This window comes from Pan paniscus, chromosome 10 (assembly GCF_029289425.2).
Source record: "Pan paniscus chromosome 10, NHGRI_mPanPan1-v2.0_pri, whole genome shotgun sequence".
Classification (NCBI taxonomy): Eukaryota; Metazoa; Chordata; class Mammalia; order Primates; family Hominidae; genus Pan; species Pan paniscus.
Window position 1 is genome coordinate 33,947,404 of NC_073259.2, and position 72,089 is coordinate 34,019,492.

Genomic DNA, 72,089 nt, shown 5'->3' on the forward strand with positions numbered 1-72,089 from the left:
TCTCGTGTTGTGTTTTTCAGCTCCATCAGGTAATTTAATGTTCCTCTCTAAACTGTTTATTCTGGTTATCAGCTCCTGTAATGTTTTATCATGGTTCTTAGCTTCTTTGCATTGTGTTGGAACATGTTGCTTTACTTCAGCAAAGTTTATTACCCACCTTCTGAAGCCTGCATCTTTCATTCATCCTTCTCACCCTCAGACCAGTTCTGTGCCCTTGCTGGAAAGGTGTTGCGATCATTTGGAGTAGATAAGGCACTCTGGCTTTTTGAATTTTCTGCATTTTTGCACAGATTCTTTATCATCTTTGTGGATTTATCTAGCTTTGTTCTTTGAGGCTGCTGACCTTTGGATGGGGTTTTTTTGTGGGGTCTTTCTTGTTGATGTTGCTATTGTTGTTGCTTTCTGTTTTTTATTTTAAATCTGGCCTCTCTTCCATAGGGCTGCTGCGATTTGCTGGGGGTCCACTCCAGACCCTATTCACTTGGGTCCATCCCACACCTGGAGGTGTCACCAGTGGAGGCTGCAAAACAGCAAAGATGGCAGCGTGCTCCTTTTATGCGAGCTCCATTCCAGTGGGCACTAACCTGATGCTGGCCTGAATGTTCCTGTATAAGGTGTCTGGCAACCCCTGTTGGGAGGTCTCACTCAGACAGAAGAAAAGGGATCAGAGATTCACTTTAAAAAGCAGTCTTGCTGCCCTTTGGTGGAGCGGGTATACTGTGCTGGGGCAAATCACCTGTGTTCGGGCTGTCTGGACTCTTCTGAGCCAGCTGTCAGGAAAGACTAAGTAGACTGAACTGCAAAGACCATGCCTGCCCCTCCCCACAGATTAGAGTTCTGTTCGTAAACCCTTGGCTGGAGTTGCTGAAATTCCCATTGGGAGGCTCTGCCTGATGTTGAGGGATGGATTGGGGTTCCACTTAAAGAAGCAGTCTGGCCATGATCTGCCACAGCTGCTGTGGTGCACTGTGGGGAATTCCTCCTGGTCCTAACCACCCAGTCTCCCCAGCACCGACAGGGGAAAACAGCCGACTGGAGCCTCAGAGACAGTGGTGGCTGCCCCTCTCCCTGGGAACTCAGTCGTTTTCGGAAGTCTCCAGCCTGCTGCCACTGTCTGGCAAGCTTTCCAAGCCAGCGGGTCTTAGTTGGTAAGGTTTCGTGGGTTTGGGGCCCGCTGAATGATGCCACTTGGCTCCCTGGCTTCAGCCCTCTTCCTAAAGGAGTGAACAGTCTCCTGCCTCACTGGAATTCCTGAGGACAAAGTATGCAAAAGAACTCCTGCGTCTCAGTGCCTGCCAGAGCGACTGCCGAACAGAGTCTGGGGAGTCTGTACAGCTCTGTGGTTGGGGCCAAAGGCCCTGGTGACGTGGGCTCACAAGGGGAATCTCCTATTTTCTGAGTTGCAAAGGTCCATGGCAAAAGCATGGTTTCCCAGGGGGCATAGCACAATCACTTACCACCTCTCTTGGCTGGCGGGGGAAGGGAGCTCCCCTTACCCCGTGTAGCTCCTAGGTGGCCTGTTGCCCCACCCTGCTTTTCCTTGCTCTCCGTGGGTCACAACAACTGCCTAGTCATGATGAGAGAACCTGAATACCTCAGTTGAAGGTGCAGAATTAACTTGTGATTTTCATTTTTTTTGGTAAGAGCCACACACCGCAGCTGCTTCTGATAAGCCATCTTGGCCAGAAAAACTATCTTTTCTTTATTATATTGCATTTGCTCCTTTGTCAAAGATCAGTTGACTATATTTGTGTGGGTCTATTACTGGACTTTCTATTCTATTCCATTGACCCATTTGTTTATTAATCCATCAATACTACAGTCTTGATTATTGTAGCTTTATAGTAACTGTAGAATATAAATAGTATCAGTCCTACAACTTTGTTCTTCTTTAAAATTATGTTGGCTATTCTGGATCTTTTTCCTCCTCAAATAAACTTTAGAATTAGTTTTTTGATATCAACCAAATAATTTGCTGTGATTTTTATTGGGGTTGCATTTAATGTATAGGCAAACTTGGTAACAACTCACGTCTTGACAATATTGTCTTTTAGTCTATGAATACAGACTATCTCTTCATCTATTTAGTTCTTTGATTTCTTTATTCAAAGTCTTATAGTTTTTATCAAATAGATCTTATTATATTTTGCACATATTGTTAGATTTATACCTACGTATTTCATTTTTGTTGTGATAATGTAAATGGTATTATGTTTTAAATTTCATAGTCCCCTTGTTTGTTGCTATTATATAGGAAAGTGTTTGATTTTTGTGTATTAACCTTGTATCCAGCAACCATTTTATAATTACTTATTAGTTCCAGGTGTTCTTTCTTATTTTTTTGTTCCAATTTTGTTGAATGTTCTACATAGATAATCATATCATCTGAAAACAAAAACAGGTTTATTTCTCTTTTCTCAATCTGTACACCTTTTTCTTTTTTTTTATTTCATTAGCTGGGACTTCCAATATAATGTTGAAAAAGAGTTCCAAGAGGGTGCATTCTTGCCTTCCTCCTAATATTATTTTAAAAGTTTCTAGTTTCTTGCTGTTAAGTATTATGTTATCTCCATAGTTTTGTAGATATTCTTCATGAAATGAGGAAGATTCCTTTTATTCCTAGTTTATTGAGCATTTTTATAATAAATGGATATTAGACTTTGTCAAATACATTTTCTACATTTATTGATATGATCATTTTTCTTTTTTAGTCTGCTGATATTATTGATTACATTGATTATTGAATATTGAACCAGCTTTGCATACCAGGAATAAAACTTACTTGGTTGTGATGTTTAATTATTTTTGTATATTGTTGGATTCAGTCTGCTAATACTTTGTTGAGGATTTTTGCTTGTACTTTCATGAGGAATAATAACCTTTTCTTGTAATGACTTTGATTGTAATGTGTTTGACCGTTTTTGTATAAGTATAAATTATATAATATGAGTTAGGATGCATTTTTACTGCTTCCATCTTCCGAAAGAGATTGTAAAGAATTGGTATAATTTATTGCTTAAAACTTGTGTAAAATTTACCAATGAACCCATCTGGGTCTGGTGATTTCTCCTTTGAAAGGTCATTAATTATTGATTCAATTTCTTAATAGATATAGCCTAATTAGATTGTCTATTTCTTATTGTGTGAGTTTTGTGGGCCCTGTCTTTCAGAAAATTGGTCATTTAATCTAGGTTAGTGACCTTGAAGGCATAAAGCTGTTCATATTATTTATTCATTATCTTTTTAATGTCCATGGAATCTTCAGTGATGTCTCCCCTTTATTTCTGACACTAGTAAGTTGTGTCATCTCTCCTTTGTTCCTAGTTATAATGGGAGCATATTATCAATTTTATTTGTCATTTTAAAAACCAGCTTTGGATTTCATTGATTTGTTCCATTGGTTTTATGTTTTCCATTTTATTAATTTCTGCTCCAATTTTTTATTTTTTTCTTCTGCCTACTTTGAATTCAATTTGCTATTATTTCCCTACTTTGTTAGTTAGAGGCTTAGATGACTGATTTTTCAATCTTTCTTCTCTTTACTATACACATTCAATATTATAAATTTTTATCTAAGCATTACTTTTGCTGCATCCTGTAAATTTTGACAAGTTGTTTTATGTTCGTAATATTTTTTAAAATTTTACTGAGATATAATATTTGTATATATTTCGTGGGTATATATATTTGTTACATGTATAGAATGTGTAATGATCAACTCAGAGTACTTAGGGTATCTCTCACCTCAAGCATTTACTATTTCTGTGTGTTTCAGAAATTTAAAGTCTTCTCTTGTAGCTATTTTGAAATATATAATATATTGTTGTTAACTATAGTCACCTTACTCTGCTAGAAGACATTAAACTATTTTCCTTCTTTCTAACTCTATGTTTCTATCCATTAGCCAATGTATTTTTGTTCCCTACCCCTACACACCCTTTCCAGCCTCTGGTAATCATTCTAATCTCTACCTTCATGAGATTAACTTTTTTACCCCCTACATATGTGTGAGAACATGCGATGTTTGGCTTTCTGCGTCTGGCTTATTTCACCTAATATATTAGCCTCGTGTTCTATCCCTGTCATTGCAGATGACTGAATTTATTTATGGCCAAACTGTTTTCTACTGCATACAGGGAATCATTCAAAATGTTCCAGAGAAACACGTATTATGAATAAAATCTATGCATAATTTTAAAATTTTATTGCATCAAATTAAATTTGCAATAAGTTATATAACATATCTGAGTAGGACCTAGTTTCAAGCAGTAAGAAGGATAAAATATGAGGACCGATCAGAGCAGCATAAATTCTGCTAAAATTGAAGTAAGAACAAACATGAAATTTATGGTGACTCTTGTGTAAAGGAAAGGTGAAATCATCATGCTTTATCAAAAGTTTATAGGAATACTACTCCAAAGAAACCAGAAGTTTACAAATGGATAATGCATTTTAAGAAGGGATGAGATGATGTCAAAGATGGAACCCATAGCAGCTGACCACCTATATCAATTTGTGAGGAAAAAATTCATCTTGTTTATGCCATAACTAAAGAGGGCAAACAAGTAACAGAAGAGATAACAACCAAAATTATAGACATCTCAATTAAATTTAGCTTACACAATCCTGGCTGAAAAATAAAGTTGAAAAACTTTCTGTTCAGTGAGTGCCAAATTCATTGCACTCAGATCAGCTGCAGCTAAGAGCAGAGCTTTCAATGTTGATTTTAAAGAAAGATCAAGATCCTGAAGCATTTTCTGAAAGAATTGTAACAGGAGATAAAACATGGCTTCACCGGTATGATCCTGAAGACAAAGCACAATTAAAGCAATAGCTACTAAGAGGTGAAAGTGGTCCAGTCAAAGCAAAAGTAGACTGGTCAGGAGAAAAGTTTATGACAACAATTTATTGGAATGATCAAGGCATTTTTCTGTTAACTTTCTTGAGGGCTAAACGATGAATACCTCTCCTTATGAGGACAATGGTTTTAAAAAGTTATGCAAAGCTATAGCAGAAAAATACCCAGGAAAACTTTACCAGAGTATTCTTCCCACCGTGACAATGCTTCTGTTCATTCCTCTCACGAAACAAGCGCAATTTTGTGACAGCTTTCATGGAAACTCATTACACATTTACCTTAAAGTCCTGATTTGGCTCCTTATAGTCCTGATTTGCCTCCTTTTTTTGTCTCCTAATCTTAAAAATTTGTAAAGGGCACCCATGTTTTTGAGTTTACAATTTAAAAAGGGCTACATTGACATGGTTAAGTTCCCAAGACTGTCAGTTCTTTATGAATGGACTAAATGGCTATTGTCATTGCTTACAAAAGTGTCTTGACCTTGATGAAGCCTGTGTTAGAAATAAAGTTTTTTTATTTTTAGATTTTAATTCAATTTTCAATAAACTTTTTAAATTCCTCTCATAAATAGGGTACATTTTCTTTATTCTTTTATTCATTAATGAACAGTTACATTGATTCCATGTTTTTGCTATTGTGAATGGTGCTGCAATAAACATGAGTTTGCAGGTATCCCTTGGATATATTGATTTCTTTTCCTTTGGATAAATTCCTAGTAGTGGAATTTCTAGATTTTATTATAGTTCTATTTTTAGTGTAGTTTTTTTTTTTTTAGAAACTAACACTCTTTTCCATAATGACTGAACTAATACTCATTTTAACCAACAATGTATAAGTTTTCTTCTCTTCACATCCTCACTAGCATTTGTTATTTTTGTCTTTCTGATAATATTAATAGCTATATTAACTAAGATGAGGTATCTTATTGTGGTTTTGATTTTCACTTCTTTGCTGATTAGTCATGTTGAGCATTTTTTAATAAACTTGTTGGTACCATTTTATGTTTTCTTTTGAGAAATGTCTATTTAGATCCCTTACCTATTTTATAATTTTTTTTCTGTTGAGTCGTTTGAGTTCCTTGTATATTCTGGGTCCATTGTTGGATGTCTAGTTTGCAAATATTTTCTGTCTTTTAACAGGTGGCATCTTCACTCCGTTTATGGTTTCCTTTGCTGTATAAGAGCTTTTCCATTTAATATAATCCCCTTTGTCTATTTTTTGTTTTGTTGCTGTGTTTTTGAGGTCTTACCCATAAAATCTTTCCCTACATCTATGTATTAGAGGGTTTCCCCTATCTTTTCTCCTGATAGTTTTATAATTTTGAGTCTTATGTTTAAGTCTTTGCTCCATTTTGAGTTGATTATATGGTAAAAAAATAGAAGTTTAGTTGCATTCTTCTGCATATGGAAATCCAGTTTTCTTGGCATAATTTATGGAAGAGAATGTCCTTTCCTTAATGCGTGTTCTTGGCCTTTGCTAAAAATCAATTAGCTGTAAATATATGGTTTTAAATCTGGGTTTTCTATTCTGTTTCATCAGCCTGTGTATCTGTTTTTATACCAATACCATGCTATTTGTTTACTATAACCTTGTAATATATTTGTAGTCAGGTAATGTGATGCCTCCAGCTTTGGTCTTTTTACTCAGAATTGCTTTAGGTATTGAGGCTTTTTTTGTGTCTCATACATATTTTAAGATTTTTTTTTAATATTTCTGTGAAAAACATCATTGGTATTTTGATAGAGATTGCATTGAATCTGTAAATTGCTTTGGGTAGTTTGGTCATTTTAACAATATTAATCCTTTTGATCCATGACCATGAAATGCCAATACATTTGCTTGTCTTCCATTATTTTCATCAGTATGTTTAATATTCCTTGTAGAAGTCATTCATTTCCTTGATTAAATTTAGCTATTGTAAATGGAATTTCTAGTTGAATACTTTTTCAGGTAGTTCATTATTACTATAAATAAACTCTACTAATTTTTGTATGTTGCTTTTGTACCCTACATCTTTATCAAATTTGTTTATCAAATCTAAAAGTTTTTGTGGGGGAAATATTTAGGTTTTTCTAAGTATAAGATCATGTTATCTGAAAAAAGAAACAATTTGACAATCACTTAAAAAATTTGTATGCCTTTTATTTTTTTCTCTTCCCTGAGTGATCTGGCTAGGAATTCCAGTACTATGTAGAACAGAAGTAACAAAAGTAGGCATACTTGTTCCATTTCTTAGAGGAAGGGGTTTCAGCATTTCTCTATTTAGTATGATGTTAGTTACGGGTTTGTCACTTCTTCACTTCTGAAGATTAATTTTTCGAATATAGAAATCTAGGTTGGTGTGATTCCTTTTTTAAAAAAATCTTAACACTTTAGTATTTTATTCCACTGTGTTTTTTCTTGCATGACTTCTAAGAAAAAGCACGCATAATTTTTATCTTGGCTTCTCCATAAGTAAGGTATTGCTTTTCCTCTAACTTCTTTCAAGGTATTTTTCTCTGTATCTTTGATTTTCTATAGTTTAAAATGATATGCTTAGGTGTGGATTTTTTGACATCAGTTCTGCTTAATACTCTCATGGATCTGTTATTTTCTGTCTGACATTAATTTAGGGAAATTTTCAGTTGTTATTGTTTCCATAATGATTATTTGTTAAGTTCTTCTCTTTTGGTTATTTCTATTCTGCTTAAGTTATAAATTTTGGAGTTGTCTCATGATATTTGGGTATTCTGTGCTGGTTATTTGAGCCTTTGTTCTCTTTACTTTTCTGTTTTGGAGGTTCCTAGTGATATATCCTCAAGCTCAGAGATTCTTTCTTCAGATACATTTAGTCTATTAATAATCTCATCAAAGACATTTTTTCTTTCTTTTATAGTTTTTCTTATCTCTAACTTTTTGTTTTGCTTCTTTCTCAGATTTCCATCTCTTTGCTTAAATTGCCTATCTGTTATGGCATGCTGTCTACTTTATCCATTACAGCCCTTAGCATACTAATAATAAGTTGTTTTAAATTCCCTTTTAGATAATTTCAATGTCCCTGCCATGTCTGCTTGTTATGCTGGCTCTGTCTCTTTGAACTGCGGTTTTTGCCTTTTAGCATGCCTTAATTTTTTTTTTGATAGCCAGATGTAATGTACTGGGTGAATAGAAATGCTGTAAATAAGCCTTTAGTAATGTGATGGTAAGATGTGGAGAGAGAGGAAGCAATCTATAGTCCTATGATTAGATCTTAATCTTTTATTGTGCCTCTACTTCTGAACTGTGAACTTCCTAAGTGTTTCTCAGGGTTTTTTTCCTTCCCCATTCGCTGGGACAATATGGGTACACTGCCCTGAAGTGAGCCATTTTCTTTCACTCAGATCAGTCTCTGATATAATCCCAGTAGGTTAGGCTCTGGTAAGGTAGTTTCTCCTGAAGGCAAACCTTGTTAAGGATGGAATGCTCTGGCATATATCAGAATGGTTCCTTTCCCCTTTCCTCTGCTAGAAGCATGAGGGCATTTTTTTTCTGATATTTATTATAAAGACCTGATCAAGCTATTGAAGGTAAAACTCACATTTTTTGGTTCCCTCGTATGACTGCATTCCCAGGGAATTTTTAACTCAGATTTGTCCACTCCTAACCTCCAGCAATTTGTCAATTACCGTTCAAGTTTTCCTACACCAGCGATGTTACTAGTAGAGGTTTCTTTTAAGGTATGGTGTGATTCTCTGCTTCTGCCTCTCTTGTCTCTCCAATTTTGAGGAACAGCAGTTTGCCCTGTGACCTCATTTCTCTTATGGATCTAAGAAGAGTTGTTGATTTTTCAGTTTGTTCAACGTTTTACTTGTTAGTTTGAAGTGTCAATTTTCAAGCTCCTTACATTGGAAAATGAAAACCAGAATATAAACTGAGTTTTAATTCCAACTATCCTATTGTTTCAGTCCTAGTTGGTTATTTTTCCTATCTATTCTGTATTTTGTGAATAGCATCTTCCTTCTCATGATTTTATGCTCTTTTTATTTATTAAAATATTTTACCTATTTGTTTTACATTCTATACAAAGTAATAGTATATTTCATTATTTTTGACATGCCAAAATTCTACGTAAGTGGCATATGGAAGAGACGTCTAAAATTTTTCTCTCTCCCTCTTTCATGATCCTATATTAGCACAGGCTTCCTCTTTGGAAATTTGTGAGCGTTGCGTTCATCATTTGTTCCTCCAAAGAACGTTTGCTTTTGCTTTTACCAGGCACCCTTGTGAATTAACAACAAAGGCCAATCTAAATTAGCTTCTTAGTTTGGGGTTTCTTGGGTCAGGTAGTTAGTATAAATTTAAAAATTACCAGCTATGCTAAAAGGAGGTCTGCCATTAAAAAATGTCAGGAGATAGTTTTTTATTTTTATCCTTATAAGTAGACAGAGGCTGCCCCTACCATCTGCCATTAATGGAGGGAATGTTTTTTCTAGATCTTTAACTGAGTTTGTAAACATTTAAAGGTCTCAGGTTTTTGCAGGAATCTCTATATTCATAGTTTGCAAGAACCTAAAATGTGTCTTCTATCCCAAATCTCTTGATTAAAGAGATTGATTAATGCTCACTGGAAGGCATATTTACATTTCCAGTTTATTTTTATCACTCTAGAATCTTAGAATTAGTGTGGAATTACCATAGCAATCTTTAAATTACTGTAATTTTTTTTTATATTTCTTCCTAAGCCTGCTTATGCATTTGAAAGTTAGTTCTACGCAAATTAGAGGTTTCAGTGTTTGAAACTGCCTTTGCAAAAATTAAAACAGTGGGAGAATTATGACAGTAAAATAGATGAGACCTAACCAGCTTCAACTTGCTTCTAACCTCCAAGCTGTTCTTGTTCACTACTGGGTACAGGCTGAACTAACTTTGGGAGGAAAGTATAGTTTAACTCTGAAACAAAGATAAGAGCAGCCCTTTCCAGAAACACCCTCCCTTCTGTCCTGGGGACTAGACTGCCTTTGTAGGACTAACAAATTAGCCACAACATTAGAAGTTATAGTTTAGGAGACCTGCAGCTAGAGGTCACAAGATTCTAAACCTCTTAGTTGCTCCTAGGGATAACATCACTATTGTAAAACTTAAGATTGGTGCTTAAGATATTTTTTAGACTTTGCTCTTGATGTATCAACCAGTGCCACCCAAATTGATAAACTGGCTCATTTGGTCTTGTGACCCCCGCCCAGTAACTAATTCAGCACAAGAGGACAGCTTTGACTTTTTATGATTACATCTTGGATCTGACCAATCAGCCCTCCCCAGTGCCTGGCTCCCTACCTACTAAATTAATCTTTAAAGAACCCAGTCTGAATTTCTGGGAAGACTGATTTGAGTACTAATAAAACTCTGGTCTTGTGTTCACTCAGCTCTACATGAACTAAACTCTTCTGCAATTCCTCGGTCTTGATAAATCAGCTCTATCTGGAAAATGGGCAAAATGAACCCATTGCATGGTTATACTATTTTTAATTGTTTTTTAAAAAGATATTCTAGGAAATATAGTCTGCTAGATTGTCAGACACAAAAGTGGCTAACATATTATTAATTATGAGATTATCTTTTTTCTTTTACTTGTCTCAAGGTGACTGACGGCAATGGCAAAATTTGTAATGCTGCTAATTTATCTCCAAAAATTTATTCATCACATCAGAAATATCTTTTCTCCCAATGTAACAATGTGCACTGATTACTTTTTATTTAACTCCAAGTTAAGAAACCATCTTCATAGTTTATTAGTATTAGGTTGGACTTTCAAATGATAGAAAATAATTTTTGCTTAGACTGGAAAGACCATATAAGAAGCATACTTTGTATGTAGCTGCTGTAAATAAATGCATTCCTACTTATTCTAGAAATTGACAATTATGCCAATCAGAGTCCCAGCCAAAGAGCCAGATTGGATATGTAGATAGGGAATGCATGATCTAAAAGAATGTCTAGAAGCAGAAAAGGAATGCTCCAACTAGGTCACACACAGATTTGATAAGCACAGATGATAGGTTTATCAATGTGGAACTGGCTGGCAAATGCAAGTCAATCCAGAATGGATAAATACACACATGGGATTGAATCTAAATGTGAGCACAGCTAACTAAAATGTTTCAAGTTGAAGAAGGCACAGTGGAGATTCCAACATTGAAGGACTGGAGAGCAAATATAAATTTTAAAAAGGGGAATGTAGCAGAAAAAGAGAGGAGTAAGAGTATTTACATATTATAACCTCTCCCAAATCTGTTTGGGTGTACATTAATTGCAAATGTCTTATATCACCAGGTGCTTTACCTATGAAACTTAAAAATTCTCATCAAACCTCTGCTACTTACCATTTCTGTATCTTCCTTGCCTGGAATGGGTTTGGTGAAGTGGCACTAAGAGTTCTATGCTTATCAATAGAAGCAATCTTAATCCTCCCTGGATACATTGCAAAGAATAGGCTCAAAATGTGAGTCCCTACATTTATTTCACTTTGCTAGTCATGCAGTGCCTTTGTGGTTTTGTAGTTGTTTTGGCTTTTCTCTGCTGTTGTTGTTCACATAATTTGTGAACAGTGAATAAGTCAAAAACTGATTATTAAAAAAAAAATCTTTAGTCTTTTTAATAGAATAAACACTTTATTTTTTAATTTTTGAAATATTAAACAGTTCTCTCAGTTTAATATAATAATTTTTCTTAAATATATTTAAGAGTAAAATAGCAATTTTATTAAATGACAGCATAAAAATGGTGCTGTCCTTAAAAAGATTATTTTTAAATATTAAAGTATAGATTTGCTATGATTCAGTAGATCACAGATCACATCTAATTCATTTATATCTGCTTCAATCACTTACTATAATTGATAATAAAATTACCTTCAATTAAATTAAGCAACACTTTAAAATTTTATGCATGTAATTGTCATTTATTTACCAATCATTATACACATAGGCTTAGTTTACATTATCAACAAATTTTTGAATGTTATAATAATTTTAAACCACACACAATCCATCAATGAAAAACATTAAGTTAACATTTTTCTCCATCATTTGTTACATACCTAAGAACACAAAGTCAGGTCTTTACTAATTTGAAAATACTACAATGAAAACACATTTATTCAAATGACTAATAAAAGAAATTGAGCATGATTATTTTAGAATACACCATAGGTAAGTAATAATTTACATTAGAGATGTAATACTTATGAAGCTGTCAGCTTATTCTGTCAGAGAATAAAAGGATAAGGGCTATTGAAGATTCCTTCTACATTTTGTTATGTTCTAATTTCAAATATTTCAAATCCTTTACACACTGTTAAATCCATTAGTTCATTCACTAAATTCTCGGACTTTCAAGCTCCCAGAAGTAGTTATTTTTGTATATGCCCATGCCAAATTTTTAAGTATTTTCATTTGTAATTGCTTTGTGTAGTTTATTCAAATTGACCCTACACGCTTCTATCTTAAAATACAGGGTTAAAGTAATGAACACATTTTGGGGAGTCACTCTATAAACCAGAAATCTCAAACTTTGGAGCTAAACTGGATTTAATTATGGTGTACTTGTGTTTGTTTAAATTTGTTAATATTTCATTTAGGACAGTTAAATATCAAAAAATGTGATAATGTATCAATACATTAATCCTAAAAATCTTCAAAAATTTAGGATACAGGCATTATTATATCTCTAATATGTTTGCAATAAATTACAAATCTGGATACCTTTCTTATTAGCAATATAATCAACATCCTAAACTTGAAACTCCTAATGTTTCCAGGGAGCAGAAGGCTTAATTGAGCTCAAGAGGGTGGGACTTGGATAGACAGTCACAGTAAGACAGAGAAGATGGGTCTGATCAGTCCACTATTTTTATTGTCTTTCACTTATTTATAATGTCATACATAAAAACTGCAGCTCAAAAATTTGCCAAATAAAGATTGTCCAATCTGTTATCATTTTTCCACATACCCTACAAGCAGAATGTCATGGTTCCTTTTTGTGGAGAGTGGATTTGGAACAGGTAGTCCATTTGAAAATGAACTACAGATCATTTGTAAGAGTGCTTGGTAGGTCATTCAAATGAGGAATGAGGAAGCCTGAATGTGGTTGCAGTAATGAGGGTGAAGAAGCCTGTTGGATTTGTCAAAATATTCAGGAGATAAAAATAATAAAACTTTGTTGTCAGTTTCTTGGTGTGAGAAAGAGCTAGGAGTCTGGAATATTTCCAATGACTGGTTAGATAGGTGATGATACTCCCCCATAATTTTCCCCATCTTATATATGTGGACCAAACATCACAGAATCTTGATAGACTTCTTTTTTCCTTTTCATACCCCACATATAATCCATCAGTTCCATCTTAAAAATATATCTCAATTTATCCACTTTTCACCAATTTCACAACTGTTTTCCCTGCTCAAACTTCCATAATATCTCACCGTAATAGCCTTCCAACTGATCTCTATTCTATATTCTGCATCTCTACAGGCCTCTCTCCACATCATCGTAACATCATCATTTTAACATGACATCATGCGTCTGTTGTATCCAATCACTCCAATGGTTTTATGGCATATTTAAGATAAAATCTTAAAAAGTTGTTTAAATAGGCAATATTACTAAGAGAAATTTTAAAAAATGTTTCATTGTAAAAAGATAAATGTTATATTTTAACAGTGCTAATAAGGTCAAAAGTCAAAGACGTTGGATTTATTTGGTAAGACTTGGTGGCACTTCTAACCCCACTATATATATAATATATATAAAATATATGTATACATATGTATGTGTATATATGTTAATATCACTATGTATAATATATATGCATTATATGTGTATACATATGTATAATATATATGTACTTTATATGTATGACATATATATATTATAATAGATTTAGGATGTTATGCTACTGTTAACCAATTTATTTCCTTCCAATTATTTCACTTATAATATGGCTGTAACCTCTAAATAATAATACAAAAATGCATTACTCTTGATCTTTCTTTTACTCCCCAAACTCTTAATAAAATTGGGCATTAGGGCATGCATATTCTTTCTCTAGTTTTAATACATACATATTACATTCATACATACATATTTTCATTATACTATGTATATTCATATATACATGTATTTCATATATACATATTATACACATATATCCAACCTTTTTAATTTCTTCTTAAATAATGAAAAATCTTTAATACTTTTATTTATTCTATTATGAAACAGGAAATAATTGGAAATGGAAAAATGCAAAGAATTCAAAATATATTATATGCATAAGTATGGTTATTGAAATAGTTCATGTTAAGCTCTACTGAAAAGTCAAGACTTCTTCCTCTACTAAATATTGTTCTGGTCTGGAATATCTTCTTTCTGGATCTATTCTTCTATAATTTAGAGAATGCTTCACCAGTGCTTCTAGATATATTCCTAGGTATTAAATTCATTTTTATCAGATCAGTAGATTTAAGAAGATAATGAAAATGGAATTTAAAAGATAGCCGTCACATTTTGTAGTGTGTGACTGAAATCTGCTTGTGGTATTAAAGTTCCTTCTTCAAATAGGCATTGAGGAGGGTAAGGTTGGATTTAACTCCATCAATAACACTTGCTTGTCAAAGATCCAGTGATTATAAATATCACTGCTATTACTTTAAAAAGGATCCCTTCTAGGTGTACCCAAACAACACACAACTTGCTGAGTTTCTTAAAACAGTTATCAGTGAGTGGTTAAATAGAGTTAACTGGGCTGGTATGGTAGCTCACACCTATAATCCCAGCATATTGGGAGGCCAAGATGGGAGGATTGCTTCAGGCCAGGAATTCAAGACAAGCCTGGCCAATGTAACAAGACCCCATCTGTATAAAATAAAATGAAATAATAAAAATGTTTTTAGAAAAGAAAATTAATTGATCAAACAAGCCAGAAAGATTAGTTCCAATGCTAAATAAGCATTCATGCTCTTATGTATGAATTATCAACTTTTGAGGAAACAATACAGGAACCATACTTTTTTCTGTCCAAATCAAATATATATGAATTTATACATAAAATTACATTAGTAATATGTACATAAAATGAAAAAATGGTAAAACTAAATGAAATACACAAATGTATATATATGTTTAAATTGATTTGAAATTGAGAAATTGAAATTGTTAAATGAAAGGAGCTTTACTTCATTAGTCAAATATTCATAATGCAATTCCATAGTCTTAACTCAATTGAGATTTGCAGATGGTTAGATCATGGGTGGTATAAACCAGAGAAATGTCTAGGACCTCCCCACTATAGGCTGTGCTCTAAGGGGTGTGGAAAGCAACTTTACACATTATCCTAAGATGAATGTAGTCTAAGTTTAGGAAGGAATCACCATCTATGGAAACCCATTTTGGCGTGGGGATACACAGTAGAGAGAATTGTGGGAAAACGTCATAGTTAAAACCAGGTGTATTGCTGCTGCTGGTGTGGGAATAATCTGGTCAAAGCTCATTTTATAAGCTAATTTGTATAGCAGGAGAATGGACTGTTCCCAGACACATTAGTACCTATGAAACACCTTTCCAAAAATTATGACAGTGAAAGAAATCTGACCTATTCAATACCATCTTGCTTCTAGCCTCCAAGGTGCACTTGCTTGTTCCTGGGCATAGGCCAGTCTAACTAAGGAGGAATTTAGTTAATTGTTTAACTTTGAAACAAATGGTACCATCCACTCCCTGAAACAAACACCCTTCTTGCTTGGAGATCAGACCTCTTTTGTAAAACTAACAAATTAGCTACAAGGTTAGAAATTATGGCTCAGGAGTCATGCAGCCATGGGCCACAAGATTCCTAACCTGTTCAGTTGCTTTTATAGATAACATTACTATCGTAAAACCTAAGACTGATGTTCAAGGTGTTTTTTCCAGACACTGCATTCTGATGGACCAGCTGGCACCATGCAGACTAGTAAACTGGCTCATCTGGCCTTGCGGCCTCTACCCAGAAACTGACTCAGTGTAAGTTTTGACTTCCTGTGATTTCATCCTCAACCCAACCAATGAACATTTCTCATTCCTAGCCACCTTCCCACCAAACTATCCTAAAACAAACAAACAAAATCTAGCCTCCAAATTTCAGGGGAGACTGATTTGAAAAATAACTTTGTCTTCCACATGGCCATGCTCATGTTAATTAAACTGTTTCTTTACTGCAATACCACAATACCAGTGTATTGGTTTTGTCTGAACACTGGGCAGGAAGAACCCACTGGGCCATTACACTTACGCACACTAAATTGAAACATCTCAGTGTTAAGACAAATCTAGGACCCAGCAATTTTCAGGGCGGTGCAGACTAAACTCAGTTTGGTTTACCTTCACATCAGAAGCTATGAAAATTCTTGGTAGAAAACACTAGAGAAAAGCTACATTGAAATTATATTTTATGAGCTCCTTATATCATTTATAAACCTCAGTTTCTGCTTTTACTTATAACAATTTTTCATATGATGTATTTTTTCATGAAATTATAAGTGGGCTGGTATGAAATATGTTCCCACATTTCTATTTAAGTATTTCATTCTTAAGCAGAGTCATATAAGGAAAGCAAACCTAGAGCTTTACTTTGGTGGGTTTTGAAATTTTTATTGATATATTGCTGAATAAAGATAAGATTATATTATTTACCTAGCCATTATATTAGGATCCCAGATAAGCAAAAGACCTATACATTTCTAACTTTTATGATGAACTGACCTTGGACTTGAATACACTACACAACAACTAATATTACATCACTGAATGTTTAATAGATTGTTACTAAGGAAAGAAAAATAGATGTAGTTGGTATATAAAGAATTATGCAATAGAACTAAAAAATAATCCCAGGGATTTTTAAACACTACCGAATCTGTCTATTTCCATTTAAATGCCAAGGAAAAAGACACATGTACATGTACACAGACACATACACACACACACACACATACACACAAGTAAATATTTATGTGAAGGTATCTCCCACATATTTTGAAGTTCCCTCCATCTGATTAAAGTCCAGAAAATGACATCCCACCTTAGACGGCGTTTATAAAGTGACGTTGCTGGTAAAGAAAAAAGTGATTTCTTAAGATCACCTTCTCATGTGAATAGTAATTTCAGGTTAGTATTCAATGCTATCTCCATGAACCGTGCTTCTCGATGACTTCTACTCTGGGTGTTCTCATAGCTTATGCGGAAAAATAGAACTTCTGGTGGAAAATGCAGAGGTTTTCAGCAGTGATGTTGGTGGCTGATGTTTATCAAGGGTAATAACTTATTTTAAACCCATTTTGTTTTATTTTTTAATAGCAAAATAAATTAAAATATGGAGAGAAGTGATATTTCCCAGATTTGCACACGTATGTTTCCTATCACCGCTTGAAAGAGAATCAGTTTCTATTCACTGATAAAGTTGCCACTTCTGCACAATGTTTAAAACAGCAGGATGAGAGAGCTATATAGAATCAGTGATTTGGGTATTAATTATTGACAACAAATGACCTTCCAGACACTACAGTGAGTACCATTACTCAATAAAATAAAGCCATACCTTCACTCTTCCAATCCCCCTTTAAGTAGTGACACTAAAGAGTACAGAGGAGTCACTAGATACAAACATCTAAATGTTGATGTTATAAAGCAGAACTTTTTTCTGTGTTTTCTCTTTTAAAATCATTATATTTCCTAGTCACCACTTTGCCATTACTTTCTTTTTCTTTCTGTTTTCTATTTCTGATGTTCTTAGTAGAGTAAAAATCCTTTTTTTTCTTTTCTTTTTCTTCTTTTTTTTTGGCCATGCATAAGAAAGCAACTTACTTAAAGGGACATGAGAAGGCTTCACAAAAGAAGTTACTTTCAAGTTGAGATTTGACCACTGAATAGGATTTTCCAGAGATGGAAGGCAATGTGGGCAGCAAAGATTATGCTTTTGGTGGAGCTCAATGCCAGAGTCTAATAAATTCAAATAGTGCAATAGGTTTGGCCCCTAAAAGTTTGCTGAAATGTCACTAACATGAGGCAGATTGATTAATAGGAGAAAAGACATACAAACTGGTTTAATGTGCATATCCAAGCACCTTCAGAAGAAAGACCCAATTCCCTAACAAGGTACAGAAGCTTATATACCATCTTGAGGATACAGAAAGATATAGGCTCAGAGCATGGCCAAAGCCAGATTATGTTGGTAAATCAGGTTTAGTGGCCAGACGGGTTATGGGAGGGAGAGAAGAGGAGGCCTGGCTAGCAAAGTTGGCCTCGTTATGTAGATGAAGATTTATAGGTAGCAGTCCTCCAAGAGAATAGATAGTAAATGTCTCTTTTCAGACCTTTAAAGTTATTAGACTCTCAATTAATCTCTTCTGATCCAGGAAAGGCCTAGAAAAGGAAGACCTGGTTGCACTAATGAGTTGGTCTGCAGATGAGAATTTCTCCAACTCAATCTGCTGGCCAAGTTACAGCCATTTCAAATATGTCAAAGAAATGTATTCAAGGGTAAAATATTTTTATTTCCTTTAGTGGCTAATCTTTGTTTGTGTGGCTTTTGCTGTCATTGAATCATAAAGCACTAATAGTTAAAGTGTGATTTCCAAAGATGTCAATGCATAGTCCCTGTCCTTCAAGAATAAGTAAGAAGCAAGAAAACATTCATGAAGTAGGGCAGGGGAAACTATATTCTCCTTTATGCATGATGAAGCATGTTTCTTTCTTTGATGAATAGAATATACCTCAGCAATACAGGTCCCAAGAGGAAATAGCTTCCATTCTCCACACTGACAAGGAACCTGTCTTTATTGTCCTCTACAGCACTTAGCGCACTGTTGATGTTTAATTAATAAAAGACTCTCTCACTACAGTGAATAATGTTGAATTCTGGCATCCAGGCTTACTTTTCACTGTTCCTACAATGGTAATTTAGAGCTTATTCTTCTCAAGTGCAAAGTCAAGTGACAAGTTGGTAATTCTCTTCCTTAAAATGCAAGGTCAATGACACTTCACAAAAGTTCTTACTTTTAAATCATCTTGTTCAAAGGCTCCTAACTTGGTGTTTCTTGTAGTTATACATTATAACCGGATTCATTTATACCAGGCCAACTACAATCTGTGGAAGGTGTGGATTTTCAGAATATTTAACATGTGACCCTTTTAATATGTTTATCAAAAGAACATTAATAATTTGGCATTTAATCTTAGTCAACATTGGATCACTTGCTATATTCACTAGATTTGGAATTTTATCCTTCACGGAAAACAAAATGTGACTTTATCAAGTATGGACTAGTTCAGAATGAGAAAAGGAAACTAATAAAATCAACAAAACAAGACACAACCAGATAGTTCCAAATAATATTGATATTACATTTCTCAATATTTTCTTAGCAATACGTAGACTAGTTGTAATAATTTTGAAGAATGAAGTTCAAGTTTCTATTACATTTTTTTCAGAAATAGTGGCTGCATGTAAATTACTGTCTCTAAGAGTAATATAACTTTTACCTCTTGCTGTGGTCTGAATGTATCCCCCAAAATTAGCATTTTGAAATGTAATTGCCAATGTGATAGTATAAAGAGAAGGAATTTTTTAGGAGGTGATGAAATCATGAGGGTATAGCCAGCCCTTAGCAAACACTGAAACTACTTGTACCCTGATCTTGGATTTCTCAGCCTCCAGAATTGTGAAAACTAAATTTGTATCATTTATAAATTATAAATGTGATATTCTGTTAGAGTAGCACAAATAAATTGACATGTCTTTCTTTCTTTCTTTCTTTCTTTCTTTCCTTTTTTTTTTCTTTTGTTTTGATACTGGATCTCACTCCTATTGCCCAGGTTGGAGTACTGTGGTGCAATTTCAGCTTATTGCAGCCTCAACCTTTCTGGACTCAGTCATCCTCCCACCTCAGCCTCCCAAGTAGCCAGGACTACGTGGGACTACAGGTACACACCACCACACTCAGCTAATTTTTTTGTATTTTTAGTAGAGATAGGGTTTCATCATGTTGCCCAGGCTGGTCTCAAACTCCCAGACTCAAGCACTTCACTCACCTCGGACTCACAACATGCTGGGATTACAAGTGTGAGCCACCATGCCAGCTCAGATTGACACCTCTTAACTTTTGATCTGATCAGTTCCCTAAGAATTGCATCATCTTCTGCAACTTCCTAGTGTAATGTCAACACTTTCTTTTTATAAGATTTACCAGCCTGAAAATCTATGGTTATGGTATGTTGAAAGATAGTTTCTATTTGTTTTTAATTTTAAAATAATTGTTTTCATTTGTATTTATCTGACTACATATGATGTGAAACATCTTTTTATATGCTTATTTGCAATTTGTATATCATTTTTGGTGTTTAGAGGTGTCTATTAATGTCTTTGTCCCATTTTTTAACACATTTCTTTATTTTTAAAAGTTTTATATATTTAAGGTGTATGTTGTTTACATATACATAGTAAAATGGTTACTACAATCAAGCCAATTAATACATTTGTAATCTCAGTTATCTTTTACTGCATGTGGTAAGAACACCTAATGTATGCTTTATTGGACAATTTCCAGTGTATAGTAAAATATTAACTATAGTACTCATGATGTACTTGAGATCACAAGATTTATTCATCCTACATAGCTGCAACTTCATATCATTTGACCTATATCTCCCCAACCTTTACCCATCGCCACCTTCACAGTTTTCTCCTGCCCCGCTGACACATAACTACCCTTCTAGTCTCTGTTTCCATGTATTCAGCTTTTTTTTTTAAATTCCACATGTAAAAGAAATCTTACCAGATTTTTCTTTCTGTACCTAGCTTATTTCACTTAGCACGTCCTCCAGATTCATCCACATTGTCACAAATGGCAGGATCTCCTTGGTTGCTAAAGCTCAGTAAGATTCCATTGCAAATATATACCACTATTTCTTTATTCAGTCATCTTTCAAAATTGCAAATTACAACAACAGAAGGTAACACTACACACCTATTAGAATGTCCCAAATCTGGGATGATGACAACACGAAATACTGACAAAAATGTAGAGCAATAGGAACCATCATTCACTGCTGATGGTAATGCAAAATGGTATAGCCACTTTGGAAGACAGCTTGATGACTTCTTATAAAACTAAACATAGTCTTACCATATGATCCAGTAATTGTGCTCCTTAGTATTTACTCAAAAGACATGAAAACTTTTGTCTACAGGAAAACCTGTACATGGATGTTTCTAGAAGCTTTTGTTCATAATTGCAAAAACTTAGAAGCAACCAAGATATAATTTCAGTACGTGAATATATAAATAAACTTTTCTGCATCCAGAAAATGAAATACTATTCAGTGCAAGAAAAGAAACAAGCTATCAAGCCATAAAAAGGTATGGAAGAAACTTAAATGCATATAACTAACTGAAAGAAACAATCTGAAAAGAATACATTATATGATACATTATATGATTCCAACCATATTACATTCTGGAGAAGGCAAAACAATGGAAATAGTAGGAAGGTCATGGTTGCAAAGGGTTGAGGGGGGAGGGGGTGGATGAGAGGCAGAACAAGGAGAACCTTTAGGGCTATGGAAACACACTACTCTGTATGATACTGTAATGATGAATACATGTCATTATAAAGTATCCAAGCCCATAGAATGTACAACACCAAGAGTAAAAAACTAATGTAAACTATGGACTTCGAGTGATTATAATGTGTCAATGTAGGTTCATCAATTGTAAAAAATGTACCACCCTGTTAGAGGATGTTGATAATGAAGGAGGCTATTAAAGTATGGGGCAGAGGGTATATGAAAAATCTCTGTACGTTACTCTGAATTTGGCTGGAAACGTATAATTGCTCTAAAAAATAAAGTCTTAAAAGGATAAAATAATTATAGACTTATAAACCCTCCTCAGATTGCACTAGTTTTTTTAAAACTTTTTTTTTTCTATTCCAGGATTTAATCCAAGATCACACATTGCATTTAGATGTCACATCTTACCTCCTTAAATAACTAAGATAAAATGGATGGATAATACAATAGGTTTATGTTTTACTCTTTAAGAAGCCAAAAAAGGGGCCCAGGTGTGATGGCTTACGCCTGTAATCCCAGCACTTTGGGAGGCCCAGGCAGGCAGATCGCCTGAGGTCAAGGAGTTCGAGACCAGCCTGCCCAATATGGTGAAACCCCATCTCTATTAAAAACACAAAAAATGAGCTGGGCATGGTGGCGGCTGCCTGTAATCCTAGCTACTCGGGAGGCTGAGGCAGGAGAATTGCTTGAACCGAGGAGGCGGAGGTTGCAGTGAGCCGAGACTGTGCCATTGCACTCCAGCCTGGGCAGCAAGAGCGAAACTCCCTCTAAAAAAAAAAAAAAAAAAAAAGCCAAAAAAGACTTTTCCAAACTGATAAACTGATTGTGCAATTTTTCGTTCCCCAAAACAATGTATTAGTATTCTGTTTCCTCCACATCTTTGCAAAGACATGGTTGACCAGTCTTTGAATTTTAGTGATTGTAATATGTGTCTAGAGGTATCTAATTGTGGTTTTAACTTGTATTTCTCCAATGACTAATAATGTTGAGCATCTTTTCCTATGTTCATTTGCCATATACATATCTTCTTTGGTGAAGTGTTTGTTCATTCTAATGTCTGATTGCTTATTGTTGGTAGATATTAATTCCTGACTAAAACAACCAAAAATTATTTTTAAATATGTGAGACAACAGATTTCAAGACACTCGACATTAGACAAGAAAGGATTATTATCTCTAGGAAATGAGAAACAAATCATGAACACTAAAATTGTCTCAGTTTATTGCCTTAAGAGAATTTTCACTCTACTGCAAATAATGAGGGAACTCACTGAGTTGAGGAAAGGGAGCTAATGATGTGGAGAGTATAAGGCTGGATTTCACAATGTAGAATACTGGAGACTAGACAGGTAACAGAGAGGTCGGAGATCTGAAGGTGGTGTTCCTGGAGAATTTAGCACAGGGTTAATAAGAACATGCATATGCGTAACATATCCGTAGATGAAAAAAACATATTTGAAAGGATTACAGAATAGCTCTTAGCATTCATACCAGCCAGTCTAGAAAAAACATACATTTTCATGGGGCATTATTTGGCCTTCTCTGGTTTGAAATCAGCTTTCTTTATGATTTTGTTTCCTCTATTATTAATACTTACTTTTTATACATTATTTTTGGTAGGCTGCTCTGAGGTTTAGATTGTAATATTTAATCAGAATCTATTTTCAAATAATCTTGTATTACTTTACATGTAGTATAAGATCCTCACAACAGAATACTTTTAAATCCCTTTCTCTCATTTGCATTATTATTGTTATACACATAACTTTTCATATGTTATAAACATATAACATATTGCTCCTGTTTTTGCTCAGTCTTAATTGTCTTCTAAACTAATCAAAAATTATTTTTAAAAAGATTTACATTTATGTAATTTTCATTGTTTTTCATTTCTTTGTGTGTATCCAAAAAAATTGTCTGATGTTATATATCTTCTCCTTTTTTTTTGTTTTTTTTTTTGAGACAGAGTTTCACCTGTCACCTAGGCTGGAGAGCTGTGGCATGATCTTGGCTCTGCAACCTCTGCCTCCCGGGTTCAGGCAATCCTCCTGCCTCTGCCTCCTGAGTAGCTGGCACTACAAGCATGTGCCACCATGCCCAGCTAATTTTTTTTATTTTTAGTACAGATGAGGTTTCACCATGTTGGCCAGGCTAGTCTCAAACTCTTGACCTCGTGATCCTCCCGCGTCGTTATCCCAAAGTGCTGAGATTACAGGCATGAGCCACCAGGCCCGGCCTATATGTCTTCTTTCTAAAGAAATTCCTATAACATTTCTTCCCACAGATATTATTAATCTACAAAATGTATTTCTTTCTTTCCTTTTTTTTTTTTTTTTTCCGAAAGCTTTATCTTCGGTCATAGCTTTCCGGGTTGATTTCTTTCAGAAATTTAGCATTTCACTGTTTTCTAACATATGATTTCTGAAGTCAGCACATATTCCTAACCCTCTCCCCCCATTTGAAGTCTTTCTTTATTCATCCTTTCTCCTGACTGCAATGAGTTTTTTGCCCATTTTTTTCCCACAAATTGTTTGTTTTCTATTGAGGAAATAAGGGAAAAGGGCACCATGGATTTTGAAATTTTGTTTGCCACTGTGTTGTTCCTCTCTTTCTCTTATTCTACAATACAAGCGAGACTTTCTCTGTCTCTTCTCAATAGTTTCCAGTTGGAATTGTGGAGTAAAAAGGTCTGAAACTTTTTTCAGGTGAAATAAAAAAGTGAAGACTCCATACTGTTTTTGAGGTCCACGAAGTCTTCACCTTTGCATTTGCCCAGGCTTCACCAATCTGCCAATAATCCTATTAAACTTACATTTTTGGTGGCTGGCTATGTCTTGTCCAGGTATATCAGTCAACACTCTAGTGGGTTCAAGAAAACTTTTGAACTTGTTGTTTTTCTAGTTGGGTTTTGATTGTTTGTTGTTTGGTTTTGTTTTTTGTTTTTCATTGAAAGGTTTGGAATGACACATGGTAAATCCAGCAGATGTGTTTATAGTTTAACAAAGTTCCCTATGTCCCAACCATAAGTCTTTTTCAAGAATGCATTTCCATTTCTCCACTCCCATGAACATTCAAGGCACATATGCATAAAAGAGAATCACCAAATCTACAGATGCCAGGATGACAGAGAGTTCAAGCATATCTCACTGATGCCTGTGTTGAAAGATGACTCAATGATCAGATTTATTCCTATCATCCTTGTGCTCTCAGCCTCTCAAAACTTTCACAGCAAATAATGTTCAATTCAGAAAGAGGAGGTTAATTTTTGTTTGCAGCCTGGACAAATGTGAGCCAGAAATATAATTTTATTCAAAAAATAGAAGAAAGAGAAAGAAGGAAGGAGAGAAACAAGAAAAGAAAGAAAACATTACATTTAATACATATTCAATTTAGAGATGTAAAAATCATTCCTTCTGTACAAGTAAGATCTCTGCCTTAAATAGAAAGATGACACCCAGATGTAAAGTATGGGTGGGGCAGGAAATGAACTCCTAAGATAATGCAGGCTGATGTCTTAAAATGTCCTGGAGTTCCTGAAATTCTTCCTCTCAATGGTGAGGACTTCTAAAGAAAATGTTGCAGAATATACTCTTCTGGAGAGAGAAAATATCCCTAGATGTGTATGGTAAAAATAGAGACACAGAGATAATAATGTTGACAGACAGTTCCAATATTTACTATATGTTGCCATTTCATTTGTTAAAAGTGAGCATACAGTACAAAATTTGGAAAAGTGATTTTTAACATACTTATTGATTCCGAGGTTGAGGAAAATAGACATAAAATTTTAATTTACCTATTGATATCATAATAGAGTATACAGTATTAAGATACTGTGGGGAATATAATTTTCACAGCAACATGCACTGCTCTGATTGACAGTAGTTTTCATAAGTCGAGAGTTTTGTGTGGAGTGTTCTTTGTTCATTTTTTCATTCCCAGTTGCAAATGGTAGTTCTTTGCTCATAGAGTGACAAATATTGCACGAAAAAAGGAATGAATGACTGACATGGAGTAAGATAAGTCAATAGATAGCCACAAATATTACTGTTATTTATTTGTTTGCTTTATTTTGCCTTTGTGACATAGCTGTGCGAAGGCTGTATTTGTCAGCTTTTGATGTGGCAAAAAGCAATCCCCAAATTTCAGTGCATTTCAACAACAAAATATTATTTCTCATTCAAATGTCTGCATGTCAACTGGTGCTCTGTTCTGCCTCAGCTCAGCTCTATCCAGCTCAACTCTTCTCCTCAAGTGAGCCTACTCCATGACCCACGAATAGCTCTGAACTAGAGCCAGTGTTCTCAGGAAGAAGACAGGAACAAGACTGACTGAGCCACCCATATGTATCTAAAACTTGTAGTAACACATGATGTACATCATAGAGGCTCACATTCTCCTGGTCAAAGGAAGTCACAAGGCTGAGCCTGAAAATAGGGAGAGAGATGATCCTGCACCTACAAGAATACCTGGCAGGAATTGAGATGTACAGCGCTCATAGAGGGGAAAGGAGTAGATTATTGAAGACAATAATACAAAAGCTCTGATGTGTTTTTATGTTATCTATACCTAGAGATTCTCTGGGGTACATTTGTATGAATATCACAATCTTCTTCCCTGATGGACATGAACACCACAATTTTATTTTCCAAAAACTTTTAGAGTCATCCTAGTTTTGTTTGAACAAATATTTACCAGATTTACATATTATTTGAATTCTGGGTATGTTTTAAATATATATTTGTCTACTAGATAAGAACACTCATTTCAGGTATTTCTAATCTTCTTGGGATATAAATATTTATCATTATTTATCCAGTTGACATATTCAGTTGAAGCTCAAAAGCACAAAGTTTTAGCAATATAAGTACGAACCTGTAGAAATGTCCTAAAAATGTTTTAGCAATGTAAGTATGAACCTGTAGAAACTTCCTGAAAATGAAGGAAAAAGAGAGCATTTACCAAAATATGCTAGAACGTTTTAACAAACAAATTCTACTGTGAAAATAAATATGCATCTTAAGTGAAAAACAAATTTCTGGAAAATATACCTAAGATGCAGAAGTCAAACACTTTCAAATGTGTCTGTGTTTCTTCAACCCCTTGGATACCCAAGTTCACAAATTTATTCTATGTAACTTGTAAATTTAAAGTATGAAAATACAACAACTAATTTACAGTTAGATTGGTTAAGAGAAACATAATTATTTACACATGCCCTTGAAAGATGAAAGAGATAACAGAGGTAAACAACATTATATGAAAGTGTAAAATTAATTTTTAAATGACTATGAGAGCTTATCTAAATTGATTAGAGATGGACACAATAGTCACTTCTTAGAGAGTCACTGAAAATTTAAGAAGCAATTTCCCAGTTATATCAATGAAAACACCCAAAATTCTTTAATTAATGATAGTTTAAACTCTGTATAATAGTGTTAGAACAAAGCTACTTTTAAGAAAAAGACACTATTGAAGTAATTCTATTTCTGTTTAATCAAACATTATTCATGTCAAATTATGTCAGACTATCTGTGAAGTTAATTCTAGTAGCTGGACAGAATAGGTTAAACATTGATGACATTTTTCCCACATGACAATGTTTTCATTAGCCACCCTATTAAACTGGGAACACAATTATTAAAAGTAATCTACCATTTCGTAGAAAGGTTGACCCTAGCAAATAATTACTAGAAGATCCATGCTTTAGAAATTGTGGCAGTACATATGACTTGTTTTTGGAATAACTAGAGTAGAACTAATATGCTTTATGTGAGGAAGTATAGAAAAGTAGGGAGAAGCAGGAGGGATCTAGCAAAAAATAAAGGAAAGATGGGGAAACAGAAGACTGATCGAGGGTAAGGTTGACAACCAATCCCAACAGCCCCCACCCCAGTTTCTCAAGTTAGCAGATTTGGGAATAGGACCATGTTAAATGGCATTTATGAAGTTTTTTCCTCTGAGATATGCTGTGTTAAATTCTCTCCTATCTCATTAAATACCTAGATAAATGTATTTTGTACAATAATTCTTAGAATATTGTCTTTTCGTATAAAAAGAGATGCTGAATGTATTGCTTATATAATGTTTAATTTGAGATGACTGCGGAGCTGACATATGAGAAAACCAGGAAACCAGGTTATCTGTTAGATGTGATTTATAATATTCATTTTTTTTAATTATGGGATATTTGTATGTGTGATGATTCATATAATAAATAAGCATACACAATACCTGTAACTAAAATAACTAATATTCATATGAAACTTTAGAGTTGCAAAGTATTTTCATGTTATTAATCCATATGAAGTATACATTAGTATACATGGCTGTATTATGTAGTATACCTTAATATTATTTCATTGCACACAGTGTTATATGTCGTATCCAAGAGTTAGGAAAGTCAGAACTGGAACTTGGATCTTCTAAAACCAAATTTTTAACAAATCCCTGAAAATAAAGAACTTTGAAAAATAGAGGTTTGAAAAATAAACAAATGTAGATCACTGTATAAATATTTCCAGGGAGAATATTACACCCAGGCATCTGTCATACTGACCTTTTAAGAGCTACTGGAAATGTCATGTGTTGCCTAAATAGCATACCAAATATATGCTGGAGTGTTTAACACAATCTAAGCTGGGGACAAACAAGAACAATCTGTCAAACCAACTGTTTCTAGCATGATAAAACTCTCCTTCAAAAAAAGAATCTTGTCTCTGATAGTGTGCTCCACTCAATGGAGATAAGTGCAAGCATGCCAATTCTTTACGTATTTCAGGATTTCTCCGAATCTGTCCTTCACAACATGGAGTAGTCACTCAGCTGACACAGCACTGTTAAGACATTTTTGTCTATAACACAATTAGAATTTGGTTTTTGTAGGTAGTTTTATTTTTTGTTCTTGGCGGTGGTGATCAAGGAAAAAGAAAGGAATAGGGTAAATGCCACTAGAAATAGTTCATATATTCCCCGCTCCAAGTCATTTCTTACTTCTTATACCATTTGAAAAAATTAAGCAGAATGTTCAAAATACCAACCTGATAATAGGAAATATAGATTATATTTTGTGCTAAGTTAATATCTGTTAAGGCATCTCAAGTCACTTTCTGCCTTTATTTCTTAGAGTAAAACAGAATACAAAACAAAATATGAAGAAGAATATGACTATTTGTCTATTGTATAAAAGCCTAGGAGGAGATTAAGCCAGAAATTCTAGTAAAACTGGCTTTGGAAAATATGTTTTATTGGATGTTAATACAAAAGTAGCCTAAGTCTGGGTGCAGTGACTCATACTTATAATGTCAGCACTTTGTGACGCTCAGGTGAGAGGATTGTTTGAGCCCAGGAGTTCACCACTGCAGTGAGCTCTGATTGTACCACTACACTCCAGCCTGGGTAATGGTCCCTATAAATGAATAAATTAATTAATTAATAATAGAAACAAAACAAAGAGAACATTTGAAATCAGAAATACAAAAATAAATTATATGGGGAACAATTATTTGATTAAGGGCAGATTTAATATCTGAAAAATGTACAGCATAAGATTGTACATAAAATATTCAAGGCAAAGTCCAAGGTAAATTTAAACTAAAATTAAAAAGTCTTAATATATTTAAAAGTCATAAGTTTTGTAAACCATAATTATAGTATTTTTAGTTTGCTAACTTCTTTACATAATATATAAAAATCTAGCAAAATGGAAGGGGAAGAAAATAAAGTTCTAGTGTTTCAAAGTCACTGTCTTTTACCAGAATTAAACTGATACTAACTCAAAGCAGATAATTACAAATAGGAATAGATACTTTCATCCTTAACCTCAGGGGAACAATATAGCTAAACAATTAACAGAATAACTAAAAACCTATAAAAACAAATATTCCTTTAACAGAACAGTACAGTAAAACGAGCACAGAGAAATACACACATAATTATATGAAAAACAAGTAACACAGTTGCCAATATAATTCTAACTGTATAATTAAATATATATTAATTAACTAAACATTCCAATTGAAAGGCAGAGATCTTCAGATTGAGTAGAAAGTTTGATTCAACTATATATTGTTTATGAGAGACACTCTTTAGATTGAAAAAAATAGATTGAAAGTAAAAGGATGGTAAAGGTTTAAACTGTACAAATACTATAAGAGAACTGGAGTGGCTGTATTAATATAAGAATAAGTTTTAAAAAAGGAATATGGCTAGAACTGACTAGAACAAAGAGGAATGCTAATAATGATAAAAAACATCAAGAAAATGAAAGCTATCATATTATAAATGCAGATGCACACAACAAAGTCCCAGAATGCATGGAAGTAAAGAAGAAATTTGAAAGAAAGAATAGTCCATTAAAAATTATATTGATAGATTTTAACACTCTTTTTTTTGCAACTGATAGAAAAACTAGACAGAATATCAATAAAAATGTAGAAAGTTGGAACATTATCAAACAACTTTACCCAGTTGACATATCTATAGCACTCTAACCAGTAAGAGTAGAACACAATTTTATTTTAAGTGCATATTGAACATTTTCCAGTATAGACAATGTGCTGGGCCAAAAAGCAAGTTTTAATAAATTTAATGAATTTTAATTAATTGTATGCAGTAGGTTTTCTAAATACAGAATGAAATGTAAATTCAACAACTAAAAGAAGACTGAAAAAGCAACAAATATTAGGATGTTAAACAATGTGACTTAAATAATCCATAGTTAAAAGAGTAAATTAAAAGAAAAATTAGAAAACATACTGGACTTAAAAGAAAACACAGCATATTAAAATTTATAGGATGCAGATAAAGCAGTGCCTAGTGGGAAATTTATTTGGTTAAATATCTACTAGAAAGAAAGATCTAAAATCAATAATCAAATGCCCTACTTTAAGAAATGAAAATACAATTCAAGTCCATATTATCAGAAGGAAAGAAATTACAGAAATCAGACCGGAACTTATTAAAATATGAAACAGAAAATAATAGAAAAAAGTCAATGAAACCAAAATTTCATTTTTGCTAAGACCTACAATGCATATAGACCTTTAGCTATGCTGAACAAGAAAAATAAAGAAGGTAGAAACGTCTATCATCATGAAGGAAAGAAGGACTATTACTGCAGACTAAGAGACTAAATATAAATTAAAATAAATATAATAATGGTATTAATACCCTTCTGTTAATAATTTGAAGACTTAGATTCAATGAAAAATTTATGAGAATAAACATAAATTATCCAAGCTCACTCAAGAAAATATAAAAACCTGAATATAACAATTTTGAGTAAATAAAGTAATCTTTAATTAAAAATCTGCCCACAAAGAAAAGTCCAGGCACAGATTGCTGAACTGATAAATTCTATAAAACATCTAATAAAGAATTAATAGTAATCATACACAAAATATTTGAGATACTAGAGAATGGGGAAACAATTCCCAACTAATTTTATATAGCCATTATTATCCTGACAATAATAGAATACATATCAGATCCATCTGTTTCCTACAATAGATGCAGAAAACATATTTAACAACATTCACCACCCATTCATGATGGAAATTCTCAACAAGCTAGCAACAGAAGGTAATTTTCCTCAATCTGATAAAGAACATCTATAATTAACCTACAATTTTATATTTAATAGTAAAACCTGAGACAGAGAGAATTCGGGCAACTGCAAAATTATATGCAATTTTCAGGATCTGACTTCTATTTCTAACATTTTGCACTGAAAACTATATAAAAATAAAAAGGTGCAGGATAGAAGCCAGATAAAATGTGATTACAGGAGACCATGCGTGAAAACACAGGCATAGACACACACAGTTGCTTGTTCTTTTGTGAGGCTATTCAGAATTAATAAAATGGTTAGATTCAATGATATTTTGAAAATAACATTATCATTATTTTATTAGGAAATTATTTTCATAGAAAAAATCTCTTTCAATAGAAAATACTATTTCTAGCCTCTTGAGCATTTTTGAATTATTTCCAAATAGGATGATGTTTTAATGGGCCAATGAATTGTGTGAAGTTAATGCCAAAATTCTAATCAGGAGAAGAGAGGTAATAAGACAATGAGGGGCTAAATGTTCTGGAATAGTGATGTAAAAACTTGTCTTTCTGAACTGTAGCCCTGAATGTACCGTTCTGAAAAGAGAAGGTAAAACTTATTTTTCCCATCTCTTTGAGCCCTGGAAAAGATGAAATACCTGACCTTTGGGTGATGATGTTAATCATTGGTTTTGCTTGGGAGGAATCACTGGTTTTCCTTGGGAGGAAACCGGGTGAATGATTGAATCCTTTACACATTTTATCAGCCAGGGGGAGAGATTGGCAAGGGACTCAATGAGGAAAACCAAGACCTAGATTAACCAAGACCTAGATTAACCAAGACCTAGATTAACTACTCTGGGGGAACAATATCATGATTTATTTTAGGAATTTCTCATTGCACTTCTGATGTGATGTGTCTAAGTTTTCAGATAATGTTATTTCAAAGTTGACTGAAAGCTTGAAAAATTTCTTTATGATAGTAAAGCATCATGTAAGTAAGCTTTCTCTTATAACTCTTAAACACAAAAGAAAAGAAAGCAAAATAGAGAGAAAATGAAAAAAAGTACTTTGGATAGAAATTCTAATAAAGGAATGGAAATGCTACATTCTTGTTGGATAGGAGCTTGAGCTTTTATTTTTGTGTTAGAAAAACGGGTGACATGCTGAAAGATGAAAGATTTGAGAATATCTTTGCTGAATTTTAGGATATTATCTACAATTAGTTTGAATTCTCACACACTGTTTACCAATATGTTGAACTAATCACTACCTTTAATATTGAGCCAAGAGTGTTAATTCAGTCTCACCATGATTACCAATGCATTGGACGAATGGGCCATAGAACAAAAGTGGACATTGGTCAAGCATTTCTGGCTGTTGGATTCATCTTGAAATAAAAGATTGGTTGTTAAAATTATTCAGCATTAGCTGGTCCAAAGGTAGTGAGTTATCTCAATTGATTGTTCACAGTCAGTTACAAATTGAACTGCTTGTTCGATCTACCCTTTCCCCACTTCTAAAGTACTACACGTCACTAGTCTAAAAAATAAAAGTAAAAAATTATCCAGCATTACAATTTTAGGTACATGCATTATTTGAAAATGACTTTTTAATGAGTAGTACATAAAGATATTACTCTGAGTTTTAGGGCTGTTTTTCGATGCTACCTCCTAACAGAGTTTTTTCAGATTTGATCACTCTGATAAGCAATCACATCTGTCATAAAGAAAGTACCTATTCCAGATTATAATAGTGCTCTGAAAGAAGATCCTGTCTACCTGTCTCTTACTCATTTTCTTCCCCTCTATCTTCAGTCTGAAAGGAGTCAGAGGTACCAGAATGGTTAAGAGAAATTATGAAATAATAAGGTAGAAAATGGTTAGATCGACCACATACTCTTTATTTACAGTAATTTTTTAAGCCTGATTTTGCCCTGAGGGAGAGATGCTCTTAAATAAATGAGAGGTGAACATTTTAATTTAGAATGGGACGGACATTTTAATAATTGAGAATGAATCCAATACCTGAAACGGAATTGGAAATCTATGCCATCTGCCTATATTATTGTTTGGGGCATAAAAGAGAAATTCAGAATAGTACTGTTGAAACACAGCATTGTAAGAAGAGTAATGCTGTTTTATAACTTTATCTCACAGAATAGTTCTCAATAAGTGTAATGACTTTGATAGCACTCTGATTAAAGTGTTTATTACACATATTTATCTGCATGTATATTATTTTTACCATAACAATATACTAAAAGTTAATCTTCATGAATTAAATATGCCTATAATGCTATACTTCTAATACACAGAATACTACCTAGCATATTGACATTTGTTGAAAAATACATATCTGTGATTCTATAGTTTGGTTTTCACTTGTAACATAATAATCATGAATATGTTATACCAATTATCCGTTTATTGCCTTTGAGCTCCAAGTGTTCTGTTCTATATATGTTTGAGTCTATATCCTGACTGGATAGACTCTTGTTATAGATCTTAATTAATAGATCCTTATTTTAAACATAAAATGATTACAGGCATTTAAATCTTCTGGACCATGTTCTTCTTCATAAATATTAAGAGTTGGGCAAAAGAGACATTTCAGAGTTTCATTTTGAAAATTTAATTTTGACTTCTTTCAGTTTGCTTCTAAAGTTAGTAAACTTAAAACCTAAAACAAAAATATACAACTGAAAGTTGTATTATCGTCTTGAGCTACTTTCTTAGTTTTATGCATTGAAATTTATTCATTTAAGTGGAATGGCTATGTTGTGAGAATTTGCTTAGTGATTTATAACCTTGTAAGCTATTGCTGCCCAGTTTTAGTGAATTCTTTTTATATGATTTTCTTTGTTAGAAATGCTACTTTAGCACATCATTAGGTCATACATAATATGCTACATATTATCTAATATTTAGAAAATCAACATGGAAAGTGGCTACATAGAGCTAAAATGCACAAAAACACACGCATTCTAAATTATTTTTAGTTAGAAGAAATTTCAAAATTGCCCTTTGGTCTAAGCATTTCAGATTATATTGTAAAATTTTAAGTATATTCATACTGAATTTCTGTAAATTAACCCCCAGCTAAACTGTTTTTCCGTACTAATACAAACTTTTCACTCCTCTCCAAAAACTCTCATGCAAGATTAAAATCTAAAAATGGTAAAGAAAATCTGACTATCTATAATCTTCACAAAATGCCACTTGTGTTTACAAAGCACTATGTTGTCTTACAGATAGTATAAATTAATTGTCTTTATTAGAAGAATCTATGTACAAAAATATAAAAACATTTCACAATAAAAAGATTTAAAAATGGCAAAATGGTCACTAGATAGAGAAATAAATTTTAAGTAATCTTTCAATAACAATCTAAAAATCCTAGCAAACAGTTTGTTGCACTTACCAGACTGGAAACTGCATTTTGTTTCATAATTTTGACTTATTTTAGATCATATTTCTAATTAATTTGCAATGATGTCAGTGCCATTTTTTGGTGCTTTTTAAAGATTATTATTATTTTTAATTGTCCAGTTGCCATAGTCAGCTTCTAAATTAGTTCCCAATGATCCCTACCTCCTGGTATTCAAATTCTAGTGCAGTTTCCTAGCCTTCTATGTGGGCTGAACTTGTTACTTGTTTCTAACAAATATAATAGAGAAATAATCATGGGATGTTGCTTCTAAGATTGGGTTATAAAAGATTGTGACATACATCTTATCTGTATCCCCTCTTTCTTGCTCTTCTCTTTTTTTCATTCTGATGAAGCAAACCCCCAGATTGTGAGGTATAGAGATGCCCTGTGGCAAGGAAGTTACAGTGGCCTTCTGCAACAGTGAGTGATAACCTAAAGACCACTATGTGCACTTGGAAGCAAATTCTTCTCCAGTTCAGCCTGGAGATAACTGCAGCCCCATTTCCAACCCTACTACAAACCTTAACTGTAGTTCTGTGAGATACTCTGAGCCAGAGGACCCAGTTAAGTCTGGTCTGAATTTCTAACCCACATAACTCTAAGATAAATGTTGATGTTCTATGCTACTAAATTTAGAGTTACCTTTTTAGGCAATAATAGATAGTTAATGCACTCATCATGTTCCTTGTTCTGTCAAATCTCAGACTATTTAAAATTAACAGTTTTTAAACTACACAATGAAATGAGGTATCTCTAAAATTATTCAGTCTTGTGATTTTTCAGCAACAAAGACAAATGTCTGTATCTGAAATGGGAAAGTGAAAGGTAAAATATTTCCCATATTACCTATTTCATTTACTAAATTATCCTTGGACTCCAACTTTATAAATTCTTTGAGTAGACCACTTTGAAGACAAGAAATACCTTTATAGAATTGTCCATTTAAAAGTTTCCAATGGACCCAAACAAAAGGAGATCTTAGTGGAAATAATAAATTATTTTTACCCTCCTTGCGCTTTAAGATGAAATGAGAATTATACTAGCACATAATTGAGCATATATGACATAAGTTGGTTGTATTTGAGTTGCAACAAAGAATGGCCCCACGAATTACTGGGCTCAACTAAAATACACCTTCCTGTATCTATTAAAGGTAGCGATCTGTTAATTCAGAAATAAGATAATCATCCTCTGCCCAATGCTGTGAGTTCTGTCTTGGCTTTCAGAATTGCTTATCTGAAATCTAGGGAGAAATAAGATTGAATGGCAGAGTCTTGGGGTGTGGAATGTAAAGTGGTAGAAAAACTGAATAAGAAATAGTGAATATAGGCATACGTGTGTATGTGTGTGTATGTGTTTTAAACAAACACTTGATGAAAGTATGTTATATCCACATAAAAGAACATAAATCATGAGTGTACAATTTGGTAAATTGTCACAAAGATAATGCACCAATATATACAACATCAAAATCAAAAATGAAAAACATCTGCACTCTGGAAACTGCCTTTGAAATCCCTTCAAGTCACCACTTTCCTAGAAGGCTAACCACACTAATAAACGAGAATTATTTTTGCCTACTTTTCAATTTTACATAAATGAAAGCATATGTTATATACCAGTTTTGTCTTTTCATATAATACTGTTTGTGTTGATGTGTGTAGCTATAGTTTGTACGTTCTCATTGTGACATAGTATTCCATTGAATGAATATAACATAATTGATATATCTAACTTGCAGGTGATGAACAATAGTTTGTTTGTTGTTTGGAGCAATTACAGTGTTGGAATCAATACTTTTGTCACATATCTTTTGGCAAATATTTGTACATAATTTTATTGGTTAAAGACTTAGAAGAGGAATTGCTGAGTCATAAGTATGAGAATATTCACTGTTGGTAAATACTCCCAAAATATTTTTCAAAGTGTTTATGCTAATTTATTCTCACAGTATGTGAGAGTTTCAGTTCAAATACTAACACGAAAGATTGCTCATTTTTTAAATTTTAGTCATGGTGGGGTGATGGTATCTAATTGTAATATTCATGTATATTTCTCAGATGAATAATGATATCAAATATTTTTAATGTTTATTGGGCAATTTGATATCTGTAATTATAAAGTAATTTTTAAATCTTTTTGCCCATTTTAATGGTCTTTCTTTTTTATTGATTTGTTGAAATATACTATATATTATTTACATGAATAATTTGATTTATTTATATCTTTTCCTTAAATGTTTGAAATATTTCAACAGTGACAGTATTAGACCTGGGATTTTGTATTTAATTTAACAGCTAACAAGAGCAAAAAATAAAAAAGTGGAACTAGATCAAACTGAATGGCAGAAAAAAAATAACCTGTTTAAAAATGGGCAAAAAACTTGAATAGACATTTTTTCCAAAGAAGACATACTAATAGCCAAGTATATATAGTGGTGCTCAACATCACTGATAATCAGAGAAATGCACATTAAAATTATATTGAGATACCTCACACTTGTTAGATTGTCTATCCTCAAAAAGACAAGAGATAAATTTTGGCAAGAATGTGCAAAAAAGGCAACTCTCGCACATTGCTGGCAGGAATGTAAATTGATACAGCCATTAGGAAACACAGTATGTAGGTTCCTCAAAAAATTAAAACTAGAATTACCATATGATCTAGCAATTCCACTTCTGGATATATATCCAAAGGAAATAACATTTGTATTTCGAAGAGATACCTGCATTTCTGTGTTCATCATGGCATTATTCACACTATCCAAAATATGAAAACAACCTAAGTGTCTATTTGTGGGTGAATCATGACACACACATACACACACACATGATGAAATATATTCAGCCCTAAAGAAAGGAAATCCTGTAATGTACTACAACATGGATGAAATTGGAGACAATGCTAAGTGAAATAAGCCAAACACAGAAAGAAAAACACTATATCACTTGTACGCAAAATCTAAAATAGTCAAACCTAGAGAAACAGAGAGTAGAATGATGGTTGCCAGGAGCTGGAGGATGGGCGAAATGGGGTGATGTTGGTCAAAGGGAACAAATTTTCATTTATAGGTGAATACGTTCAAGAGATCTAATATACAGAATGGTAACTATAGTTTATGACACTATATTGTTTACTTAAACTTTGCCAGTGGAAAAGATCTTAAGTGTTCTCACCACACACACCAAACAAATGGTAGCTATGTCAGATGATGAATAGGTCAATTAGCTTGATTGTGGAAATCATTACTCAAGGTATACTTATATAAAAATGTTATGTTGAACATCTTATATATAATTATTTATTTGTAAATCATACCCTCCAAAACATATTTGTTGAAAGTATCAAGCCTATCTACATTGCTTATGTTTATTATATTTGAATCTCAAATATATACATACATATACACACATATATAAATCTGTATGGCTATATATATATATACATATTTAAAAATTAATTTGAAAAATTCCCTTAAAAGGTATACGAATATTCAAATTTTTCATATCTTTTTTATCTTTTTTTAAGTTGAGATTTCAAGAGATTCAACCATTTTATTGAAGTTTTCAAATTATCTAGCTGAGGGAATGTATTTTTTAAAGTATAGAAAAAATACTGATTCTATAATAAGTCCCCATCTCTATTTAAGAGTATCAATACAATTAAATTGGAGAGCAATAGATAAAATAAATTAAGACCAGGACTGATTCTAATTAGTAATAAAAGAGAAAGTTCTTTAAATGAATGTTTTCAGCTGCAAAGCAAACATTCTGTGTGTTTGGATTCACAGCACTCTATCTATTCAGGACTGGTCAAGAGCCTCTGTAAAAACTCTAAAACAAATAAAAACCAACAGTCCTCCAACTGCTCTTCCTGGTGCATACTACAGAGGTACTTATATGAGAACAGTCATTGATTGCAAACCAGTACATGTATTACAGAGTATCTGCCTTCCTGAATGTTGATGACTCAGTTTTGAAGCATTCTTTTTATCACTGCCAATGAAGCCTAGATATATATGGCATGCCCTCTCCAGCAAACATTTACAGAAATCTCTCTTTAAGTTTCAGAGATTTTCAAAAATGTGCATATTGAAGCATGTAAAAGGGCAATACATTTAACATAGGAGGTTTTAAGGAAGGGTTCTCAGAGTAGGCCAAATTCCTAGAATTTTTTTGAGATACTTACTTTTCCTAGAGCAGTTTCAGGTTCACAGCAAAATTGAGAAGGCACAGAGATTTTCCAAATGCTCCTTGCCCCCACACATTTATACCCTCCACTTTGATCAACATCTTCCACTAGAGTTGTACATTGCTTAAAATTGACACTGACACATCATAATCCTCTTTAGTGCATAGTTTACATTATAATTCATTCATGGTATTTACATTCTATGGGTTTGGACTAATGTATAACAACATTTATCTACAATTATAGTATTACACAGAGTATTTTCACTATTTCAAAAATTCTGTGTGCTTTACATATTCATCACTGTTTCTCCTAACCTCTGGCAACGATTGATCTTTTTACTGTGTTCATAGTTTTGCCTTTTCCAGCATGATATATCATTGGAATCATACAGTATTTTCAGCATCTTCAGATTGGTTTCTTTCATTTAGTAATGTGCATTTACATTTTCTCCATGTCTTTTCATGGCTTGATAGCTCATTTCTTTTTAGCACTAAATAGTATTTTATTGTCCAGATATACCACAGCTTATCCATTTATCTGCTGAAGGATATCTTGGTTACTTCTAATTTTAGCAATTGTAATTAAACCCTCTGTAAACATCCATGTAAAGGTTTTGTGTGGGTGTTTTCAAATCCTTTGAGTAAATACCGAGTAGCATGTTTGCTGGATCATATGGCAAGAACATGTTTAATTTTGTAATAAATTGCCAAACTGTCTTCCATAATGGCGGTACCACTTTGCGTTATCACTAGCAATCTGGCAATGAATAAATCTTCCTGTTACTCCACATTTTCACCCGCATTTGGTGATGTCCATTTCCTGTATTTTGGCAATTTTAATAGGTTGTTTTGATATACATTTCTCTAATGACAAATGATGTGGACTGTCTTTGCATATGCTTACTTGCCATCCATATATCCTCTTTGGTGAATTGTCAAGATTCTTGGTCAATTTTTTAATCTGTTGTTTTTTCTATTGTCTAGTTTTAAGAATTCTTTGTATATTTTGGATAGCAATCATTTATTAGGTGTATCTTTTGCAAATATTTACTCCCACTCTGTGGCTTGTCTTCTTATTCTCTGACATTGTTGTCACAAAGCAGACATTTTTAATCTTAATGAAGACCAACGTATCATTGTTTTCCTTTATGGACTGTGGCTCTGTTTTGAATCTAAAAAGTCATCCATACCCAAGATCATCTATGTTTTCTTTTATGCTGTCTTCTAGTTTTATAGTTATGAATTTTACACTTATGTCTATGACCCATTTTGAGCTAATTTTTGTGAACAGTACAAGGTCTGTGTCTAGCTTCATTTTTAGCATGTAGATGTCCAGTTGAGCCAGCACAATTTGTTGAAAGAATTAACTGTCCTCCATGGTACTCTCTTTGCTCTTTTCTCAAAGATTAATTGACTATGTTTATGTAGGTCTATTCCTGGGCTCTCTGTTGTGTTCCATTACTCTTATTTATCTATTCCTTCATCGGTATCATATTGTCTTCAATGTGCAGCTTTGTAGCAGATCTTGACATCAGGTCATGCCAGTCTTCCAATTTTGTTCTCCTTCAACATTATGTTAGCTATTCTGGGTCTTTTGCCTCTCCATATGAAATTAGAAATGGTCTGTCGATATACACAAAACAATTTGCTGGTATTTTGATATTACATTCAACCTATTGATCAAGTTGGGAGAAACTGACGTATCAGCAATATTGAATCTTTCGCTCTATGAACATGGAATATCTCTTAATTTATTTAGTTCTTCTTTTATAATTTTATGAGAGTTTTGCAGTTTTCTTCATGTAGCTCTTGTATATATATATTTTTTAGATTTATACCTAAGTGATTTTTTTGTTTGTACCCTAGGATAGCTTTAATGGTTGAAATAGGAGAGAGGAGGACAGAAAATGGTTGGGTAGAATTTTCCAGGCAGAAAGAGATGCAGGAAAAGATGTGGGGCCTCAAAAGATAGTTGAACATTTAGAGAACGAACAAACATTTCATGAGTAATGAATTAGACTGTTTATAAAAGGAAATTGAGAAGTGATGAAACTGAAGATAAAAAGCTTCCAATGTTTTGCCCTGGTGGAGCTCTGTACAGACAGTGGAAGTTTCTTTCAGATTTAGAAACATATATGTTGCTTGTGTCTGTGGTGAGAGTTTCCATCGTCGCGTATCGAGATCAACATTTCAAGCAGCACAGAAAAATATTACAGATAGCATGATAGCTATCTTGACTAAACTGACTAAAATGCCAAAATGTCAGAGTGATTTATTATAAGTTATTTTAGGCAGAAAAAAATTACAGATAGATGGCAATTACACTTAAACATAAGCATACATGTGCATATACACACTAACACTTTAATTATTGATCTATTATCTATTATTTATATTTACTATTAATTTATATTTGGATAAAATCAAATGAACTTTTTCTAACCATAAATGCTGTCCTATGCTATAACAGATTTCCTCATGAAGTGATTTATGATGAGCCAGTATTCAAGTAAAATACTAGTAATTGTTGTCAGTGTAACTGAGTTTAGTGAGAGCTTACATTTTAATAAATTTGAAAGGCCTTGTACTTGAAAATTTTGGAATTCTATTATTTCCTCCCAGGCCATCAAAGTCCTTCAGTATACCAAACCAGTTAGAGATTTCTGTAAAAACAAAAAGTGGGCACTTGCTTGCTTTATAATCCTTGCTTTATAATCAAGCATTGTTTAAGACTACTAAACATTTCAAATTTGCCAATAGTTCAAGAGTGACATCACATGCATCTTCTCATAGTTTTCAGGAATTTAAAACACCAGGTTTATTAGTGAACTTCACTTCTTACCTTCAGAAATATCTACCTTACTGATCACTCTCATTAATCACACACTTTCTCATCACTGTTCATGCTGATCAGACATTTTATGGTTATCACTCTCTCCACATGGATGTAGGTCAATCACTTGATAAAATGAGAAGGGAGTAGCTCCCTTATCTGAGAATGCTTGGAGATCTTTGTATTTATACCTGGAGATTCATAATATTAATTTTTATATAAAGAATGAAATAGTCCCTCAAAGGTATCAGTACACAGTGTGTTAGACCAATTAAAGAACACTCTATATTCTGTTTATTTTCTAGTTTCATAGCTTCTTTGAAAAAAAGGCATAATTTTTCACACTGCATATATATGTAACTTATACTTTCAAATATAAGAGAGCAATTAGCCCCAATAGAGGAGCAGAAATGAGGGACAGAACATTTTTCCCATCTTCTATGATTTAAATCAATTTTTAGGTTAAATAGAGAAATACAGTTTCAGAAATAATACTTGAAATATGACTAGAAAAAAGAACCATCAAAATCTGTGTATTATATGTACTTGGATATTCACAAATGTAAATTTTACATATGGGTTTCTGACTTTCTTTGGTGATAATGTTGTACAACATTCAGAGTTCTGACTTCAACAAGAATCTGTGTGTTGAACTGATTATGATTTTTTAAATTTCAAATATATCTTTAAATTCTCAGGACTTTGCATATAATTTCAACTCACAAAATTTATAAAATGGCAAACATCTCATCTCATCACTTGCTGACATTGCTAATCAGTTATTTAAGGAACAAGTCATACTCCCTGGCAAAAGAATTATAAAATGTGCACTGTAATTCTTGGTTGTCTTCATTGTTTTGTCAAAAAATTTTATTGTTTGAAATTTGATTAGCCTTTGATCATTAGATCCATGCAATTAATAGTTGTGGTTTCTGTTTATTTATGTATTTATGTTCACTTAGCATCTATTTAATTCCAAAATTATTTATTTTCTATTATCTACTCAACAATAAGAAAATGTGAAAGGGAGATAAAACATAGTGCTGGACTTAAAGAATTAAAGGCCCTGAAATCTTAAATCACAATCCATGCACAAGTAATTGTATAACCCATTTTTATAAACAACTATTAGATTACCTTTCAATTAATTCAGATTAGAAGAAACTACTTTACATTACAATGTGTGATTTGGCCTCTGTCACTATCCATCTATCTATCTTTAGAGAATGAGAAGAATATATTTACAGCATATTTAGAAGTGTTTATGCATACACATAGGCATAGACCTACAGACAATACTAATATTAGTTCCTATTTCAGATATTATCACTAATTAGGTAATTATTATATGGATCATACAAGTAAAAGTAAGAGTGTCAGAAAATAATCACAGAATCTTCCCCTGTGCAATAAAACAAATTTAGTATATTATATCTCACTTTTATTTTATTTTTACCTTTTAGGTTCAGTGGTACATGTGCAATTTGTATAAAGGTAAATTAATGTCACAGGGGTTTGTTGTACGGATGATTTCATCACCCAGGTACTAAGTCTAGTACCCAATAGTCATTTTTTCTGTTTCTCTCCCTCCTCCCACCCTCCACCTCAAGTAGGCCCCAATGTCTGTTGGCCCCTTTGTGTTCACGTGCTCTCATCATTTAGCTCCCACGTATATGTCTCACTTTTATATTTAATACATATAGCACCAAAAAGTGATTGCTATATGGCAGGTGGCCACTAATATTTGCTAAGTTTTAATTTAATTGATTGACCACAATTTGATTGGTTTAGAACTAATAAAAAAATTCTTTCTTTCTGTTGCAAGGCTTAACACAAATGATAATCCCTTGGCTATGACAGAAGAATAGCATCTAATACGTATCTGTTCCAATTAAAGCAAGGGGTAACATAATGATTTGTGATTGAAATGAATCAACGTTTTGAATAAGAATGCATCCCACTGGTTTTCTTGAAAAATATGATGTTTATATTAATCAGCATATTTATAATTTGAATATGAGGCATACATATCCCTTCCAATACTGGAAATATTTAGAGAAAAGATTTATAAATGACAAATGCAGAAATTCATATCAAGGTGAAAGTTATTCTATTGCATAAAATGTTTAAGTTGTTACTTTTTACCTCAGCATGGGTTATATTCATGCGTTCATATTTGATCTCTTATGGCAATTTATGACTAGTAAGAGCCAAGGAATTTGCTTCCATCTTAAATAGATTGATTAGCCATAAGCTCGTGAACTGATGGGTATTTTTCTCTGAAATTTTTCCTGCATTGTGAAAATGCACAAGAGTTTCTTGGAAGTTAAATATGACTCACATTATATTTGAATTTAGATACTAAATAAATTATGTTTACTGTATGCAAATAAGCAAGTACATTATATTTATCTTCTTGATGTTTCAAAAAAATTTTGTAATCTATTTTATTAATTTTTTTGTTTATTCACATTAAATGATTTTGACATCTTTCCAGGATAACTTTACATTACAATGTAATGTATAAAATGTACAGAAACCAATGTACAAAAACAATTGTACAAAACAATGTACAAAAAGCTTTCCAATTAACTTTACATTACATTATAGGTAATGTAATTGTTATTTTTTTCCTTGACAATTCATAATTATATTGTGGTTTATAATGATAAAATTAGGACTGAAAAATTGGGACAGGGTTATTTAGTATGTAAAATTCTTGAATGTTAAAATTTAGGATGTCTCATAATCCATTGGATGCATTTGAAATAATTTTTCCTCACTTATCTGAGACACATGAGAACTAGTAATTTTGATAAGCTCATTTTGATTTAAGCATGTAAAGGCAATGGAATTTTTCTTCATGAATTATAAATTATTTTGTTTTGGCTACGTGATTATAGTGTTAATTTACATATGCATTAGGAAGCTACTACGATATCAGTGCAATAATATGTTTTCTGTATTTTTTAATGAATAATTTTTGGCCTACCACAGAATATCATTCATAATTTTGTTAAATTTTATAGTAATATATTAGTAATATTATTATTACTATTAATTGTGATAAATTCCAAATAAATTATTTGAAGAACATATAGTAAACATTTATGATCTCTTGGATACCATTTTTACAGATCTATTTATAGATACAGATATATACATGATTATATATATTATATATTACTCACACATACACATATATACATACACACGTATAACATATTGACACATAAATACTTACACATAAATATATACATATGCATAATATACAATAACATATATACATATATATGTAAATATACACAATTTGGGATTTTTTTTAAACAGGGTCTGGCTTTGTTGCCCAGGCTACAGTGCAGTGGCATAATCACAGCTTCTGTAGCCTCCACCTCCTGGGCACAAGCAATTCTCCACCTTAGTCTCCTGAGTAGCTGGAACTACAGGTGTGCACTACCCTGCCTGACTAAATTTTTTATTTTTTGTGGAGATGGGGTCTCACTGTGTTACCCAGGCTGGTCTCAAATTCCTGGGCTCAAGCAATCCTTCCACTTCAGCCTCTCGAAGTGCTGGAATTACAGGCATGAGCCACCACACCTGATCTACACAGTGAATTTTGAAAGCACACTGTATATACCAAAAAAAAAATAACTAAAATACATATGTACATCATGTTTCAACATAATACATATAATATAAATATACTACCCAATCCTCCTATTAGTTCTGCACTAAAAATAACCACTAAAATATGACCTTTCTCAATATCATCACAGATTTCCAATAGGTTTTTATAGCTTCTTAATTTTTCAATTACCCTCTCAGTATTCAGTCTGAAATTTACTTGCTTGCAAAAACAACCCTAATTGAATGTAGTCATTTGTACTCCAAGGATTCAAGTTTGCCATTGAATTGCTGGTACCCATTTGGAAAGATGATTTTAGTCTTCAGAAATGTCAAGTTCCTTTTGCATCTGGCTCATCCATGTGAATTCATTGAGTAGTTTATTAGAAATATAAGTTGTGGAACTCAATCGAAATAAAATTATTTGGTGTGTATGTGGTTGTATGTGGTAGCGGTGTGGGTGGTTGAAACATTGAATTTTATAGAGACCTCACTGAAAAAATAAGTAGAGTAAAAAGAAAAATGACAAGTCAGAACCAGTAAATTACGAACCTTGTAAAGGACTGGAATATAAAGTGGAATTGAATTGCAATGCTTGGTTCTTAATAGAGACAAGAGAGAACTTCAAGTCTTGACATGTGAGATTTCAAAAAGGAGAGACATTGTTTATAAAAATGTGATCTAATAAGGAATCATATGATTTAGTAATTGGGAGGTAATTAGTAATGCTAGTCACACAGAATAAGTGTCATAAAACTGGAAACCAGATTTTGATTGATACTGGAGTGAAAGGGATTTGAAGAACTGAAGACAGTAAATTTAATGTATTGATTTTTAGTTGATCTGCATTGTGCCACAATTTTATAACAGTCAAAACAGGAATAACTTACTGTCTTTATGGTATATCTGTATGGAGCTCATTCCATGTCTTACCACATTTTACCCTCATAAATACCCCATGAGTTAGGCACTGTAGCCCTCATTTTATCTATGTGGAAACTAAAGAGTAGAAAGAGATTCAGGAATTTACCAAGAATTAACAATGAGGAGAGATAGGATATGAATCTATGTACATAGTCTGACTACAGAACCTTTACTGCTAATGCTAAAAACTCTGTCTTTCATTGTATTCTGAATGTCCTTCACTGGGCTGACTAATTTATCAGAATTTTCAGTTGTTTAAGGTACTGGCTCCTACATGTTATTATTATATTACAAACGCATCTGTATTCAAGGTTGTTCCTAACAACTCAGTGTCATCCTAGTTAATGATGAGTATGGTGCTTATGTCCACTGAGAAGAAAGGGTTCCATGAATAATTTGAAAATCATTAGCTTGTCTTCAGCCACTCCCTCCTACCCCACCAAAATACAGACATTGTCTTTAAATAGTTCTGTGTGCCTTCGAGCCCTCAGATTACCTACTATTTGCCCGGAGCCTCCTCAATCTGTACTTTCCCTCCTATTTCTCAATGCTTTTGTTGTTCACGTTTCTAATTCTGACACTGGTCTTTTGAAATGCATCAAGATTCTAAACTCCTGAAATACATTCTAATGACTTGAGATATTTTGATGATTGTACTTGTATAAATACAGTCAAGACAGAAATACGCCGAGGAAGTAATTCTGACCTAATTGTTGGTCCCTTCTAATTCTATATTCTAATGTGAACTAGGAAAATTCATGTGGATGCCTGCTGATGACCTTTCTTGCACTTGTCTTCAATTTGTGCTGCCACTTTTGCTCACCTTTCTTCATACAAAGATGCTGGCCTTATTTACAAGTTTATAGAAGCAAAATCAAATATGAGTCTCTGCTAATGTTGTTCAGCCTGCTAAATAAGTCACATTACAACTTCTTTCCTCAAGACTTAAAAAAAAAAAACAGAATTAAAGTGTACGTTGTTGGTACATTTCTTACATAACTATTTAATTGAATAAAATACAAGTATTTTCCATCACATATGGACATCAAGGAATGGTAGTAAGAGCAACATGGGAGTTAATGAGTGATACACAGTTGGACCTCTCATTGAGGTGATAGTTTTCTTGGGTGATCTCTGCATATCATGACAGGAGAGATCCTGAATGGCCTGAGACCCTAGAGCTACAAAAAAGAGAAAGAAGACTTTGATATGCCTTATGAACTGAAGTTCAGAGCTCAACAAATTATAAACCAATTTGTCTTTTCAGTTCTCATCAACCTCTAAATTCTCATGCATAAAACCAGAACCAACGAAGACTATCCCACAAGGCTTTGTGACACAAACGCACAATTGTCATACTGACACAATACAAATATGAAGCATTCCCAAACCATGAGATATATTGGCCATGGAAACCTCCATATTTTTATATAAAAATTATAGTAATTAGGAAGGAAAGTGGATTCTAATGAGAATTTAAAGACATAAAAAGATGCTTCTAAACATTGCTGATGCCAACATTTGTACAAGGATATTTCCTGCAGTATTGTTTAGAATATTGAATATTTGAAAACAAAGGTCCTCTAAAAGAGAATCCGTTAAATAAATATGGAAGGCCATGAAGCAATTAAAGAACATGAGGCAGGTTTCTATGTATTGACATTAAAAGACGTTCACAATATATATTTTTATTGTTATGGAAAATCTTCAACATACAATGGTAGCCAGACTAGATTATAATGAGCTCTCATGCAGCCATTATCCAACTTCAAGAATTACTAACTCATAGGCAGTCTTATTTTATTTATACCTCCTCCACTCATATACTCTTTACATTATTTTGAAGCAAATCCAAGATATCATCTCATTTTCTCTATAAACATAACCACAATATTATTACCATGCTTTAAAAAATAAAATCATAATACGATTAAAAATATATTTCTGATGTTTTCAAGAATATGGTCATGGCAGACTGCCACTTTGTTAAGAATTGCAAGTCCACATGCTCCAGGTAAAAATGCCCAGGTGACTCTACAGTGCCAGTAAAATACATACATCCCACAATTTGGGTCTGAAGAAATCTACCCCTTCAAAAAGCTTCCCTAATACAGGCTCACAAGTAAGGAATATGACATCAATTGGAAAATAGCCAATAATATGGAAACTGTAAGAAATGAACAACAGTATGTTCATAGACATTTGAGTAAGGCCCCATCTATATCATTTATGGATTTATTTAAATTTTTTACTTTAGATGTTTTAAAGAAAAGTATTGATTCCTACTCACTGTATAGAAATTTATATAATGACTAAAGAGATCTGCAAATGAAACAAAACAAATCTTCCATTCCCAATTCTTCAGGTCTTTTTAAAAGCTCTCTCCAAGTAGAGGGAAATACCTTACAGGGAAGATGACAGTGTATTTGTAATTAATTATCATATGGCAAAATGCTTTTTCATAAAATGCTTTTTTGATGAAATTAAATTAGTAAAACGTGTAGGGTTTTTTGTTGTTTACCTGTTTGTTTCTATCAACCTCTCTTTTTTTGTACTAAGTATTGTAATTAGTTGTATAACTATGTCTATGTGAAAACAAACATGTTGTTTATATGATATAGATGTATATATTAATTCCTTTTGCTTTTGTTTTTCCAGAAAAAATGAAGACCCAAATTTGATATTTTAAAAATAAGTACATGGCAGTTTTCTCCATTAAGAACGCAAAAGCCTATGAAAAACAGCTATGTAAAGTATTTCCTCACTTGGCACACTACATTCTAATGAACAGATACTCATTTAAGAATGAATAGCAGGGATGGGCGCAGTGGCTCACGCCTGTAATCCCAGCTTTGGGAGGCCGAGGCAGGCGGATCACCTGAGGTCAGGAGATTGAGACCAGACTGACCAACATGGTGAAACCCTGTCTCTACTAAAAACTAAAAATACAAAATATTAGACAGGCGTGGTGGTGGCTGCCCCTAATCCCAGCTACTTGGGAGGCTGAGGCAGGAGAATCCCTTGAACCTGGAAGGCGGAGGTTGCCGTGAGCTGAGATGGCACCATTGCACTCCAGCCTGGGCGACAAGAACAAAGCTCCGTGTCAAAAAAAAAAAAGAATAAATGACTGTTCACCTAGGTATATCAGTCCAGACCCAGGAGCAAAGAGAGCGGCAATTCAAACTTACAATTGAGAAGATTTTAATGAAAGAGCTATTTACAGAGGTTTAGAGAAGAGAAGAAGGGATAGTGCAGTATCTGAAGGCCAGTGACCACCACAGACATCTGTTAACACCCCTAGGCTTGAAAAGACAAGGGGATGGAGCAGTGCCTGAACCCAGACACATAGCTGTATGGCTGGGGCAGCCTGACAAAGCCATTGTGCAGGAACCCAGAAGGAAAGTAGTCTAACCTTATTTTTGTTTCAGCTTCTTAACTTCTGCTAATGCCTCCAATGAAAGAACCTATTTGGAAGGTAGAGGGTAAGGAAGCCACCTACAACAGTGGTAAAAGCTGAGGAGGTAAATGTGGGGAGTGGATCTGAAAAAAAAGAAAAAAATAGGGGGATGACTACCACATAGGTAGAGCACATCTTCAATGAATGTCTACTCTTCTGCACCTCGCAAAAGTGGTATTTTATTAAAAAGTCTGTAAAGAACCTCCTCTGAACTATTGATCGTGCTGATTTCTTAGAAATGAAATTGGATAGTGTGAAGAGAGGAGTTTATACACCTTTTAGGTGAAGGAAAATTAAGACAAGAGGATAAAAAGGATGAGTTAAAAAAAGAAAGATTACAATGATACCCAAATTCCTTTTTAGATTTTCTGTGTTTGGCAAATTCCCCACATAAAAAAAGTGTTAAGTTTGAAATTATAAAAGTTGAAACTTTATAAAATGCTAAAATTGTGTCTAAGTTGACCTTTATACATTTATTTTAATTCCAATGTAGTAGAATAAACTATCAATAAACTTATCATTTGGAAAATTCAATGTTGTTGTTGTTTTTAACCAGGCCTTTTAAAAGGCAATGAAACATAGTAATTCACAGCATACATCACTTTCACAGATAAAAAAGGATCAAGAGAAAATAAGGGGGATTTACATTAAATTCTTTCTGTATGTTAAGAAATTTCTTAAATGCTATTACATAAATTATCTTAATACGTAAATCAATCTTGGGAGGTAGGTATTTATCTTTCCATTTATGTAAATGAGAAACAAAATAAGCTTAGAAATTTGAAATGATTTGCTAACATAGAAAGGGAAAGACAACGTTCTTCATTTAAGTTCTATTTAATATACATTTTCTGCATATAAGAGAAAGCTAAAAGGTCTTTGGTTCAGAGGTAGTTTCTAAGGTCTTCCAATTTTCTTAGTAATTTTTTTCTTTTTTTATTATTATTATACTTTAAGTTCTAGGGTTGTTCAGCTTGCCAAGGCACCATACTTTGGGTTGTCATTCTCTGAGCCCCAACACTCTACATTTTGAGAATATTAGCAACAAATAATTTCACCGTGTTTAGGTTTTGAAATATTTATAAATGAAAATAGAGAGAATAAATTATGCTAACATTTCGTAATAGAGCTCTGGAATCATTACATATCATTAGATTTCCAAGAGTTTGGAAGTAGAAAAATCTAAGGCAAATCAGGAACCAAATCAATCTCTTTTTTTGTGTATCCAACCAGATGTGCTACCTAAACAAAAAGCTTAAATGAATGATGCCCTGAAACAGAGTTTGTGTTCTGTATTCATAATTGATATGTCATGTGCATTGCAAAGAGCTAGTGACAGGTTACAGTTTGACTTTTAAATCAGTTCATGGTGCACATTTTCATATTTTTTTCAACTTTGATGTAGTCAAATGTAACCAAAACACCTTTTCTTTTTTTTTTTTTTTTTTTTTTTTTTTGACATGGAGTCTTGCTCTGCCGCCAGGCTGGAGTGCAGTGGTGGGATCTTGGCTCACTGCAACCTCCAACTCCTTGGTTCAAGCGATTCTCCTGCCTTAGCCTCCCGAGTAGCTGGGATTACAGGCACATGCCACCACGCCTGGCTAATTTTTGTATTTTTAATAGAGACAGTATTTCACCATGTTGGCCAGGAGGGTCTCAATCTCCTGACCTTGAGATCTGCCCACCTTGGCCTCCCAAAGTACTGGGATTACAGGCATGAGCCACCACAACTGGCCCAAAACCTGTTCTTGTATCCTCTGTGTTTTTTCCCTTTTTAATATCATAAAAATACGTAATTTATTTTCAAAAAAATTCTTCAAATTCTTTTTGTGTTTATAGCTCTTTAATCCAACTGTCTTTATTTTAACATATATGATTTAGGAAACTGTATCATCAAATGATTCTATAACCCACGACAACTCCTTACAGAATCATCTCAGGGGAACATTTTACCATATTTGGTGTAATTTTATTCTGTTTTGCTAATGCCTTTTTTAAGGAGAAAAGAGGCAATCTAAAGTCCCAAAATAATGAATGGAGGATAAGCACACATCAGGGCATCCTGTTCATCTCAAGGATTTGCACAAATTTCACTTTTCAAAAGAGCAGACATACAAAGCCCAGTTTTGGTCAGTTTTGATTTTTGTGAATTATGTATCATGTTAATTTTTAACTTATGTATTAAGTTTTCCAGTGCTGCCATAACAAATTAGTAAAAAATTGGTGGCTTAAGTTTACAGGAATTAATGCTCTCACAGTGTTGGAGGCTGGAAATCTAAAGGTAAGGTGTCTGGAGCAGAGTTGCTTCCTTCTGGAGGCTCTGAAGGTAGTCGCCTGAAATTTTTAATGTTCCTTTTTATGTAGCTGCATCACTCTAATTTCTGCCTACATGATCACGTAGAATTTCTTCCTTGTAAGTATCTTTGTGTCCTCCTCCTTTATTAAAGACACACCAGTCATTGGATTTAGGGATTACCACAATCCAGTATGACCTCATCTTAACTAATTATACCTATAAAGACCTATTTCCAAAGAAGGTTAAATTCTGAGGTGTCAAAGAAGTCCAAATTCAAATTTTGAGGATCAATATAAATTTTGAGGGGGAAAGGGGACCTATTTAAGCTATTGCAATTAAAAATAATTTTAGTTGGTCAATAATTGAATAGCTTTATTGCCATTACTGTGCAGTTTATATTAATAGAATAAAGGACAAGGATCCACTAACTATTCCCTCCGTTATCTCACTTTATAACAAAATTTCGGCCTGTGCATTTAATTGGATGCCACTTGTTTTTTCTTTCAGATATAAAAACTCATTTCTAAACAAGTCAATTATTGTTATTAAATTCTTGCTTCAGATAAGTCCTTAGGGATATTACTGAAATGTTCCTGTTTCTCTTGACTAGTTAATTGAAAAACCACTGAAACTCTAAAGTTATTATGGGGAGACTAAGGCAATAGATTTAGGTACAAATTACTAATATATTTGAACCTGGATTGGCTTTATTGTCCTTTAAAATGACAGCTTGTATTCTGTCTAGGCCTACATTTATTATGTGTGAATTATTTTTAAATTATTTCTCGAATGATTTTACACACTTATTAATTGAGAGTAGCAGCACCTTGCCTGATTCCTTATTTGTTCTCATTCTGATCCCATGTGTCAATCCAGATGATGTTACTTTGAACATCAGCATACATAAAGATAAACTAATCTACAGTTGATTTGAGAATTTACTGCCCATGGTGGCTGAAATTTCACTTCAGAGGACACATCAGTGCTTTTTAATTTGGGATGCAATTCAGCATGCACACTGTAAAATCTCACTTCTCCAAAGAATTCTCACTTCTTTCAGAAGCAGATAATTATTCATAAACTCCGAGTATATCACTGGGAAATTATTACTATGGGTAAAATAAAGAAAGAATATTGTGGGTGTTTTTGTAGCTAGAGAGAGCTTCTCATGCTCTTATCCCCTGATGTGAAGAGGTAGCACAATGAAGTAAGGCCTCCAGCTGTTCTAGGTCCTCAGGACATCAATTAAACCATATATTTCTAAATCTGTTTCTGTTCCTCAATTAAGTGCATTTTTTGATACTCATTTATCACAGTCTGAATCACTTCCCAATTATGTTGAGGAGAATGTGAGATCATGAAATCTAAGCCTAAGTGCCCTTTTTGGTTAAAAAACAAATGACTTTGACATCATTCGTACCGATATTTCTATAAAAAATGTATGAATTTAACATCGTTCTGGCACTTTAATTTTGGCAATGACACTTGCTATGTTTTCACTCAAGTGGCATCACATTCAAGAATCCAAATATGTATTCTACCTAGAGGAAAAGCTTCAATAACACATTTATAATAAAAAATATGAAGGCAATATCAAATATTAAAAAGGTAATTAATTCCAGACTTCAAATCTCATAAAATTTTATATTAATTACATATTAATGACTGCAAGTGGCTTTGTGTCTAATGAAAGAATTTAATTTTTATGACCAAGAGATATTGTTTTCAGAAATAATGTCCTTTTTCCACTGGGTCAAAAGTAGCATGTTACCTTAATAGTCATAGTGTTTAACCTACCATTCTAGGCAATCCCGTTAGTTATTGAATATCTTATATCTTCAAAAAATGTTGCATTCCAAGTCTCATGATAACCTGAAATTTTATAACTCCAGAAAGAACTCCTCTGACAGTAGTTAATTTTTATACAAGATATAAATGGAAAATATTGGCCTAATTTTTATCCACCATAGCAACCTAATTTTTACTTTTGCAGTGGCATATTACATCCAACTGGAAGCTTCTAAGTTCCTTTTAAGAGAGAGATTTTTTTTTGTTCAAGTAAACCAGAAAGCATAACTGGTTAGCTTAGCCTGAGAAAACCACTTGAGTTTATTCAAAGATGTAGGCTAGACCAAAAGAGTGAAATTACAATGACAGTGGCTTATTTCTAACTTCCTCAAATTAAATCCCTTTGTATCTCTTCTGTGGGGGTCACCATACTCCAGCATACATACACTCTTCCCTTGGCTCTTGAATCAACTTGGCACCTAGTAAAACAAGCAGCAATTATCCCTGTTTTTGTTTGTTTGTTGTTTGTTGTTTTTGTTTTTTAAACCTAAGGCTTATTGCCATGTAACCATGAGAGAGAATATTATATCAAATATTAGAATTTTTGTTACTTTCTGTGAAGCTCTAACTTGTACAATATAGTATGGAGATCCAATTCTGGTCTTGCTATGTATGAACTATATGATTCCAGGCAAACACCAGCTCCACTAAATCTTAAATTTACCATTGGTTTAATGAAGCTAATGTTACCTGCTTTGCTCACTTACAAAATCAAATTAATGTAGATGAAAAAAGCTTTAAAATTTGTATGTCATTAAAATAATGAGCATTTCTACAGCTCTCAAAAAGGCTATATGCAGTCAACATTTACTCACTAAAAAACGTTAAATGAGCCCTTACTATGCTCCAAACTGATATATTTGGTGTGGTTAAGCAGTTTAAAAAGCAGACTAAAAGCCTTGTCATCTAGGAGCATGACCTTTGACCTAAAAGGCAGTGAAAGAATAAGTAAAGGTGATTTCAGGAAGCAGTGCTCTGTGAGAACAACAAAAATAAATAAACAAATAAAATTAAAAAATAAGATGATAGGGAATCACATTTATGTACTTCTAAATGTTTTAATAAGACATTTATTTTTACTTTTAAAATACTTTTAAGTACTTTAATAAGATGTCCATATATGTACAAACACACATATACATATATATAGTATTTTATATACATATGCCCTGCTGGAGGTTCATAGAACTTCATGAGTCTGTGGTTTCATGGCTTTGTCTCATCTTGAATAATTATTGGCCAGTGTTCCTTCAAATATTGATTCTATTCAATTATCTTTCTTTATTTATTCCAGGGCTTCATTTATAAGTATGTATATATCTTGTAATTCTCTATTGTTTTTTTCTGTATTTTCTATCCTTTGAATTCTTAGTGCTTCATCAAGATATTCCCTACTAGCTCTATTTGTTTCCAATATCATCTGCTGCTGCAGATGTCTTGATGAGTGTCAAACTCATCTATAGATCTTTATTTCATATATTATATTTCAGTTCTAGGAATTCCATTTAATTATTTTTTGAAGATTCGAGATCACCTATGATAGCCTCCATTCTTTAATTTATTTCATTGAAAATATTGACTCTAGTTATTTTAAAGTCACTTTCTGATAAATCTAGTTTCAAGATCACCTATACATTTGATTCTATTTCTCATTTTTTCCACTTGGTTCTGGTAAATAAATCCTATTCCCTGGTATACTTAGAAATATTGTATTGAATGAAGGACATTATGGTTTTTGTTGTTTTAATGTAGAGACACTGGATGATTATCACTTCTAATACAATATCTAATTTTCTTCCTTCTGGCAGGCATAAGATTATAGGCACTTCAACAGGACCCATTTGAGGCCATTAATCCTAAATTGCAGCTTTCTGATGATCTCAGTGAAGTCTTCCCTATTATCAAAAATTTGCACTTTACAGACCTTAATCTCTTAATTCTTTATCTCCCCAGCAGTGTAAGACATAGTGTCTTAGCTACATAAAAATTACTTTTTCTTGGCCACACCTAGAAATTGGAAAATGTCTCAATAAGTTGTTTGCAAAATATTTTGCTCACTTCTCTGAGTTCTCGTTTTTCCTGGGTTTGTGGTTCCTCAAATCCTGCTACCTTGGTAACTATGAACTCTAAAGTTTGTCTCTCTAACACAATGAAACCAATACACTTTTTAAATTTATCCAATTTTTAGTTGTTTTGGCAAGAGAGTTAATTGTACTCTAGCTACTCCGTCATAGCCAGATACGAGGTTTTGATTTCTATTTTAAAACTAATATTTTGTTTAATGTGTGGAAAAAATAACAATGGAGGAAAGGGTAAAATCAAGCAGACAAGTTAGAAGGCTATCAAATTATATAGGTATGGCATTGGAGTGAGTAAGATAGGAAAAAGAGCATGAGAGTTTGAGAATTTCAGGGATATAACGGAGGAAATATACAAAGACATAGAATATGAGATTATATTAATCTAATCTCAAATTATTTCTATAATTTTAACAGTGCTGTTTACTTGAGAGAGGTTGTTTTCTTAAATAATTGGGTAGTTGAAGTTTGAAATTGCTGAGACAGGTAGATTTGAGGAACAAAAATGAATTTGAGGAAAGAAAAATTAAAAGTTGTGTATTAAGCAAGCTAAATTTGAAGTGTCTATTATTTATGGATGTAGGCAATGTCCCATAGATATGTGAACGCTCAAAACTTAGGCCCAGTGAAGAGATCAGAGTTGATGACATAATTCTGGGAGTCATCAGCACATAGAAGATATTTAAAAACATGATGAAATCATCCAAGAAGGAGGTGTGGATGGAGAATAAGAGGGGGCCTAAGGAGCCCTGGTGTACTCTAGCAGTTAGAGGTCAGCAAAGGAAGAAAAAAATGGCTATTATGAATAAGGAGAAGCAGCTACTAAGATAGAATGAAAACCTGGTTAGGGAGATAACACAGAATTTACATGTAGAAAATTCTATAAGAAAAAATAACTTTCATAGAAGAGTCTGAGTGATTCTGCAAGTTGGAGTAAAACAAGAGTAAATAAATAAATTTCAAGTATTTTTTGTTTCTGTTTTCACTGGTTGTTTTAAATTCATATATCAATTTACAGAGAACTTATACTTTTTTTAGAAATATCATATTAAATATTATTATTTTAAAACTATATTTTTTCTTTTCCATTATTGCATTTTTTTTTTTTTTTTTTTGAGATGGAGTCTCTCTCTGTCGCCAGACTGGAGTGCAGTGGCGTGATCTCGGCTCACTGCAACCTCTGCCTCCTGGGTTCAAGCGATTCTCCTGCCTCAGCCTCCCAAGTAGCTCGGACTACAGGAGTGTGACACCACTCCCAGCTGAGTTTTGTATTTTTAGTAGCGACGGGGTTTCACCATATTGGGCAGGATGGTCTCAATCTCTTGACTGCGTGAGCCACTCACCTCGACTTCCCAAAGTGCTGGGATTACAGGTGTGAGGCGCCAATCCCGAACTTCAGATCTTATTTCATGTTTCCAAGAGTCTTTTAAAGTGTTATTTACATATATAGTTCAAATTTTATCTTAAATTTCTCTGCTCCAATTACATGTTCAGAAATACATGTACCTGTCACACACACATACACAAAAATACACACACACACAATGTTGAAGCACTGCATATCTTACTAAAAAGTTTATCCCTGAGAGCCCCTTTTTACAGCTTTTTTTTTAAACAAATGTTTTGCTGGAACATTTTAAAGGAAATTAAATCTATTTCTATATTCTTCCCATTATTACTGTAATGTGTATAACACCATTGGGGCCTTTCAATGGTGTTCTTGAAATATTTTTCTTTGGCAAAATGGCAGAGATGAAAACTAAAAAATATTAAGAAAATGAGGTATTTTAGGATAACAATATTATCTTACATTTTCTTTTCTCTATTAAATGGGTGATTTTTAAATTTAACTGTTCAAAAACACACACTTTAAAAATAATCTAGTAAAATCAAGACAAATAATAGTCCCATTTTCTTTTGACTTCCAAGAGATTGCACAAATTTCTTGCTTTTTTCTCAAATATGGTAGTTGATTGATTTTCTCAGAAACCAAACTATTAAGTGCCATCTGTATTATATATATGTATATATAAATAAAAATAACATAAGTATTATGGGTTGAATTGTGTCCCTCCAAAGTTCATATGTTGAAGTCCTATCCCCCAGTCCCTCTGAATGTTACCACAGTTAAAGACAGAGTCATTGCAGATGTAATATGTTAAGTGAAGGTGAAGAGCGAAGACATGCTGGAGTAGGGTGAGCCTCTAATCCAAAATGACTGCTGTTCTTTTAAAAAGAATGCCATGTGAGGAGACACACATACACAGGGAAAATGTCATATGCATATTGGAGTCATGCTGCCACAAGCCAAGAAAGTACCAGAAGCAAGGAGATAGGCCCAGAAAAGATGCTTTCCAATGTGAAAGAAAAATAAATCTTGAGACCCCAAACTCACTAAGCCAAAGGGAAAAGTCCAGCTGAAAACTGCATTAGGCAAACCTACCTTCCTCCTAACATGTCCACTAGAAAATTCCTATGGGCACCAAGATCTTTTCCCTAAAACCGTTCTTTTAAATTTATTTCACCCTGACAATGTAAATTGATAACTGATCTTCACAGGTGTAGGTCAAAGAACAGAACTCAAAGTCATCCCTCTGCTCACCTGAGACAAATACACATCTGATTGCTTCCTCTTCCCCATGTTTATTTTATTTTATGTAAAAATGAAGAATCACTGAGCTAGATGAATGCGTAAGTGACTTTTCCTCTACCCTCACCCTCACATGTGAATGGCTGATCGAAGACTCAAAAGAATACAACTGCTTGCCTCTTACCTATCCGCATCTTTAGAAAATTTCTTCCTCTTTTCCCATAGCTGCCTTTTCCCCTTTAAACATTAAAGCCCTCAAAATAATCTTCTAGAAAGGCACAGACCTGTCTCCTCAACCTTGGTATATTAAACCTCTAAATTGACCGAGATTTGTCTCAGATACTTTTGATTTACACTGACCACCTTCAGAGGGATCATGGTGCTCCCAACACCTTGATTACAGGCTTCTTGCCTCCAGAACTATAAGACAATAAAGTTCCCTTGTCCTAAGCCACCTACCTGGTTTGTGGTACTTTATTATAGTAGCCCTTGAAAACTAATACAATAAGTTTCATAGAGTGCGCGTGTGTCTTTTTCTACATGTGTCCAGTATAGGCTAGCCATCCAGGCTGCCAGAGGCTGATACAAAGCACAATGTTAAAGAAAACCCTTGACTGAAGATGTGCTCAAGGACTTTTCATGAGAAGTCATACATGCTGTGTTTAAAAGAAGTGGGATCTTTAAGTGGGATATGAACACAGTGGAGGCAGTCATAGGTTGTTGCTTTTGGACCATACAGTATTGTTCAGTAGCCAGATTATTGGGGCTGAAATCAGATGATTTAGACTAACGTCTAACTCCTCGATATATCAGTACTATGATCTTTGGTTAGTCATTTAAACACTACTCTCTCTCTCTTTTAAAAATGAAATATGTCTAAGAAATATAGCTAGCATCAAAGATTCCTTTAAGAATAAAATAAGTTGTATGTATGAAAATTCTTTGGAATGCCTTCATTTATTCAATAAATATTCCTGAGTGTCCACTATGTGCTTATCCTTGTGCTAGCGCTACTGTGTAATTACGATCCAGACCTGCATAGCTTCTGCCTACATTTGCATCAATAGAGTCACAGAAATAGAAAACTTGCCTCTTATATATGCAGTTAGAATTTCTTAAGGCTGAGTTCATGAGGGACATATCTAGAGTTCACAGCTGTATTCTGTCAGGACCAAGGGCTAGCTTTTCCCTTGATCCTCTGAAGGTTTGCTGAAAAATCAACTCACAAAAGGCAGATTAACTGGAGAAAAAAATACACATTTATTTAACATGCATACACATGAGACTTCAGAATGAAGACCCAAAGATACAGGGAAAATGTTCCATTTCTGTCGTTAGGTTCAACAAAATATGGACACCCGTGTAGAAATATGATTGCACAAAAAGGTATGATCTAACGTTTATCAACTGAGTGGTGCAACCCAGCAAGACCTATCTATCTCTAGACTCTTCTTGGCTTCTCTGAGCATGCATTTCTTCCTTCTGGATATGGAGAAGGAACCTTTCTGGAATTAGGATCTTATGATCTATGGTCAAACAAAGTAGGCCAGGTAATTTCTTTATGGCCAGTTTTTACACAGAAAGGTAGAGGAAAAATTAGGGTAATATTTTTAGGTTTGATGACTAGCTTTAGGGAAAAGGAGTTCCGGTTTCTATGACCTGCCTTGGGGAAGAGGGATTCTAGTTTCTATGGCTAGACTCAGGGGACAACTGGACTGAGAGGACGGCAGAAGAAGGTCAGAGAAAACATTTTGCTTCCAAGGTTGCTGCCGAGGCCCTCATTTTGAAGTATTGTTTTGTGAACCCCAAAGTTTGTTTCTAGATTACAGCCTCTGTCAGAATGGTTTCATTCTGAAAATACATCTTAGTGTTTTAGAGATCCACAGGGAGATTTTCATGTTTTCCCTAGAGACTCTAATGTCCTTAGGGACTACTGAAATCTATCTCTTAGTTTTCTTGTGCAGTCTACTCAACCTTTGCATTGTGGCTGAGTGGGAATTGCACCGTCACCATTCCCTGACTTGTATCTGCTATCACTGTTTCTGACTGTTGTTAATGGGGCTCACATTGTTCTGGTCCTAGCTTTTCCACTCCACTTCCCTGAAGTAAAAAGGTAGGTCTCCATCTTATGATTTTGAGGCTATCTCACAAGAAAGTCTGATGCTTTTGATTCCTTCAAGACCTAATTTAGAATGGCAGCTTATTTTGATTTGCCATCTCAAATGTTAAATGTGTGTGTTTCTCCCATCACCAAATGGCTGGGTCACACACTGAAGTGAATCATACAGTCAAGTGCAATAATCCAAACAGCCTCTTTCCTGAAGAACCTCTTGCTCTACTCTGAACTTCTCAAGGGGAATGTATTTCTATATTTTTGATATGATTTAAATATGTCTATTATTCACAAATTGTTTGAATAAATCAAGTTTGGGAACCAGCCATTTGCTCCAAATTGTCTTTATGGCCTCTTTTAGAAATGAAAGAATTTTACTTATGTTTCTACAAACCAAAGTCCTGCTAGCCAGTCTTAAAGGTCTGCCTGCCCCAGAATGATGTCTACAAACTCCAACGGTCTGAATTTGCAGTGGGCAAGCTGGTTTAGAGACGAATCTGGGGATCCTCATTATGTGTATCACTACATAGAAAGAGACCTTTTCACTGAAACTCAATCTCAAATCCTGTATCTGTCCACAAAACATCCTTGAAAATCCCTGTGTCTAAAAATAAGAAAAGGAATAAAACTGAGCCCTAAAAACAAATTCAACTCCAAAGTAAGCCTAACAATGACATATTTCATGGTGTTTAAATGAGAAGAAAAGCCCTTTGAATCTGAAAGGCCAGAGATGTTAAGACAGCAGGAAAGCAATACAACAAAAGCATAAAGAACATGCAGTAATAAGCTCCCAAGGTAGTCCTTAAGTCGAGTTTTAATATCATATGAAAAGTCTGTACTGAGAAGAATAATATAGTTTCTAATTGTTACTTAGGACAACATCATACAGTTTGATTTAAAAGACTAAAATTGACCTATTTTGTTATTTTTCTTAATACATTAAATAAACTTTCCTGACTTCAACATTGTATAAGCCAATTTTGTTGAAGTGGAACTATGCCCAGATTAAATATATATATATATATATAAACTACTCCTCTAGCTTTTCTTGCGACTAGACATGACCATAAGACTCAGTGCTGGCCACTCTATTGTATGTTGAACTTGTTGGGTTGGGTTTTAAAAATCCTTTTAAAACAAGCCAGGTTCAGCTCAGATTCTCCTTGTTGCCCTTTGCACTTTCTCCCATTCCAAATGTAGACATAAAAGTTGGAGCTTTAACAATTACATGACTGCAGGTAGTGAAAAGAATGCTGAAAGGATCGCAGAGCCCTCAGCTGTAAATACCCATAAACTATAACAAGAGGTTCTTAACATTTCTCTCAGACTGACTAAACTTTAGACAGGTTTGTTCCTGCCTCTAGGCCCCGACATCCCTTTTCTTACAGCTTTTACTTTAGAAAATTTATAATTGCAAATTATTTCTCTGCTCTGCTGAAATGTACATAAATCTTCTTTAAAACCTCTTGCCAGTTTAATGACACAGGGGATGTCTTTCTCAAGGACCTGGGAAGCAACTCCTTAAAATATAAGCATGGAAGAAAGATAGCATCCCTACCTCACAGTCTCTGTGGAGGCTTAGGAGCCTGACAGTGGGCACTGTGCCTAAGCTGTAAAGCTACTTTCAGTCATGGAAATTGGAGGAAATTTACCTTCACTTTGGGTATGGTCAGTTGGTCAATTAGTAAACACTGATGGCCTACAACTTTTTAGCCCCCTATACACATGCCCTGTTTTTACAAACTTTCCTCCTTTAATTTCAGCAGGATTGAGTTCAGTATCTTTCCCCTATTGCAATGCTATTGAAAGAAAATTAATTTATGTTTGCCCATCTTATCTGGTATGATGTTTTAAATTCTAACAGCTGCTTATGCCTACCGCTGGACTTGCTGTTATCTGAGAGAATGTTAATCTCAGTCTTATTCCAGTTATTGTTATTTGCGAATTAAAATCTAAAATCCCTAACTGATATACTCTAATTCTCTAAGAAAGTTAGATATTGTAAAGTTGAATCATGGATTGTAACCACTTGAAGTTCAATCCTCTTAGGCACATAAAGCTAAAGAAAAACAAAAACAAAAAAAAAAAGAAAAGAAAAATGGAATCCAAGTATTGAACTACAAAATTAAAACAAAATCCTTATAAAATATTTTTTAAAGTGAGAAGGATTAGGTTTTCTATAGTGAAATCACTGTTCACTATTTCAAAATAATTTTTAAATTTATTTCTTGAGAAATTTAACTTCATGTGGTTTGTTGAGGTCTTTAAAAAATGTATATACGATAAAATTACAATTATTTGTCATGCATATTAATATATTTTCAAGAATGAAAATTCAAAATATATAAGATATCATTCAGTTATAGTTTGCTTATTGTTTACATATGCCTAGCCAATGAAAGTGCAGAGAATCTTGTGTAGGAAAAACACTAGAACCCCACTATTAGTCATTCAGAGTGGTAACACAGAAAAGCATTACCCTACCTAATTAAATTAGCTAAATGTTGCTGTCTGGATTTATCTAGCTGTTGTAATTTAATCAGAGCTAAATGAGATCATCTTTTAATTAAAATTGAAACTAATTAATTGTTCCAATTGTTGTTTCTATGAAAGATGCAATTTCTTAGCAAAGCTGCTTTGAAGAAGCCAAGAGATCACTTGGAACATTGCCTTAGGACCATTGCTGTGAATTGGAATCATTCACAAAATAATCATCTTCTTACTTTGGGTTAACATCCAACAATGAAGAAACAATATTTACTTTAAATCTTTGGACTCCTAACAGTAATTCTTCTGTTACAACAGAAAAATGATAACTTTTTGAAAAAAAAAAATGGAATAAGAACTGAAATAATTACAAAAATTTGAGTAAAGATGTATTCATTTCCTATTTGTGTATTCCAAATGATTTCATTTCCACTTTTACTTGCAGAATTTATAAATGTTTTTTAGTTTTAATTTTACAAAAAATTGGTGTCAGTTAATTTGATTGGCTTCTTATCAGACTTACCTGATTTCTGTTTTTCTTACACTACTCTGATTTAGCCATTGCTTGTTCTAATCAACTGAAAGCATGTCATTTCCTCTCATTTCTACGTTTTAGTTGCACACTGAGAGTGTGGGATAGATAGGACTCAGGGGTGGGTGCATTCCTAACATATGTGGCAGTTTGAGCAAAGACATGCTGACACTTATGAGCATGTTTGGGAGCCTAAAAGTAGTTCCAACTAGAAGGAAGCCTAAGGTCAAAAACAATAAAGCCTAAAACAGCAGTTTTGTCTTATGGTGCCTTTATTCCCTCAATAAGGTAAATGAATTGATACTATTTTTGTGACCAAAAAAGAAAGCATGCATTGCTTGCTCCACTTTTCTTGGCCATATCTCATTATTACTTTGTTATTCTTTTGCATGCTGTGATCAAGGAGGACCTTCCATGCCACACAGATGACAAGGAAATCAAGATAAATGTAACTCAAGACAGGATAGTTTTGCTCTTCATTGCACATGAGTACTCTGATCCTGTACCTTGGTGGAAACGGGATATTCTTACATGAGTTTAGTTCAACTTAGTGCCAGTCAGCCCTGTAGTATGGATGAGAAAAACAGAGATCTTGAGCTATGAGCCTAAAGATATGGTTGGACTGTGTTTGTATGATCACCCTTCTACTGGCTAAAACCGGAGGAATGTTACAAATTATGTTTGGCTAATGTCTGCCTGTCCATGTGAGATAAGCTTTTTTGTTGTTCTTGTTGAAGAAAATATTTTAACATAATATATCAGTATGCTCAAGGAAAAGAAAGATTTATAATATAAAAGTCATTCTTTTTTTCACCTGTATTATCTATTAAATCTGCTAAATATATTCATGATCCAAAGGGAAGGAAAAAATAGACAGATGTCAGAATCCTAAGAAGGCTTTTGCCCTTAATTCATATGTAGTTTTTGGGTTCTCAGAATCTTTTTAGAGATTCAATATTTCTTCTTTTTTTGTCCTTGTATGGCTGCCTGAGAGATAGAGGAGTTGTAGCTAAAACAAACATTTAAAAATACACTAGATGATGGCACAACTTATAAATTGGCTACAGGAGAACTAGTTGTAATGTTTGTGATACTAATTGGCTTTGTGCCTTTGAACAATTACTCATTCTATTGGGGTATCTCCTCATCTCTGAAAGAAAATGTTTGGTAACTAGATTTTTTTAAGATGGTGCCTTGCTCTGTCTCCCAAGATGAAATGAAGTGGTGCAATCAGCTCACTGTAAACTCAAACTCCTGGGCTCGCAGGATTCTCCTGCTTCAGCCTCCTAAATAGTTGGGACTGCAGGTGCCTGCCACCTTTATTTTACTTTTTTTTGTAGAGGTAGAGACAAGATCTCCATTTTTGTCCAGGCTGATCACAAATTCCTGGGCTCAAGTGATCCTCCAACCTCAGTCTCCCAAAATGCTGGGATTACAGGCATGAGCCACCATGCCTGGTTGACAACAAGATTAGTTGAAGATCTTGTCTATCATTTAATATTACTTGATTTTTGTTTAGAGTGCACAGAAGGTTTTAATGTGTGCTAATATTGCCCATGCTAATACTTGGGAATAAAGATACAAAGCACAAATCATTTTCTGTTTTCAAAGCATTCACATTTCAATGGGATAAAAACATAATGAGCAAGACATATTTTCCTAGAACTTATTTTAAATGGACTCCACGTTATGTGGTATCAAAGAAAACCACAGCTAGGCAGTAGTTACAGTGGTAAAAATAGATTTTATTCAGGAATGATTGCAACAGAGTAAAAGAGACCACAGTACAGAGCTGAGCTTAATTCCCAGCACAACAAGGAAAAGTGAAGCTTGATAGCCAAGGAACAGTTTGGAGGGGCCAATGAACAGGAAATTACTAAGAGGAGACATTAAGGGTAGGGGCAATTCTTGCTAAGCTGACTTAAGAGACTTCCTGCTAAAGGTATGCCAGGTGAGCATATATTGCCTGGGGATGGTAAGAGGTTAGGAATCATACCAGAACATCAAGGGTGGGGAATTCTTACCAAAATGATTCAGCAGGAGCTCATCTAGTGTTTGTTTAAGGAGAGAGTTTTTGTCAATGGTTGTTGTATGGCTATATAATCAGTGAAAAAAAAAATATCTTTTGAGTACCACCTAACCCCCAAGCCTTGCGTTTAGAAGTAAGAATACAGAACTATAGCAATCCCCCTCCTAAAGTAATATATTTCCCAGTGGAATATACAACATGAAAACAAACAAATATAATGTGAAGTGATTTTTCCTATGATACAGGTAGAAACAAGTTGCAGTAACATACACCTGAAGGCTATCTTGTCCAAATTAGAAGGTTAGAGAAGATGTTTTCTGAAGCTATGGCCTGAGACAAAACATATGTTTCCAATATCAGTTATTTTCTTAAAGAACAATTCTCTAGGTAACAAAAGACAAGTGCTAATAACACCCAAGAGATTCTCTAGATCGATGAGCAAGAGCAAAACAATTCAGGAGAGAGCCTTGTTTCTTCTCAGTAAATATCCAGTAACTCAGCCAAATACGTATGTAAGTGTTTTTATTTAGACATGAATACAATGTGTTAGCCACTGGGCATAGCACACAAAATGTTGGGGTTCAAATGACTAAATAAACAAACCTATACATGTAAAATTGCAAGTTGTGAATATTACCACATGGAAATTGAAAAAGATGTCTTGACAGAAAATACAGAGAGGGTCAGACAGCTTATTTTAGCCATATGATCAGCAAATTCTTCCTGAGGAGATTACTCTTAATATTTTCAGCAGGAGAAGGGACCCATAGATAAATATACATTAAAAACATAGTCTTTGTGTCATAGTATGTGTAAATGTGTTAGATAATGATGAAAAGGAAGAGAAGACAAAATGTCTAGAGCATTGTTGCTCAATCTACTAGTTGAGAAGAGATAAAGCACATCACAAGAAAAGCTTTGCTAATGAGAAAGCGCAACAAAATCAGCTGAGCTGAGTGTTGTGGTTGATTCACATTTGTCTCAAAAGCTGATCTGGTTGCTGATTTGTGACATACCATTTGCTGACTGGTGAACCATCCACCAGTGACAAGCCTGCTTTTCTATAGTACACCAGAAATAGATAATATTATATAATGTTAGAAGGCCCTTATTGAAGAAGAATTGAACATGTTCCCTGCAAGGACCAAAGACCACTGGGTCCAATATGTAGTAAGTCTGGTGAGCATGAGCTTTTAAGAGACAGATTTCTTAAGATGAGGTTTTAAGAGACATATTTCTTAAGATTTAATTGGACATATTAAGAAGCTAGATTTGTTTTCACACATAATTAAAAACCACAGATGGCTCTTACATGTTTTGATTTGTATTCTTTTGAAAATCATTATTTTGTTAGAGGTCTTCGAGTCTCATAAAGAAAATCAAAATCAATGTGGAAGTCAAAAAAGAATTAGAGATGTTTTGTCAAGTTGCTAAAGTTTGTCACTTTGCCAGACTCCTTGAATTGAGAAAATTTGATGTCTGCCCTTTACATTCATGTTTTTCCTCCTTTCTTATCGAAAGATTAGTCTGGATAATTTTATAATTATGTGTCATGTCTTTAGGCACTATTTTAATTTTAAACAGCTTCTCTAACAATGGAATGAGATGCTTCATCCAATGTTAGAGGAATTCGAAGCTTTAAGCAATAAGTGGCAAAACATTTGGAGAAGACAAACAATAAAATTTAACTTTGAAGTAAACTATCAAACCTTTACATAAAGTCGCCCCTCCGTAAAGCTACATGTAGATAAGTACGTGCTCAATGATTTAGCTAATAAAGAAGCATTTGAATTGTCTTATGGTAAAACAACTTAGTGAATATATTTTAATGAATTAGGATATATTTAGAGATCGTTTTTGGTTTATTTCATTGACGAGGACATTATATGTTAAGGAAAAGCTAAATTACCTAAAAACAGCACCTCAGGTAATAGAAACTGAGCACCAAAGTGAAACATTACTACCAGAATGACTTCTAAAGAAAATAATAACATTTTTACTAGTCTAGTTAAAAAAGAACAGTTTTCACAAATATATATACACATGTAAAAAACACACATGTACATACACACAAATACAGCTATGACTGACGTGGTGCTATCAGTCCCCCCAGTTATTGAGAACTTATTATTTTTACTATTTATTAAACTTCCTCTTCTACAGATATAAAGTTGCTATGTTAATGAGATCTGCCAGTGAAAGCTGTGAGTTGCAGGATGCAGGAAATGTCAGTAGTCATATTTCTCACCATCTGGAGAAGAGAAACTTTATTGAGAATGAGACTAATAAAAAGAGGGAAACAGAAATGAAAAATATGTGGGAAATAATGTTTTGTCTCATATTTGCTATTTCCAGGTGATTTTTTTTGTCCAACTGTATTATTTTAGTTGAGAGGGTTTGGCTGTTCAACTTATTCTTAAGTACATAAGGTATTTTAATGCTTTTAAATAAATTATTTCTTATTTGGCCAATCTATTTAGTTCTTATTTCTGTCAATTGCAACAGAAAATTAAATTATAAAATGTTAATATATATTAAATTGCTTCACACATATTAATACTTAGATATGAAACCATCTTTGCTGTGCTCAAATTACTTCAACTCTAAATAAGCTCTTTTGGTTTTCCACTGAGAGTGTTCAAATGAGAAACACATTTTCTTTTGCCATCAACCATACTTTGAGATGGCTTATGTTTGTCAATGAAGGGTATCTATGAATATTCAGATAAGTATGGGTAAGCAGATAATAATAAGGCAAATATTTTGTCCTTGCTATTGTATAGGTAAAATAAATTTCCATAGCTAGCATGTTTTCTTGATTATCTTCCACTGTGGATTATTTCCTTCATTCATCAAATTCATTGATAAAGATATCTAAGAACTAAGCAATATTTATAAATTTCTTCCAAACATAGTTATGTATATGGCAAGAATATGATATAAATAAATATCATATATTAATAATCACATTTAAGATGAGAATTTAAAAAACATATATTTGAGCAAAAATAAGTTTTTACTGTTTGTAATCTATGTATTCAAGTTCCAATGGAGAAATTTAAAAAAAATACCTGAACAAGCATAGTCTGCCACATTGGTTCTCAGAGATAATTCTGTGGAAGTATTAAACAGAGCAGTCTCAGACAAAGATAACAGTTACAGAAGACAGGAGAATTTTGTGGTGTTTTTGCTATAAAATCTCTTTGTATGGATTTTTCAGGCGATGTCATGTTAATTTCCGGGTAAAATCCTAAGGGCAGAGGGACAAGAAATAGGTAATCTCTGAAGGTGAATGTCAATTAAATAATTTTAAACCAATATCAAAGAGAATTACATAAGCAATGAAATTAAACAGGTGAGTTAATTCTCATCTTATCGTTAAAAACATTTAGGTAAAATTTTGTAAAGCTCTTAGATTTCCAAGATACTTATAAGATTTGGATAAAATGAAAAAATGTTTAGAAGGAAATTATATTAATTGATCTCTAACACTTGGGTTTTTGAAAATAGTCAATGCATTCATGGCCAAAGAAGAGTATACTAATTGAATACAAAGGAAAAAATGTGATTGATTATTCTACAAGTAGACAAATTCCACTTAAACAAATAGCTAATTTAACTCACATTTTATTTTGCTTTCGGAAGGTAGGAGGAGCAAAAAAATGCACCTTCTGCTTAGACATAATTATAATTGATGAGAAAAAACCAAGTCAGCATTAGACTGCCTGGCATAGTATATATGCTATGCTAGTTAAATGTGTGTTAAATGATTTTAACTGGTTGGAAACATGGAAGTTACTTGAATCATGCCCAATATACATAGGAACTTTTAACAGAACAAGAAGAAAGTACTAGAATGTATCAGATTCAACCATTTAAGTATGTAAAAATAGATTTATTCTAATACACAGAGAAGTGAATATGCCATTTCATAATGAATATTTAATAAAATAAAGAAACTCTACTATATATCATTCTTGGATCATTTAAATTTACTTAAACAAACTTTTTGAGCCTCAGATTTTTCATTTATAGAAAAAGAAAACATTTAACTTAAAGGAGTGTTATAAATATCAGGGGAAAAATGTTTATATATATGCTGTTTGTACATGTACACACACACACACGAATCCAAGAAGTTTATAACTTCTTAACAAAAAAAACTACTACTTTCTTAAATTATAAACTCTGAATTGCTAAATGTATTTTCTTTTCTAATCAGCACCTACTTTTGACTTGAATCTGAAATTATTTTTTGACCATAATCCCAGTATTAAATCCCATCTTTTTAACACATAATATGTATTGAAGCCAAGATTCTTCTAACCTCCACTCTGGATATCAATTCTAAAATGATTATTAGTCTACACTAGTTACTGCTTTACTTTTCTGTTCCCTACTTGTAATTACAACCTTGTACTGAATAATTATCTAAATACCAACCCAACTAATGAGGGACCAGTTAATCTGTCTAGTACCTATGAAACTTTATTCTTGAGGGACAAGAGTTTATCTTTGTTCTGTAGCTACAGACTTGGCCCCTTCTTTAAAGAGAGACATTGACATTTATCAGAAGAGCGGTGAATACTGCCCAGAAAGCCTGGCTAGATTTGTATCCTAAAATTGTCTTTCTCGCTCATCTTTTCCGCCAATAGAGTAAAGTTAATCTAGACTTTTTCCTCCACTAAAAGTATCATTCTTTGTGGTATAGCATCCCTATATCATCTTGAAAATAATCCTGTGTAAATGTTTACATATATATATATATATAGTACAAGTAGTATTTACAAGCATGATCAAATGGACAGAATTAATTGCATAACAATTGACTGTTTATTTAATCAACACTATTGCCAACCTGTAAATAAATGACTCTTTGATGGAATGACTGATTGGTAGCAGGTGTCAGGTTAATATGATAAAAATGGGAAAAACTCATATAAACAGGCCTACTCTTGATGCTGAGCAGAAGATGTTCATTTATATTCTATTTCTACCTCTACAGAATATAAATTCCTAAATTTTTGCTATGGTGAGAGAGCTAACTCTGTATTTACAAATGCATCTATAATTTTATACTAGTAAAAATATAAATAGTTTTGTAAAATCTGTATGCTTCGTAGAAGTAACAATCTGTATGACAAAAAGATTACATTATTTCTACTCAGGCTTCAAGGTCTCTAGAGATTAGGATTCTAATTTATTTATCTTTGTATCAGTAATGTCTCACATAGAGCCTGGTATATAGTTGATGTCCCATGAATTACATGTTTTTTCCAGTTTTACTCTAGGCTGTAATGCAAATGTATACAAATGTATGTATACAAATACAAATGTATTTCTCATTACAGATTTTTTCAAGTGTGAGACATTAAATGACAGACATTTAAACACTGAATTGTTAAATTACTTTACATTTGCCACTTTGAAAACGCATTTTGAAAATGCATAAAATTTTATTGAGGTAGAAGCAAAGAAGCTTTCTGAATTCCAGATTACTATTTAGTTATAATAATTAAAACTTCATTTAACATTTACAAAGTTTAATTTGGAAAGAAAAAATACCGATTTTAATCTTTTGTAGTCTAAGAATGGCATGCTATTTCTATTTTTCTTAACATGCAGCAAAAATTTAAGCTGATTTAATTATAGAATATGCTAAAATTATATAACATTTAAATAGGAAACTTATGAAATATGAAAGTAAATAGTACTGTAAGCATCTCAGATTGAATTGAATCCCAAAAGAGATGTATAAAATTAAAGCCCTAAAGTCAAAGTCATTAGACTTGCTCTGTATTTTATCATTAAAAAAAAGAAATCAAAGATTTTACTTTAGTGTATGTGAAAGGTTTCTAAGAAGTAGCTATATAAAATACAGTATGTAAAACAGAGACACACAAACTTGGGTGGTAGATATTTCTTGGGAGGCATGGACAAATATGCTAAAATAAAGATGAATTATTTTAGGTCCTTCTCAAAAACGTTGGCATGACCTTTCAACTAATTCATTCTGATCAAAAGTGGTATATTCTTATGCAGACTACTGTGTGTAATTTCTTGACCAAAATTGTAATGAAGTGGGTGTCTTTTCTGCTATCTAATTCTTCATCCAATGTCTAAAAAAGAAGAATTCTGAAATCATAGAAGATGACAGAGTTATAAGGTGAAAGAACTTGGGGTTCCTGAATTATAGTATGCACACATGCTGAATAGATGCATAGACTGTTATGTGACAATTCCTGTGCTCTGGGGTTTCCTACACAAGTTTCAGTAACTAGTGCTCTATCTTACTCTAGCTACACAACACCCCCCACCACACACACACACACACACACACACACCAGTAAAAGACATCACTATTTTCCATTGTTTAAAAAGAAACCTGTTGATCATTAACAATCCTCTAATAAGCCATATCCAATCAAGTTCCTATATATTCTAATCCAAAAATATTCCTAAAATCTGTCCACTTCCCTTTATTTTTTCATCATTACATCTAAAATGATATTGTTAGCTATGGAACATATCCAAGTCATGAGGCACTAAGTATGTTACTGGTGGTGAATCTGTATGTGTATGCAGCAACTTCAATTCTTGCCTCCTCAGAAGAAAGCATTCAACTGAGAGGC